Source organism: Canis lupus, chromosome 24 (genome assembly GCF_048164855.1).
Source record: "Canis lupus baileyi chromosome 24, mCanLup2.hap1, whole genome shotgun sequence".
Classification (NCBI taxonomy): Eukaryota; Metazoa; Chordata; class Mammalia; order Carnivora; family Canidae; genus Canis; species Canis lupus.
In genome coordinates, this window is record NC_132861.1 from 50830098 (window position 1) to 50902186 (window position 72089).

At 47.4% G+C, this 72089-nt stretch overlaps 2 long non-coding RNA genes across 4 annotated transcripts; both read left to right on the plus strand.

Annotated features, from left to right (window-relative positions):
• Positions 1-28986: 28986 nt before the first annotated feature.
• On the plus strand, positions 28987-36675 carry LOC140616305 (uncharacterized). Of its 3 annotated transcripts, XR_012016854.1 has the most exons (5): positions 28988-30674; positions 30938-31138; positions 31283-31425; positions 31618-31796; positions 36160-36675. It is a non-coding gene; the product is annotated as an uncharacterized lncRNA (long non-coding RNA). The 3 variants fall into 3 exon arrangements; XR_012016853.1 differs by having other exon boundaries at positions 28987-31138; positions 31618-31882; XR_012016852.1 differs by having other exon boundaries at positions 28988-31138.
• Positions 36676-59480: 22805 nt separating this feature from the next.
• LOC140616533 (uncharacterized) lies at positions 59481-60730 on the plus strand. The gene is made up of 2 exons (XR_012016994.1): positions 59481-59671; positions 60271-60730. It is a non-coding gene; the product is annotated as an uncharacterized lncRNA (long non-coding RNA).
• Positions 60731-72089: the final 11359 nt, after the last annotated feature.

Sequence of the window (72089 nt, forward strand, 5' to 3'; positions counted from 1 at the left end):
ATGTTGCTGTGGAAAGAACACTCTCTTTCTCAGCCTCCCAGCCCTTCATCACCGAGTCTGTGCACAATTTTTGGTCAAATCAGTATTTGTTGTTTGTTCTTATGCTCATGAAAATATTTTTCACAATTAAGGCACTTGTACCAAAGTATACATTCTTTTTTTTTTCTCCCAGGCCAACACTTTTCCTTTCCTTGCAGTTACTAATTGCTATTTCCTCCCCACATTGAAATCTGTTTTTCAATGTACCTATTTTAAATTCAACCTTGAACCTTGCTACAAACTCTAAAACTCGTTCAATATGGTCAATCACATTCTATAATCTCTTCTGTCTCGGTGTCGTCCCCCTGCCCTCTGACCATCTGCTTAGTCTGGAGCTCTTGCAGCCTCTGCACATCGTTCACTGCGGGGCATCCCCTCACCATCGTCTGATGCACCCCCTTTGCCCTGCTACCTTGTGGGCTTCTCCGTTTCATCGATTTTGTATCTTCCTCCATTTGGTTTAATCCCTTCATTCCATGGAAGATCCCAAGAAAGGTTCACGGGAAGTACATTTTCTGCTGCCTTGAAGGTCTGCAAATTTCTTTATCCTGTTCCCACATGTGATTCAAAGTGCGGTTGGGAGTCCAGACACTTTCCTCTTGTTTCTGGCGCTGCTGTAGAGAAGCCTACACCACTCTCAGTTCCAATCTCTTCCAGTGACCAGTTCCTTCTCTCTCAAAACGTTCTGGGCTTTTCTTTATCCCCAGTGAAACACGTCAGTGATTCTCACGGTATGAGGCTTCCTCCAGCCAGTGTGCCGGGCGCTTGGTGGGCTCCTTCAGTTGGGAAATTCATATTCTTTAGTTGTGGGAAAGGTTTTGAAATAATTATTTGATAATCACCTCTTCCTTCTTTGCTCTCTTCTACAATTCCAATTAGTTAGATGTTGTTGGGCTGCTTTTCTTTCTTTTTTTTTTTTAATTTTTATTTATTTATGATAGTCACAGAGAGAGAGAGAGGCAGAGACACAGGCAGAGGGAGAAGCAGGCTCCATGAACTGGGAACCCGATGTGAGATTCGATCCCGGGTCTCCAGGATCGTGCCCTGGGCCAAAGGCAGGCGCCAAACCGCTGCGCCACCCAGGGATCCCTGGGCTGCTTTTCTAAAAGTCTCAGCTTTTCCTCTCTTATTTTTCAACTAGTATTTCTTGCTCCACATTCCGGTGGATTTCCCCAACTTCAAATATCCCCTTTGGAAAGTTCTGCTAGCATGTTTCCATTCCCTGTTTTCAGCATCACCTCCTGTTTCATGGGTGCCAGAGCTTCTCTTATTTCTCTAAGGGCATCAACTATTTTTATCTTGAATTATATTCTGCCTTTTGGTTTATGTGTTTCTTCTGAGTTCTTTTTAAAAGTCTTTTTATTGATTTTGGTTTCTGTGCCTCATGTTAAATGCTTCACTCAAATGAATGGCCAATGGCTGTCTATTCATTTGAAAGGCTGTGTGGGTGGTGAGCTTGCTGGCCAGCAGGCCTCACCATGGGGTGACTGGGATGGGGGTCTGACTCTCCTACAGCAGTGCATGTGGGCCTTTTCTTCTGTGCCAGCCAGCTCCTGATGAGGGGAATCCTCTGATGTCCTGTCGATGTCCTTGGAACTCTGTGACAAAGGTGAGTGGGGGGATCTTACCATCCAGTGTGTAGAATGACACCCTGTTCCACCTTAATTCAAAACCATCACCGATGGGATGCCTGGGTGGCTCACTGGTGTAGCACCTGCCTTTGGCCCAGGGCGTGATCCTGGAGTCTCAGGATCGAGTCCCACATCAGGCTCCCCTCATGGAGCCTGCTTCTCCCTCTGCCTGTGTCTCTGTGTCTGTCATGAATAAATAAATAAAATCTTAAAAAAAAAACAACCGAACAACAAAAAACCAAAACCATCACCGAAAATGAGCTGATGTCAAGGATTATGTGTGGCTCCAGAAATACAGGGATACCTAAAGATTGACCCCTCTGGGATGGTGTTTCTCCGATTTCATGGTGAGTAGGAATCAGCAATGGGACTTGTCAGTAAGAGCTCCCAGGAGCCGCTGGCAGACGCTCTGATGGAGAAGTACCCTGGGAGTCCCCCTGCCTGCAGGTTTAGCAGGCTTGATGCATGGTCTATACTTGTGCCTTGACCCTGACCAACACTGCATCTAGTCATGGAGACCTAAGTCATCCCATGATGGGGAAGGCACAGGTATGGAGAGGTCACACTTGAAGGATGAGCCTCTGCTCATGGAACGTAGGCAGTCAGAGTGGGCTGTGGGGAGGAGGTGGGTGCAGCCACTGTGAAAAGCAGGAGGGCTCAGTCAGGGGGCAGGTGCTGGCCCAGGAGGCGGTCACATGTGCTCGTGTCCTCTCACATCTTGCCCTGGAGGTCACTGTGCCTGATGGCCCGTCCCCTGCCCACCCACCTGTGTCTGGGTTTCCAGCACTGCTCATCCCTCTTCTATAGGCAGGAGGAGCCGATAACCATCAGAATCATCCCCCACCCCACAACCACACAGTGTAAAAAGCCTAGGGTTGGGGGTCTGGGCTCCCACCATTTAGCCAGTCATGAACATTTTAGAAATATATAAACACTCCCATCAGGCTCACCAGCCACCGATTCCTGTTCTTCCTCAGCGGGAATGGGTAGGATGCATCATGCTCAGATGCAGTCCTAACACGCAGCCCCAAGGAGGGCCTGGGCCTCCCTGACCAAACTTGTGCATTGAACAGGTGGGGAAACAGAGGCATGTGGACTAAAGAGCTTGGGCCAGGCCACCAGCAGAGCCAGTTTCTGGTCCCTGTCTAGGGATCTCCTACAACGTTCTACTTTTTGGCTCTCCACCCTTCCATCCTTTGTCTTTTCTGTAAAGATGGACTATTTTGGCTGGTTCATTCCCCTTGCCAGGACCTGGACCCACAGTTGTGGGGAAGAAGCACAGGCTCACCAAAGATGACAAGGAGTAACAAGACCCCAAAGGAGATGACCATGGGAGCAAGAGGTTGTCTTGCCACAACTCCACAGGTGCCAGAATAGTCACGGACCCTTCCTGTGTCTGAGCCCATCAGTTCATTCTGTATTACTCACCACCCAGCAAGCAGCAGGAACATAGCAGGTGGCACTGGTTCCTGTTCCCCGTGTCCACTGGGCAGCACCACGGGCCTAGACGGTGGCTGCACATGGAGTGGGCTGTGCTGCATTCACCATCTTCCAGGGAGGAGACAGGCCAAGGACCCAGCATCACCATAGTGAGCAGCAAATAAACCCACCCCTGCTCTGGGGAGCCAGCAGACACAGCACACTGTGGCTTGACCTACCTAGTTGCCTAGTGACCAGCTACAAAACTGCTCAGTGCCAGGGGATGGTAAGGCTTGCAGCCGGGAACACTTGGGGACAGTCAGGGCCTCTCCAGTGGTATCAGAGCCCTACACATGCCCCTTCTCTGAGCTTTGTCCTTTGTCAAGATTCTCACGTTGGGCACATCTTGATGCCTGTGGAAACTCCTTGGCAACACTGAGATATCACTGGTAAGGCCTCCCCACCTAGCGTATTGCCGTTGGCACTACCCCAGTGCCTGCTCGCTCTCTCCTGCAGGCCTGTGCTTCTGCTTTTGAGTTACTCCTTAGAACAATTACTAAGCGAGAAGGTTATTTCCCCCAAATGGTTCTCCCTCAAAAGATCTTTTGATGGCCCAAAATCAAACTAAAAAAAAATAGCCTTCATTTGCTTATGTCAATTCTCAAAGTCAAACCCAAATTTGTCCAATCCACAGATGAAAAATTTGAAGGTTTCCTCGTTCCTAGCATGGCCAAGTCAACCACCATGATTCAGTAGCATTCACACGGGTGTTGGTGGGGAGCTGGGAAAGTGGGTTAGGCTCCTACCCTTAAGAAGTTGTAATGCTAGGGCATGTGGGTGGCTCGGTCATTTGGCATCCCACTCTTGATTTCAGCTCAGGTCATGATCAGGTAGTGAGATTAAGCCCTGCCTGGGGCTCTGCTCAGTGGGGAGTCTGCCGGAGAGTCTATTCCTCTCCCTCTGCTCCTCCCCCCATCACTGTCTCCCTAAAATAAATGAATAAATCTTAAAAAAAAAAAAGAATTTGTAATCCTTCTGTAGTGACAATGCAATCAAATAAAAAGTAAAAACAAAGAAACTAATAACCCAGCAGAGAAAGAATGCAGGATATCTCAGGTAGAATGATTCTTTTTTTTTTAATTTTATTTTTATTTATGATAGGCACACAGTGAGAGAGAGAGAGGGGCAGAGACACAGGCAGAAGGAGAAGCAGGCTCCATGCACCGGGAGCCCGACGTGGGATTCGATCCCGGGTCTCCAGGATCACGCCCTGGGCCAAAGGCAAGTGCTAAACTGCTGCGCCACCCAGGGATCCCTAGAATGATTCTTGATGTGCAAATAAAATGCAGTGTAAAGGATCCATTGAGACCAACTCCAGTGTTGTGCTTTGGGGAGCCTGCTGGGCTAGCGCTCCTTTCCCCCGTCTTGGGGCAAAATTATTTCCCTCCCAGGGTTACTGCACTTCCTTGTTACCTTTCCTTTGTTCACCTACTTCCCCCTCAACTAGACCGGGAACACCTCACAGGCAGGGCTCTCTTAGGACCCTGCACTTGGCACCTACCCTTCAGCAGGGGGATTGCCCCAGACTGGGTCCTCCACAAATGTAAGTTGGATGAACTTATAAGAGCCAATGGGGACAGACCCAGAGAAGCATGACAGCCAACAGAGACAAACCTAGAGATGCATGACAGCCAATGCGGACAGACCCGGAGATACATGGCAGCCAATGGGGACAGACCCAGAAACACACAGGAGTCAATGAAGATAGACCTTCTGATAGACCTTTTACAGACCTTCTGTAAAAGGAAAGATAGACCTTCCTTTTCATGGAAAAGGAATTTGAAAGAGAAACACGGCCTGTATTGGAAGGTAAGTCAGGGTCCTGACTCTGCTTCCTCTTGAGAACAGGTTAGGTTGGGCTTTCCATGACAAACCATGGAAGTGAGGATCCATCACTACTCTTCATGAGTGTCTGTGGAATCGGTATCCTCAGCCCCGGAGGACACCCCTACAGCAGTGTGGCCCAGGTGGGGTCCCAGCTGGGGGTGAAGAAGCAGGGAGGAGAACACTCATCTCTAGGTCAGAAAGGCCCTGTTCTCCATTCTGGATGCAAAAGCTTCACAACTAATCTCCATTAAGTTTCACACATAAGAAAAAAAAAAAAAGGCTCCAGGGAAGCGTGTGTTTCTGAGTGTCATTTGATTTAATACTTCACTACAAACGGCGTTTTATTGTACACGGGTACTGTGATCTGGTAACCAGCCTGCACTCAGGCAACACAGTCAATATTAAAGTATTTGTTGATGAATAGATTTTATTTTTAGCTGAAAAGTTGGCCAAGTAGGAGGCCACATGGAGGAGATTAAGGTTTCACAGGAACCACCTCATCAGAGTGGTGGGGAAAATAGTTATGAATGCTAACAGGAATCCCATGCGTGCCTCGGAGATGAGGGGCTTTCCCTTGAAGGATTTGTTGTTGGAGAATAAAGCTCTTTGGTCTGAATACTTTGGAAGAGACAAATGTGTCCTCCCCTCTCCCAGCCTTGGGCCAGCTCGGCTGGAACCTCCCTGAGTATTTGCCAAATCTCTTCGCCCTCCTCTCTGGGCCTCTGAATCTTCCTTCTCTGGATTCCTTGTCATGCAGGATTCTTCGCGTTGGGAACACAGAGGCTCCCGTCTCCCTAGCCAAGGCCGGTTCCAGGAGAGGCGCAGGCCCAGGGCTCCTGGGATGAGGAGGGGCGGGGTGCTCACTTGGCGCCCGAGCCAGCTTGATTGTTGGACCGTAGATGTTTCAGCTTTGGGTCCCTTTCAGGTGGCCCTTGGCGGGAAAGCCCGGGAGTCTCTCCCCCAGCCTCCACCGCAGGCCGAGGCATGATACAGCCCCAGGGAGCCCAGCCACGGGCGTCTAGGGGTGCCCCGTACACTCGTGCTGTGCAACCCCCTCGCCCCTGCGGCAAAGGAGTCCACAGGACAAGAGTCCAAGGGACATGATGCTTGACGACAAGGTGACAAAGTGGCAGGGCCTCCAAGACAGGGCCGGGCTCATCTCCGTTTTGCTGACTTGGTTCTGGGCTTAGTTTCTTTCCACGGAAGCAGCAGTAAGAGATCCAGATGGCCTGTCCCCCGCCTGGTACAGCAGCTGGTGCACAGAGAGCCCCAGCGACCTTCCGTCCTCGCCCTGGGGACAGCGGAAGACGGGGGCAGATGGAGACCCTCGTCCCTCCGCACACCCGCGCACTGTGGCTTGTGCCTTCTTCCCCCGGGACTGTAGCATTTCACTGGGCACTTCTGAAATGCTGGCGTCGGGGCCGTTGACGGGGGGCCCTGGCCCCAGGCCCCTTGAGGGGGGCCTGTGCAGGATGGAGGGGCCCAGGGCAGGCCGGGAGCCAGGAGGGCCATACCGGGCTCCGATTCTCTGGGTGAGGGTCCGTCTTCCCACCGGGTAAGGCCGCCCCTTCTCTTTGTTATGCTACATCGTCATTGCAGGAGCTCATCCTCATCCTGGTTATTTTGAGGGACCGCCTGAAAATTTTCAGGAAGGCAACATTCTTTGGGATTTTGATGGGAAGCGCGTTTGGTGTATAAATCAATAAATTAAATAAATCTAATATATAAATCAATAAACTAAAGACTGGGGTATTCCTCTGCGTGGGCAGAGGTGAGAGGAGGTTGCCGGTGTCCGGAGAAGGTCCCTGCAGCTGTTTTTCACCTGCTCCAGGCTCCCATCCAGGCTCACACCCTACATTTAGGTGCCCCTGTAATGTCTTTAAATTGAGAGCAGTTCCCTGCCCCCCACTCCCGTTTTGGGTTTCGTGATTATTTGGAAGGATCCAGGCAGTTGTTTGGCAGCATGTCCCCCAGTTTGGAGACTTAATGAGAAATGTCAGTGTGTTCCCACTAGACTGTCTCTGGAAGGTTTCGGGTAGGTACCTATTAATAGACTAAGAAATGACCTTCTGTTCATACTTTTGCAATAATTCTTTCCCTTAATGCTGATTAGTTAGTATTATCAAATGCCTTCTTTTACATTTATTGAGGTGATCATGATTTTTCCTTCCTCGATCAGTTTTTACAGCAAATCGCATTACTAGATTTTCTAATGTTAAACCACCTTTAAATTCCTGAGATACATCTACCGTGCTTATGATTTGTGTTTTTTCTCACATGCATTAGGGTTTTCTATTTGCCAGTATTTTATTTAGTATTTTGAGTCTGTGTTCATAATTGTCCTTTATAAAAATTAATTAACTAACTTCCCCAGATTTATTGAGGCATAATTGACAAAATTGTGTATATTTAAGGTGTACAATGAGATGATTACATGCATATATATATATATATATGGTGAAATGATGATCTTAATAAGGTTAATTAGCACATCCATTATCTCACATCGTTACCTTTTTTTTTTTTTTTTTTTGATGTGCTCAGATTGCTTAACATTTGCTCTCTTGGCAAATTTCAAGCATACAATACCATTTGTTAACTGTAGTGACTTTGCTGAATATTAGAGCCCAGAAGTTATTCATCTTTTTCCTTGAAATTATTCATTTTTTAAAAAAGATTTTATTTATTTATTCATGAGAGACAAAGAGAGAGAGAGGCAGAGACACAGGCAGAGGGAGAAGCAGGCTCCATGCAGGGAGCCTGATGTGGGACTCGATCCTGGAACTCTGGGATCACACCCTGAACCAAGGGCAGATGCTCAACCTCTGAGCTCCCCAGGCATCCCTGAAATTATTCATCTTTTAACCGAATGCTTATAACGGTTGTCCAATGTTTTCCTATTTCTCCACCATGTTGTCATAAACGGCAGAGTTTCCTTTTGTTCTCATGGAGGAGTAATACTCCATTTGAGGTATACATCACAGCTTCCTTATCCATTTGTTCATCAGTGGACACGTAGGACTTAGGAGGGTTCCAGATCTGGGCTACTGTGACTAATGCTGCGATGATTTGATTTCTTCAGAATATATGCCCAGAAGTGCAGTTGCTGGGCCCTATGACCATTCTATCTATACACACCGTTTTCCACGTTGGCTGCCCAGTTTACATTTCCACTGACAGCGCCCAAAGTTTCCCTTTGCTTTGTAAGTGTTTGCTCACCAACACCGACCTCTTGTCCTTTTGATAAAAGCCAACTAACGGGTGGGTTGTGGTTCTGATTTACATTGCCCTGGTGATGGGTGAGTGCTGTTGCTCCCTTTTCGGGTACCTGTTGGCCACTTGTATGTCTTTGGGAAAAAAAATGTTTATTCAGGTCCTCTGCCCATTTTTCAATTGGATTACTTGGTGTCGTGTTTTTTGGTTCTTTTTGGCATTGAGTTGTATGAATTTCTAATACATTTTATATATTAACACCTTACCAGATGTACGGTCTGCAAATATTTTCTCCTATTCTGCAGGTTGCCTTTTCATTTTGCTGATCATTTCCTTCACTGTACATAAGATTTCTTATAATTTTCCATATTGTTCCTGCTTTATCTTGTTTTGTTACCATAGGGATGCTTGCCTCATAAAGGAAATAGTCTTCCCTCCTCTTTGAGTATTTGGAGCATATTCATAAAAGGAGAAGCTTCAGTAATTTCATTTTTTAAAAGAAATTGTTCACCGTATATAAGATTTCAAATATATTTGTCCAAAAATTGTTCATTTATTTTTTGTACCTCGGTCACTACTTAGTAGTGATTCTTCCTCTTCTTCATTTCTGATATTTATTTGTGCCTTTTTTCTTGATTAATCAAGAAAAGAATTTGTATTTTTATCAATCCTTTGTAAAGAATCAGCTTTTGAGATTTCTGTTTCTCCCTATTACTTCTTGATTTACTATTTCCATAATTGTGAACTTTATTATTTTCTTAGTTTGTTTTTCCATCATTTTACATTGATTTTCATATTTAAATTCTCATATTGAATTGTTAGCTTGTTAATTTAAAATTTCTCTTGTTTTCTAATGTATATATAATATAAATTCCTTATATCCTTTCATCTACTTCCCACAGATTCTTGAGTACAGTTCCTTTGTTGTCATTCAGTTCTCAATATTTATAATCTCCATTACAATGTCTTCCAGATCCATGAATTATTTACAAGTGCTATTTAGTTTCCAAATGTATGGGTGTATTTTAGCAGACTTTAAAATTTTATTTATAAAATCATTGTGGAGTGCATGTTTTCAAATCATTGGAATTTTTCAATACTTCCTTTGCGATCCATTATGTATGTATTCAAATTTAAAAAATATATTTTATGCGTTTGAAAAGAACGCGTAGTCTGTATCTGTGGAAGCCTGGGAGACCCTCTCTCTTGGTCTCCATCCCCATCCCCACTCCCATCCCCATCTCCATCCCCATCCTAATCCCTATCTCTATCCCCAAGTCTATCCCTATCTCTACCCCTGTCTCCACACCCATCCCCATCCCTATCCCCATCTCTACCCTATCCCCACCTCGATCTCCATCCCCATCTCCATCCCCATATCCATCTCCACCCTCATCCCCATCCCCATCCCCATCCCCATCTCCATCCCCATCCCCATCTCCATCCCCATCTCCATCCCCATCCCCATCCCCATCTCCATCCCCACTCCCATGTCCACCCACCTCTATCTCCAACCCCATCTCCATCCCTATCCCCATCCCCATCCCCGTCTCTATCACCACACCCATCCCCATCTCTCTAATCTCCATCTCTAGCTTATCTCTATCACATATATCAATTACAGTGTTTCAATCTTTTCTATTCTTGCTGATATTTGGAAAGCTTGATCTGTTAGTAAAAGAAGTGTTTTGGAATATTTTACTTTGATTATGGATTTGTCAACTTGTTATGGTTGTTACGGTTTTGGCATACAATTCTTGTTTTGATTGTGGTAAGGCTGTCCTATCTCATGTGTGTGTATTGAAGATTATTCGTCTCCCAGGGAGCTTTTGCTTTTATCCTTAAAAATGATCACTTTATCCCTAATAATACTTTTTTGCCTTAAAGTTTCTTCTAATATTTATAAAGCCGGTCAAGCTTTCTTTGTTCAGCAATCGCTTATGTATCTTTCTCATCTCTTTATTTTCACCCTGTGTTTCCTTGGATCTGGGATATTTGGGGTGTTTCTCTCATGCGCTTTATGTAGCTGAATATTTTGTAACTAGTATGTGCAACAAACACAATTTATGCTGTAGTGAAGGCAAGACTTTATTTTTGTTCCTTGTCTTTTTAAAGTGTGTTTATTGGTGGTCACGGCTTGGACAGGTCCCATACTCACCTCTGACTTCGAGTTTGCCACCTCAAACACATCTCAATTCAGAACTCTGGGAAAGGAATAAGGGGTAGTGGAAGGGGAGGTGGGCTCAGGGATGGGGTGACTGGGTGACGGGCCCTGAGGGGGGCACTTGACAGGATGATCACTGGGTGTTATACTATCTGTTGGCAAATTGAACTCCAATAAAAAATATACAAAAAAAAAAAAGAAAGAAATGCAACTGAGCTGTTGCTTGAAATGTTTGTATTCATTTACCACTCTGTCCCCCCAGCGAGCTTTGTAGTTGTGAGGTTGACAGCCCTCACAGAGGTACCACCCTCGGCCAGGCTAGAGCCTTGGACAGAAGAGAGGAGTGTGTGGGGGGTGGGTGTTTCCTTTTTGTGGGTCCTGCAGGGGTTTTAAACAGCTCTGTGGGGCACTTCCAGGTTCTTCAGAGCTGTTCATGCCCTCACTGGTACCTCTGTGCAGGACCTCTGGGGTCTGCTCCTCTGGCTGCCTCTCTGCTTGGACCTTAGGGGGCCACTCTCCCATGGCTTCTGCTGCTTAAGGTCCCCTAGACACTTTGGGTGGTCTTCTAGGGCAGAGCCTGAAATGGCCACTATGTGTGTGGATGTGCATGTGCATACCTATCTGTTTCTTGTCTATCCCTTGCCCCTGTCTCCCTCCCTGGTTCCTGCTCTTTTGTATGCCCAGCGTGTGGTATAGGAGGGCTGCTTGTGTCTAACCACTTCTGGTTTTGGACCCTTCACACACCTGTGAAAGCACCTGGCCACCCCTCTGGGCAGGAGGAAGTCATCAGTCTAGAGCGTGCCCTCAGCGTCAGACCTATACAGCTTCCAAGAACCACAGCTGAGCCCATTCTCTTGGGGTGAAGGACGTGTCACCCCTCCCACCCTTCCCTCTTGGGAGGGTCTCAGCTATAAACACCCCTTCCACTACAGACATGTCTCATAAATCTGTGCTGTCCCCACAAATCTATATTCTCATATTCTTGAGTGTGTGAGTTCAAAGTCAGTGGACTGGTTCTCAACTGTTTCCTTTGCAAATCTGACACTTCATTTAGGATTTTCACATCCCTTTATCTTGGTGTCTAGTCAAAACTCCAATTTTAGGATCTGTTTTGTATTTTTTTTAAGTCTGTGTCTTTAGAGAGGTGATTTAGTTCATTTACATTTATTGAGTTTACTGACACATTTGGACTTATTTCTAGCATCATTTATTTTGTTTTTTATTCAAGATTATTTTCCTTAATTCTTTTTCTCTTTCATGACTTTGTTAGATTCAAAGTTTTCTTTATTTTCCTGTTTTCTGATCATTTGGAAGTTAAACATTTAGTATCTATCCTTTTAGTGGTCACCTATAACTTTTTAATAAGTAATTTAACTTATTTTTCAAATGCATTTGTTAATTAACTCTAAGCCATCTTTACAAAGAAGACAAAAATCTAAGAATGCAGTAACTTCCCTCTTAACTACCTACTTCCTATCTTCCATGTTATTATTATTTAGAACTTTAGTTCCTGGTATTTTTCAAATAGATATGTTTTTCACTATTATTATTATATTTTATAATAAAGATCCAATTTAGACTTTTTGCTGTATTATTTCAAGCTAAATATTTAATTGACCAGCATATTTTACTGATTTCTTTCCTCATTGTGTTTTCTAACACTCTTTTATTGTTTTGGGGGGGCTCATTTTTGTTGTTGTTAAAGTTCATTCTTCACTCAAGGGTCGATGGCAATGAATGCCAGACTTATCTGCATGTTAGAAAAATCTCAAAGCCCAGGCCACACCCAAGCTCAACTAATCATAATCTCTCAGAGTGGGACACAGTCATCAGCACTGATGAAGCTTCCAAGGTGATTCCAATATGTAGACAAATTTGGAAACCACTGGCACATGCACAAAAACTCTCTTAGTCATTGTATGTCTAAGTGCACCTGTAGAAATGTAATTGAGCATAGATTTCTAGGTTGAAAGTTATTTTTTTAAAGATTATTTATTTATTCTCATGAGAGACACACAGAGAGGCAGAGACACAGGCAGAGGGAGAAGCAGGCTCCATGCAGGGAGCCTGATGTGGGACTCAATCCTGGGACCCCGGGGTCACGTCCTGAGCTGAAGGCAGGCAGGCGCTCAACCACTGAGCCACCAGGGTATCCCGAGAGTTATTTTTCTTTAGCATTTGAACTATTATTTCAAGACTGTGGCATCTGTTTCTATGAATTAAAAACTCTGCTACTAATCTGTCATTTCTTTATGGTGTTTTAAATATTTTACTTTCTCCTTGACATTTCTCATTATATGTGTCTGTCGGGATTCTTTTTTAAAAACCCAATCCTTCTCATTTCTTAGTAAACTTCTTCAACCTGAAGACTCATATTTCTTCAGTCATGAATAATTCTATGCTGTTACCTGCTTACATGTTCCCATTTGCCTATTTTCTCCTTCGGGAACTCCTATTAGATGTATCTTGGATTCCATTGACCTTTATGCCTCTGAACTATTTTTCATCTCACTGTGCTGCACTCTGAGTGACATCCTTAGCTCAACGTTCTAATTCGTTGGTTCTCTCTCTTCTGTTATATCTACTATACAATTTAAGCCATCTTTTGACTTTTTTGTTTATTTCAATGACTGTGATTTTCAGCTCCCAGATTTCCAAATGGATTTTCTTAAACTTGAAATGTCTGTTCTCACTTAATGTTGTCACTCCTCCTATTTCCATGAAGTCTACAATTGAACGTCAATGTCCTTTTCAAATTGTTCCATTTTCCCTCTATTTCGTTAGGTATGAATTCTCCCATGATTTCGTTGTATTAATTGTGTCCTATGGCAGTAGGTTTTGTCAAGTGTTTTATACTTTTTATGTGTAAATTCACTTTGGGAGTTTCCCCCCTAAGCAAATTTGTGTGTGAATGTGAAATATTAAATTTAAAAAACAAACAAACATAGTTTTTAAGAAATTCAAAACAGGGCCATAAGCAGATCTTCTATAACAAAAAACATCAATAAACGACCCGAGTATTCAATCAACATCACTGGTAGTCAAGAAATGCAAATTAAATTAAAATAGTGATTAGTTCTATTTTCATCTATCGAATTACAAAAAAATGAAGAGACGGTAATACTTAATGCCAGTGAAGGTGTTAGGAGACAGAAACTCTTCCACTGTTGGTGGGACTTTAACTTTTCAGGGAAGCAATTTAATCATAACAACACTCACTACTCTCTCACTCATTCACTGAGCACTTTACTTACTCCGCATCAAGCTGGGTGCTGAGCTAAGTATATTGCGATCATGAGACGTATCTATCAAGACCAAGAGTTGCTTTTGTCTTGGTGACTTTTGTGAATACCCAACAATAGGAGGACGGTTAATTAAATTAGGACACATTTTGCCTCCCAAGGGTTTTCCTGACAGGAGGAAAACCAAATACAGAATTTTTAGAGCAAGACAAGTCAGGCTAAACAATGCAAGAGCACTCACAGAACATCATCTGGATGGAAATATTAACATACGTCAGGAGCAATTTATTTTGGTTAGATTGAGGGTGATTGTTTTATGTCTCTTTGTACTTTTAGGTCCTTTCCAAATTTTCTACAATGTGACATTATTACTTTACTCAATCTAAAAATGTTAAGCGATGGAAAGTAGGCTTTTAAGCAGAAATGTTTTACAGATAGGTAACATTTTATTTATTTATTTATTTTTTGCATACTGACACCTGTCTCTTGAATGGAGACAACTGAATCTTCTCCTCTCCCTGTTCTACCTGCTGTTACCTTCCCCTCAGTCTGTGCTAGATAGTTTTCTGACTCTCCTTCCTCTCAGGCACATCTATTAATAAACAATCTTCCATTTTGTCAGGCAGCAGATTCCTTTGGGAAGCTCTACCTATTAGGAAGTTTTGTTTTTTTTTTTAATTGAACTTCAGATATATGTTTGGTGGTATTGGATATTGATTTTGTTGTAAAACTGCCTCTGAGGACTCCCTGGCTCTGGGTGGCAATGCACAATGTCCCCATTCAAGTCTGAAATGCACCACGGATGTTCAATAGTATGCCAACTGGTGCCCTTGGGCCCCAGGGGACATTGGGGAATGTCTGGAGACATTGTTGATCATCACAACTGGGGGAGGGGGTGTGATACTGACATCTGGTGGGTGGGGGGCAGGCATGCTGCTAAACATCTTATGGTGCCCAGGACCGGCATACACAGAACAAATTATTTGCCCCAAAATGTCAATAATGCCAAGATTGACAGACCCTGTACCTAAAAAGAATTTAAAAGGTATTCTTTACAAAACCCATAGGCCTTTTATAATTGTTTTTCTTTTTTTTTTTTGTACACACTAAAGTACTGTTAATGCCATGTTGGTCAATACATCACACTTAAATAATTTTTTTTTGCAAATGATTTTTAAGTTTCAAAATGTCCCATCCTAGTAAGAGAAAAACAGCAATGAAGAACTTACTAATCACTACTGACCCTTTGACAACTAGAGGGATTATAGCCTTTAGGGACAAAAGGCATAAATGGCATTCTTGGGAAGTTATTTTGGGTATCCATCAGATCTCCCTAGAGATGATGGTCTTCAGACTCTGGAGTGAAGCTCTAAGAGCCCCGGTGCCAATCCCGAGATGTCCTTTAGTGATACCTCACTCTCACTGCTTGGCCCACCCTGCAGAGGATCATCAGAATGGGTCCAAGCATGCTCATGCAGAAGATTCTCCTGCAAGGGCAAAGTGAAGACAGATGTTCTGTCTTTGTTCAAAACACTAACACATGAGAATCTGCCTAATTTACGTCATTTTGCATTTCCGTTAGCAACACCCTCTGCATGAAACCGTAAGTGGGTTGGAGGCATCTTGGGGTGGAGGGGAGGCTCCTTGGCTCTGTTCCAGAGGTCAGGGAGATGGCCTGGCCACATGCAGCGCCCTTGGGAATCTGGACCCTCGATGCAGCTGCTAACTAGCTGTGTGGCTTTGAGAAAGTCACTTCGTCTCTCTCCATCTCAATTTATCTGTAACACAAAGAGATTATATCAGAGCATCCTCTGGTTTCTTCATGCCTCTAAAATGCTAGAGTTTTAGAGCGTTGTCTCAAAAGACAAGACAAGCATCGCCAATTAGCAGTGCAGTGCACTTTATAAATTATTCTTTCACCACTGCTTCCTCTTCAACTCTGGACATGGATTCAATTTTCTTTTCACAGAGTTGCTTTAACAAAAGCAGTCTGCTTCACTGGTTAATATGAGTTTACTTGGGATGATTTTAGAAGGAAAACAAGTTCAAAGCATTGTTTGATAGGAAATGAAACCAGAAGTTAGTTGCATATGGATGTTGAAAATAAATTTATAAGCTAAAAGGTATGACAAATTCCTCTTCTAGCCAGTGTTTCTTTCTTACTTTTTTTTTTTTTAAAGAAACTTCAAAATAAAAGAGTTTAGGATCTTCACATCTGGTTGCTCCATTTTCATTTAATTAATAACTGTCTTTGGCCATTTTTCATCTGGTAAAGCAAACCTAACTGGGAAATAATCAGGAAAGCATTACTCAACATATTGCCAATAAATTAGAACATGGCAACTGAAGACATCTGAGTTTGGTTGGTCCTTGATCTTTTCATGGACCATTAGGAATAATTTCCATAGGGTTCTTGCAGGTGGAGGAACAAGCTGGAAATGCTGAAGATTTGAGTCCAACCACGAAGGCAGAGCAGGGAATTGGTTATGCTTTGACCCAACTAGAACTGTCCCCCCAACCCCCCTCCCAGTTGGAGTCAACTCCAAATCCAGCATCACGTGGAAATCTACAGAGCCGACTTCCCTGACTTCTGAGGTTCTTTCCAGCACAAATTTCAGCTCTGAGGCTGTGGTGCTAAGTCTTTGAACTGGTGTTTAGATTCTTTGGGGCTGCTCTGGGACATTGTGGAAAGCAGAATCCAAGATAGTCCCCAGTCTAACCTGGGTGGGCACACCCTATGCAATGTGTGTATATGGGAATATACTGGATCTCACTCTGTGATTAAGTCGTTAAAAGGTGCAGTTGACTTTAAGAGGGAGAGATTACCATGTGGACCTGACCCAAGCATGTGACCCTTGACATCTGGGGCCAGAAGTCAGAGACAGAGGAATTGAAGCATGAGAGGGATTCCACATGAGGGAGAGTCTCCTTGCTGGAGGGGATCCCGTGGCAAAGGGTGTGGGCTGCCCCTCAGAGGGCAGAGTAGCCCCTGGCTGACAACCAGGGAGGAAGTGGGGCTGTGGTCCCACAGCCAGAAGGCACTGCCTTCTGCCAACAACCTGAACAAGCTTGGAAGTGAATACGTCCCCGGTCAAGCCTCCAGCTGAGAACACAACCCAGCAGCCACCTGGATTTTGGCTTTTGGGACTTTATGAAGATACTGGTCACACTGTGCCTGGACTTCTCATCTACAAGACTGTGAGTTAATACACAGGATTGTTTTAAGCTGTTAAGTTGGTGGTAATCTGTTATGCAGCAATAAAAACTAATGTAGAGGATTCACGTAGCCTGAATGACATAAGTGGTGATGGTCATGATAGTAGAGAGATGCTCCATCCATGTACAAATAACACCCCTTTATAAGCTGTGAGCATCTACAGGGTGAGCAGCTCCTGCCAGCATGCATCCTGCCCGTCCAGCCTAGTCTGAACCCACTCTTCATTGTAAAGGGTCTTGGGTTCTGTTGTTTTCTGCTCTGCGATTACTTGATGGCACTTGGCCAAGTCACTTTTACTTAAGGACCACAGTCCAATCATCTGTATCAGAGTAATGAAATTAGACGCTCTCTAAAGTCTAAGAGGCTTGTATAACCTGTTACAGTTTTGTGATTGTTTACACTCCACTTTCCCAAGTGGTTCATGAATCTATGCCCAAGCACCTGGAGCAAGAGGTGTTGGCAGCTCACTGCTTTTTTGGGCCACGGTGATGTCAGCCTGTTCAATGCTCATTCATCCCACATGCGGTGGCCGTGTGTTGAGCATAAACCAATTATTGTCCTGCACAAAGGGTCAAGGTGAATTACGGTATGAAGGGGGAGACTGAGAGTGAATCTGGAACTAAGGGCAGGAGGTGTGGGTGAGGAGGGCTGGAGTGAGGAAAGCAATTTAGAAGAGCCACCTGGGGCAGGATGGCATCCGCAGGCCAGGATGTCATGATGCCTATACAGTGGCATTCTGAGAACGTGCACGCAGCCGGCCGAGCGAAAGAAGTAGGAGCTGAAGAAGCACGTATGGGAGACTCAGCTGAAATCACCCAAACTGGGTCCATGAATCCACTCAGCTCTTCCTCAGAAAGTGCTCCTTCCACGGTGGAGAAAGGAGCAGGGGCTGTGTGCGTGGGGCACTCCCACGGATGTGCTTCACATCAGGAACCTCACGGGCCACGCAGAAGCGGGTCAGATGTGAGACGAGTCGCCCCATGGACCTGTTATTGCTGGACATATGGGTGGTGTTCTTTCTAGTTTGTGTGTGTGTGTGTGTGTGTGTGTGTGTGTTTTTCTCTAGTCCTTTTATGTGGTAAAATATGCATAATGTAAAATTTACATCTTAACTATTAAGTGTACAGTTCTCTGATCCTATGAACGTTCGCATTATTGGGCAGCCACCACCACCAGCCATGCCCAGAACTCTTTAAGTCCTGGAAAGCTGACTCTGTACCAGGCACTCAACTTCCCTTTGCCTTCCCCAGCCCCTGGCCCCACCGTGCTTGATGGCCCTGGGATGGTGACTGCTCTAGGTCTCTTATTTTGGAATCATATAGTTTGTCTTTCTGTGATTGACTTCTTTGACTTAGTATAATGTTCTCCAGTTTATCCATGTTGTAGCATGGGTGGGTGGGAATTTCCTGTCTTTTTTTATTTTAAAGATTTGATTTATTTATTTGAGAGAGAGAGAGAGAGAGAGAGATATTGGTGGCATGAGCAGGGAGAGGGGAGAGGGAGAAGCAGACTCCCCCCTGCGCAGGGACCCAGATATGGGACTTGATCCCAGGATGTCAGGATCATGACCTGAGCCGAAGGCAGATGCTTAGCCGACTGAGCCCCCCAGGTGCTCCCAGCGTATCCTGTCTTTTTAAGACTGAATAGTATCCCACGGTGTGTATATACCACATTTTGTGTATTCACTTGGGTTGCTTCCAAAGTGCCCAGATCTTATATATATAGTTCAAAGGATGTTTTCTTTCTTTGGGCTCTAGAGATGCACCTGGTTACTGGTTTCTCCCTCATTACTAGGCCTTTCCAGTGGACAGAGTGAGGAAATAGCAATTTTTTTAAAAAGACAAGATACTTTTTGCAGTAATTTTACTTCCAAATCAAATTTAGGACCATTACATTTTATTAAACTTAACTGATCCATATGTATCTTCATTCTCCAAAATAAATGTCCTCATTCTCCATGACACCAAAATAATTGCTAATTTTTCTTATGCCCACAACTACTTCAGGATAATAATACCAATATTGATTAGCAGCTATATGATTCCCGAAGGTAGGTTAATTGTGTGTGTGTGTGTGCATCGCTGGCATATATCCCATTATGGAAGGATAGTCAAATAATTGTTTAAAAGTCACATTCAGTACTTGCTTTCTGTTCGATTTATCACCAACTAGGTATATAGCTAGGTTCATTGGCTTCATTTTGCTTTAGATGTTTAGGAGCTGCTTTTTTTTTTTTAAGATTTTGTTTATTCATTCATGAGACACACAGAGAGATGCAGAGACACAGGCAGAGGGAGAAGTAGGCTCCCTGTGGGGACCTCGATGCAGGACTCGATCCCAGGACCAGGATCATGCCCTGAGCCAAAGGCAGGTGCTCAACCACTGAGCCACCCAGGCATCCCAGGAGCTGCTTTTTAATCGATTTTTTTTTGTGTTATAATTATTTACGTGGATCCCAAAGTAGACCTAGATGACAATGTTTATGACAATGGTATAGCCAGAGAAGCCCAGCTTTCATCACTGTTGTCACCACCCTGTACCCTCCACCCTTCTATCAGTAATTTTGTGGAAAGTTATATGACATTCTTCCACTTAAAAATATTCCTATATTTTCATATTCTCCATACTTTCAATACATAGTAATATATCATACAGCTGTTGGTCATGTATCCACCTGGATTTTTTTGCTGAGCAGCGTGTCCTGCTGTCTAACCACAGCAGGGTATGGAAATAGTCCCTGTTCCCTTTGTATAGTTGTATAGTACTCCACGCATGGATGCCACAGTTCAGTGGGCCGGCTCCCTCTGCATAGGACTTTGTATTGTTTGCAGGCATTTGCTATTGTAACGAGGGTCACGGTGATTCACCTTACGCATATATGTCTGTATATTTTTTCCCACTGCATCTTTTGGATATGTTTCTAGAGGTGGAATTCCTGGGTCAAAGAGTAAATGAATATGCAATTTTGCTAGGTATTTTGGAATCCCCATCCAAGAGAGAATGTGCGTTTTTTTAATATTCTCATCTGCAATGTATGAGGGTGACCGTTTCCCCGTAGCTTTGCCAAAAATATATCATCAAACTTTGGAAAACCCAATAGATTTTGAAATTCCACTGTTTGATCATTACGCTTTGGAAAAAACCTGGAACATTTGATATAACGTGTCTATGACCTTTTAATATACAAATAACTTGCATCTTGAATAAGGATAGGCATTAACCGTGGGAATTCACAAGCTAATTAAACAGAAAAGGACTTGAAGCACATAAATTTCTAAAAGCATCTCTGAGAATGAACTGCAGTGCCTGCTTCCGTGGCTTGCAGCATGCTGCCCCTTTTGTGACTGTCCTTGTCATTTGGTTTACTAAATCCTCTTCTCTTACTTCTGATTCTTTATAGCTTCGCTTTACAGCTGCTTACGATTATCACCTGGGAGCCTAATCCTTCCCCTAGCGGGGCCCATAATCACCCCTTTATTTGGGAATCTGGACCCATACCTCCTGATGTTGCCACTTGTCTATGCACTCCAGATTTCCTCCTTCCTGCTGCAGGCAGCCGTGGCCTCCTGTATACCCAGCCCCTTCGCCCTCACCTTCTTCTGGACTGGATGTTGGGAGCTTGGAGGCACCAGATCTTGGGGTCCCAGAGTCAAGGGCTTAAGTGGGAGCAGGAATTTGCCTCCCCTGAGTCTGTGATTCTGCCAATGGCGATTTCTTTGTTACTTCAGCCTTATTTTAGCCATCTATCATTTCCGCGTGAACCCCTATTTACCTACATTTTCCCTTTCTACTTATTTCAGGTATCAATGTTTTAGAGTTGTAAAATACACTCATACTCATTTGTACACTACTTGGAAAATAAATAGGACTACAGAATGACAGAAATAAATATACGAACACTATGCCCAGATGTACCCACTGCGAACATCTTGGCGTGTTTACTTCTGGGATTTTCTATGGTTTTAAACATAATTGAGATCACAGTGCATATGCACATTTTTATTCTGATTTTTTTTGCCTATTTATTGCTTTTTCAGAGAACACATGGTTTTATTTATTAATGGCACTGTTCTCTTTCATAATGTCTTAATTTATCTTTTTACTCATTATTTCCTCCTCCTTATATTTTTAAATTACAAGTATTTTGTCCCCTTCCTACCTATTTTAGTTGAATACATAAATGATTTATGTTTACAATTTTCATTCAAAATGAAACTTTGGATACTGATATTTCCTACCCTTGAAGTAGCAGATTTTTATTAAAGTCAGAAAATACAGTGGGACAAACCCATGATAATTCTACACACTAAAGAACAACTGTTGGTGGCTTTCAAGTTGTTTTATATTTATGTATACCTTTCCCATAAAAAGTTTCATAACCTGTGATTTCACCCAACTACATTTTATGAACATTTTCTATGTCAATATGTGCATTGTTTCAACATTATTTTTAATGCTACGTAGTACCTTATTGTGTAGATGTATTACGGATTGTTTAATCAAATTTTTGTTTCTAGATAGCTGACTTGTTTCCATTCGATTATTTTCTTCTTAGAAACATTATTTTGTAATTAATATCTTTGCAGATTGTTTCTGAACATAGCTTACATTTGGAGAAGAAAAGTATTAAATTTCTAGAACTAAAATTCATAAGTAAACCCCTTTGGAGCTTCTATTGCACTTGCGGATTGCTAATTTTCAGTTCAGATTAATTTCCACTTCGACCCAGACCTCAGGATTATATTCATCTGTCTTCTCACCTTTTCACCAACGTGGGACTCAGACTTCTTCTGTGTGATAGGAAAGCATGGCATTACTAATGAGATCAAACTTGCCCCTAATTTATGGAACACTTATATTCATGTTCTTAGTCAACTTTTCATTCCACTACCTATTGTCTCTTAAATGCTTTCTCCATGGGAAGACCAGTAACGATTTGTCTTGTACGTCGCAAATATTGTTTCCATTTTGTCATTTTCCTTTTTATCATATAGTTGGTATCATGAAGTTTTACCTGTTTGTGTAGACTACTCTGTTTTTCGCCTTGGGGCCAGTGTTAAAATTTCTCATCCCATTTTATGGTTATATAACTATTCAACTATCCTCTCTTTTTTACATTTTTATAATTTTATCTTTCTTTAATGTTTAATATCTTAATCACAATTGAAACCATTTTAGTTTAAGTGATAAAGCAGTGTTTAGCTTAATGAATTTGGGACTGTGGGCTACCACTTAGTTAATAACCCATGCTTTTCCTATTGATTTGAAATGCCATCAGTATTGTGTATTTAATATTTAATATATGTTTACATAAGTACACGCTATGAAGCTCTTGCCGAGCAAACCTGAGGCAGAAGTCTCAGAAATGGCTGCAGAGGTTTCCCATCCGATCATCTCTGAGAGTCGGGCTACATGTTCCTGCGGGGCTGGCATTTCCTCCGGGGCCTTGCAGGGTTGCCCTCTGAGCACCTGGGCCAGTTCTTCCGGGTCCTCAGGGCATGGTCAGTGTCCTTTGATTAATTCTGGTTTCAGCCTCTTCATCTCCAAACCATTATCAATCCTCTTCCTTTGTCTGCTTCCTAGGCTTAGATGTTAAGGTACCAGAGGGTTGTGGGGGGAGCCATCTACCCACCCCAATGCACAAACCCCTTATCTTGGAGGGTGCTTCCCTCATAGCAGGCCCTGAGAGGAAGGCTTGAGCCCCAGTAATTTACTGGAGGTGATTCCAGGAAGCACTGGCAGGTGAATGCAGAGTGGGATGTGGGGAGGAAGCCTGCAGTAGGAACATCAGTGGCTGCTGTGGACAGCAAGACCCCCTCCTGTTGGGGACCTCAGGTCAACGGACCACCAACTCTTGCTGTTACTGGTTGAGAGCTTTTCCCAGGGTCCCTTAACTTCCTGGTATTGGAGCCTGCTACTCCTGCAGAGGAAGGCTTGAGACAGAGTCTTAGGCACCTCTAGCTGGAAGCTGGGGGTTGAGTGGATGAGGAGGCTATGGGAAGGCCACTAATTGTCACTGCTCCATCCATCCCTTGAAGGTGTCCTTGACTGTTGTCCAGGTCTTACTGAAAATACTCCCACAGTGGGAAAATTCAGAGTATACTGTGCCATGGTGGGGTTTTTCTAGCAAGAAAACCCTTCCCTCAATTGGGCCCAAATATGACTCTTTAAAACTTCCCCATATTGTTCTAGTTCGGCCTCCTGGGGGAAAAAAAAAGATCAAAATATATTTTCCAGAAGAGTTTGAGCAATTACCCAGAAACACCAGAGTCTATGCTCTTGCACAGAGAATCGTATGACTTCGAGTATCTGCCTCACCCTCTATGTATATTTACTCTGTCTTTTGCTAGAACAGCCACTCGAGGCACACACGTGGGTGTGGGCTCAGGAGAAGCCAACTTCATCTGCATTTCAGTAGTGTGGGAGAGAGGAAGGTCAACTTAGCCAACAAGCACCTTGCTTAGGTCAGCCGCTCCAGGGAGTTGGGGGAAAAATGTCCCACTGTATGACTAATTCATGAGTCATGGAATGTTTATTCTCATTTTCGCATTTTTAAAACTCACAAATGCTTCCCTCCCACAAGCAAACAATTTCCATTTTTTGTTCTGAAAGACTGTAGATTGGCCAATTCTATCATCATTTTAATCTCTTACCACATGTTAATGAAATACATGCATTTAATTTGGCTTAGAAGAAGATGGATTCCGAAGACAAGATCCGATTTGGGTCTATTTCCTTTCTTGCTCCATAAGCGAATCCCAGATGAAGCAAATGAAGGCCAGCACTCACAGCCATCCCGTAACGACAAGCCCGCAAGCCAACGACGTTGAGGAAGGAATTTGTACTTTGCACTCACTGGCTTTTCTTCAAATATTTGGGTGGGGCACTTGCATCTCATATTTTAATGACAAGGAGAGTGATAAATGAGATCACAAAATACATTCTACTGTCATCGCTTTGCAGACGTTAAGGAGGACTAATTGCAAAGAATCTGGTTTAGGAGGCCCCCCTCCAGGTCAGAAGTTGAATGCAATGGACTTCCATCTCAAAAGAGTTCAATAGTGCCAGAAGATTCCTGTTTCTACCATTTCAGTTGGCTCATAGTCCTAGGCCAGCAGAGAGCCTCAAGTCCGTGGGACGTAGGAACGCATCCCTGATTTCAGAGTCATGTAGCAAGATGGCGGGAGGGAGGCGCCATGGGGCCGAGTCATTTTGTGACATATTGAACAACCTTAGAAGCTACAGCTTTGTCTCATGACCCATTTTCAAGAATTCCCTTGGCATTGTGGGGATGGAAGTTGAGTTGAAAGTTTTAAAGTTTTAGGAAGCCAAGAATGAAAGGTGCTCTGTGTCTGAAGTACTAGCCTGCCTCAGAAAACTTTTTTTAAAAGATTTTATTTATTTATTCATAAGAGAGAGAGACAGAGAGAGAGGCAGAGACACAGGCAAAGGGAGAAGCAGGCTCCGTGCAAGGAGCCTGATGTGAGACTCGATCCTGGGTCTCCAGGATCAGGCCCTGGGCTGAAGGCGGCGCTAAACCGCTGAGCCTCCTGGGCTGCCCAGAAACCTTTTGAATAAAGATCTAGAGTTAGGCAAACATCAGTGACCTAGAATTTTAGTCAAGAACAAATAAACATTTATATATAACATGGTGTATATTCTGTAGGGTATGTGAATGTATTTTTCTACAAATTTTGTTAATATTTCACCAGACCAGGAATGGGTTTTTTGTTGTTCTGTTGTTTATTTTTTTCAACTTATATCCTCTTATTTTTTAAAATTAGTTTTAGGGGCAGCCCGGGTGGCTCAGGGGTTTAGTGCCACCTTCAGCCCAGGGTGTGATCCTGGAAACCCGGAATGGTTCTGCTTCTCCCTCTGCCTATGTCTCTGCTTCTCTCACTCTCTGTGTCTCTCATGAATAAATAAATAAAATCTTTAAAAATAAATAAGTAAAATTAGTTTTAAAGGTAAAATTTAGTGATTCATCAGTTGCATACAACACCCAGTGCTCATGACATCAAGTGTCCTCCTTCATGCCCATCACCCAGTTACCCCATCCCCATAATGCTCTGTCCCCTCCAGCAACCCTCAATTTGTTCCCGAGAGTTAAAAGAGTCTCTTCTGGTTTGCCTCCTCTCTATTTTCATCTTATTTTATTTTCCCTTCCCCTCTCCTATGTTCATCTGTTTTGTTTCCTAAATTCCACATATGAGTGAAATCATGTGGTCTTTGTCTTTTTCTGACTGACTCATTTCACTTAGCATAATACCCTCTGTTTCCATCTATGTCGTTGCAAATGGCAAAATTTCATCCTTTCTGATGGTAGAGTAATACTCCACTGTATATATAGACCACATCTTCTTAATGCAATCATCTCTCGATGGACATCTGGGCTCTTTCCTTAGTTTGGCTACTGTGGACATTGCTGCTATAGACATTGGGGTGCAGGTGCCCCTTCAAATCACTATGTTTGTATCCTTTGGATAAATACCTGGTAGTGTAATTGCTGGGTCATAGGGTGGCTCTATTTTTAACTCTCTGAGGACCTTCCACACTGTTTTCCAGGGGGGCTGCACCATCTTGCGTTCCCACTAACAGTGCAAGAGGGTCCCCCTTTCTCCATGTCCTTGCCAACATCTGTCATTTCCTGACTTGTTAATTTTAGCCACTCTGACAGGTGTGAGGTGGTATCTCATTGTGGTTTTGATTTGTATTTCCCTGATGCCCAGTGATGTGGAGCAATTTTTCATGTCCGTTGGCCATTTGTATATCTTTGGAGAAATGTCTGTTCATGTCTTCTGCCTATTTCTTGATTAGATTTTTTTTGTTTTTCGAGTCTTGAGTTTGATAAGTTCTTTTTAGATGTTGTATACTAGTCCTTTATCTGATAAGACATTTGCAAATATCTTCTCTCATTCTTAGGTTGCCTTTTAGTTTTGTTGACTATTTCCTTTGCTGTGCAAAAGATTTTAATCTTGATGAAGTCCTAATTCATTTTTACTTTTGTTTCTCTTGCCTTTGGAGATGTGTCTAGCAAGAAGTTGCTGCGGGTGAGGTCAAAGAGGTTACTGCCTATTTTCTCCTCTAGAATTTTAATATAGTCCTGTCTCACATTTAGGTCTTCCATTTTGAGATTATTGTTGTGTGTGGTGTAAGAAACTGGTCCAGTTTCATTCTTCTGCATGTGGCTGTCCAATTTTCCCAGCACCATTTGTCGAAGACACTGTCTTTTTTTTTTTCCATTGGATATTCTTTCCTGCTTTGTGGAAGATTAGTAGACCATAGAGTTGAAGGTCCATTTCTGGGGTCTCTGTCACATTCCATTGATCTATGTGTCTGTCTTTATGCCAGGAACATACTGTCTTGATGATTATAGCTTTGTAACATAGCTTGAAGACTGGAATTGTGATGCCTCCAGCTTTGGTTTTCTTTTACAACATTACTTGGGCTATTTGGGGTCCTTTCCGGTTCCATACAAAAGCAAGGAATGGTTTTGAACTGAAGGCAGCCAGTGGCATTTACTTCAGTGAGCTCACAGTGGGGTTAGGGGCAGTGGAGTGTGTGAGAGAGGACAAAGCCCCTGTGTCGGGGGTCCTGAATTATATAACCTAAATCCCTTGTTGGCACAATAAGGCCAACAATGATTCTTACCTGCCTAAACAATACCTAGGGCTACAGGTAAGACCCACGAGTCTCTGGGTGGGACAGCAGCATATGGATTCCCAAGTGGGATTTTCTGAAAAACTCACCCAGTAATGGGCTCAGCCAAGCTCATTTCCTTTCAGAGAACTGAGACTTTTCATTGGTGTCATCAGATTCATTCATTACCGATGTTCATATTAAAATAATAGAAACCTCATCAACTCATAAAAGTGGGGGAAATCTCACATAATATTGGGGACAGATGTTTAACTTCAAAGCATACATAGATGTCTTGTATTTTCCAACGAAGTGGAAGCCAGACACTCTTAACAGGCCTTACCAATTAGCAGTATTCTCTCCTTACCCCCCTACCCATCGTGCAACCCACATACTGATGGCTGGATTTGCCGTGATAGATCCATGAGGTTTAAAGGACATCATCCTCTGGAGCTGGCCTCTGGTCCTACCTTGATGCTGGCCACTGCGGGTGGGTGTTCCTTGACATTACATGTCCCTCCTCCTCTGCTGAGGCTAACTTTTCCCCTGCCAAGGTTCCTTGGTTTCAGTCTGAGGAAGACTTTCCATGACATTTCAGTGACCCTCCCAGCTTCCACCAAGGGGACGAGGTGTGGGAGAAGACACGAGACGGGATTCCAACCTCGGATCTACCCTTTACTGCTTCTCGAACCAGGACAAGCTCTCTGACCTGTATCTGAGCCACGGTTCTTTGAACAGTGGGAACACATGCTGTGCATATGGATCATCCATACTTACATAGCTGCTCTGCGAGGAATCAATCAGGCCACGTAGGCAAAATGCTCTGAACTGGCACACAGCTAACGCTCAGTACATGGGGGTAAGGACGCGAGCAATGCCGGCGATGTTACCTGTCAAGGATCTCCGTGTAGGTCGGGGTAGGCTGCGAGTAGCCACTCAACCACATTGAAGGAAACAAGCCGGATGAACACTTTACAGTTTATAAACTGCTTGCAAACTCATGATGAAGTGGGGCATCCATGTGGGGCAGGTGGAGCAGATCTGCACCGTGCATTTCACCACCTCCCCGGCCCCCCCACCCCCACCCCAAGGCTCCAGGTCACAGAGTAACAAGCAGGGAGCCAGGCCTGCGCAGGCTAGCCCCCTGGGGCTGAGGTCCGTCCTCTCCTGGCGCCGCCCGCAGCCGCTCCCCCTGCCTCCTGTCCTCATCTAGCCCACCCCGTCTGCCGCCTTTCCTCCCCTGTCCCCTCTGCTGGGAACAGCCCGCGTCCCTGTCTGGGAAGATCCCCCAGCCTCCAAGCCTCTGTCAACACCGCCTCTTATGTGACCTCCCCCCAGAAGCTCTGGGTAGAAATAATTTCTTTTCTAAGTCGTTACCCTTGAGCTAGTAAAGCAAAGAAGGAAATATGGTAAAGCATTTATGTAATTTTGGAGTGGGGGAAGATGAATAGTGAACTGAAGGAAGAATTGATGAAAAGAAATATTGAAACCCCAAATCCTCACACTTGGTTTCTGGAAGATGCATGTCGGAGGGCCACTGCTAGCCCTTGGCTGACAAGAAGGGACCGACCGTGTGTAAGAGTAGGGGAGCCACTGATCGTGTGCAGAGGCAGGGAAGAGGTGCGTCTAAATGTCAGGAAGGCCACAAAGTGCCTGCTATGTGCAGACATAAGAGAGTGGCTGGGTTCTGGGGAGGCTCCCCCTCTTCCCGGGAGTAGAGGACCAAGGGTACGAGGCCCCAAGACTCCTCAGGAGCATCCCACGACAGGTGGAGTCCCTGGGCTTCCCTGGACCAGCCAAGTCCTGGGGTGCTGGGGAAGCCAGGCCACTGCATGGGCGGAAATAAGGGGCCATGTGCTCGGCAGGTCTGGGTTCGACGTGATGCCGAGGGCCGGGCGGGTGGGGGGAGGTAACAAGACGACCAAGGACGATGGCCCAGCCTGCCCCCGGAAGGCCACGCAGCACCCTCGGTGGCGGCTCTGGAGTGAGGTGGGCACCCTTGGGTGGGGAAAGCCTGTGCGGGGCGAGCCCCGTCCGTGTGGCCCGCGGTTCTTCTGCGAACCTCCAGCTTCAGCCCGAGGAAACCTGCCGACAACGGGGGAGCCGTTGAACAAGCCGTTCCTTGTTTCTGGGGAGACAAGGTGGTGGCAACCGTCACCCTTGGTTATAAGGGACAATACCTTTCGTAGAGTGAGAGCCCCTGACTGCGGCCGAGGCTGCTCTGGCCAAGGAGGCCAGGCCCGGGCGGTCACCTCGTGGGGCCTCTGCCGCCCCTGAGGCCGCGGGGGGGGCTGTGCAACGACCCTCCCAGGAACTGGGAGCATTAAGTTGGCGTGGAAAGGACAGACCTCGCAACAGTGCCGCTGGCACAGGTGGTCACAGGTTTTGAAGACGGAGAATCCACGTCGGAATCTTCCCTCACAACGAAATACATTCCAGATGGTTTAGAGAGACGGACGTGTGGCGGATGACAAGGGAAAGGAATGTGAGGAAGCGCGGGTGAGCGTTCCTACACTCTGGGGGGAGGCGGGACGGGGTGGGAGGCTTCCCCCAGGGGAGGGGACCCAGGATTTCTCTGCGATTCCCAGCAACGCGGCCCTTCCCTATTCTTTTTTTAAATTTTATTTATTTATTCATGAGAGACACAGAGAAAGGCAGAGACCCAGGCAGAGGGAGAAGCAGGCTCCATGCAGGGAGCCCGACATGGGACTCGATCCCGGGATCCCAGGATCAAGCCCTGGGCTGAAGGCAGCGCTAAATCACTGAGCCACCGGGCTGCCCGCAGGCCGGTTTTCTAGAAGAATCGGCGCAGGTGCAGGCAGGGCGCAGGGCGCAGGTGGCTGGCTGACCCGGCTGGGGCCCCGTGGGGGGCCGGCCTGATGGGGACGGGGGACACGGCCTCCGACTCGGGACAGGCACGGGCTCCCGTATGCCAGGCCTGAGTGCCCCGGACATCCGCCGGCTGCCTTTTCCCAGGGACCGGGTGTCGGCGGGGGCGGGAATGCCCGGGAGCCAGGCCCGGGAGGCCCCGCGATGCCCACCGTGCCCGCCAACTGCAGCCACGGGCCGGGGCGTCCAGTCCCGCTGTTGGGGGCCGCAAAATGGAACAAGCCTCCAGTATTCACACGATTTCTTTCTTGCTTTGCTGGGGGACCCGATGAGGGAGTCTCTTTGCTCTCGAGCCGGGAAAGGAGGGGAGAGGGGTGAGCGCAGGAAGTGGCCTCGCCTGGCCCCCAGGGTCGCGGCAAGCCCGAGGGTCCCCCCGAAAGCTGGGGCCTCCGATGGAGCGAAGCAGGCTGAGCCCCCGGGCGGTGTGTGGGAGGAAGGGGGTCCCGGGGCTGGGCCGGGCAGCAGGGCCTGGCAGCGTCCTCCTTCCCCAGTAGCTGCCGCTCCCGTGTGTCCTCGAGTCTGCGGAGGCCACGCAAGGGGCGCTCGTTCCCTGGGGGCTGGTTTTCATTTCCTGGGCCGACGCTGCCAGCTGTGCCCTCACGGACCAGCTGCCCGGCCTCCCACGGGACCTGCGTGCACCTGCAGGGAGCCCCCCGGATGCCCGGGGAGGACTGGGCCCCGCAGCTGTGGCTGGAGGCGGGCGTGGGGCTGAGCGGTCTGGACGTGTCACAGGAGAGATGTCCCTTCCTGGACACCTGTCCGGCGGCACCGTCCCCAGAGGCCTCCCTGATCCTCCCGCTAGCTTGGCAGCCGGCCGGTTCCCACAGACCTAGCTGTGACGGGCCGGCCCTCTAGGCTGGGGATGGATGCACGCGCGGCTGTGGTTCAGGAGGGTTCAGGAAGGTCAGTGACCGGGCAGTGGGATCGTGGAGCCGAGGGCATGAGGAACAGTAGGGCGCCCGCCGTGTGGAGGGCGTGATCCCAATCCTTCAGGGGCCAAGCAGAGCCTCGCCTGAGCCACTTCCCTCCCCGCTGGTGCTTTTGGAAGTGCTGCACCTGAGCCCCTTCTCACCCTGGGATTCCTGAGAAGCCTCAGGCTGCAGGTGAACCCGCATTCCCCCGCAGAATCCTGCCCTAAACGCGAGGCGCCTTTCTTGTGGAGGAGGAGTATAATGTAGGAAGTCCTCCCGGCATCCCTCCACTTTTCTCCCCAAGAGCAGGAGGCTGGGGTGGCTCCTCTCTGCTGGTGCCCTGCCTGCCGTCCCGTCCCAGCCCCTACAGTGGACCCCAGGTCCCTCTCACTGGAAGACACCCCGACCCAAAGAGAGAGCAAGGTAAAGGCACTAACGGTGCAGGGGTGTACCTGGCCTCGGCGTGGTGAGATTTCCCCCTTGCACTATGGAAATGTTCACGTGTCTCCCCAGTCTGTCTCTCCTCCATCCCGGCACAGCCCTAGGTTTGGGGTGACGATGTCGAAGGTTTTAGGGTCACTCTACACCCCCAGAATCATCCTACAGTCCCCATCCACTGATCTGACCCCTCAGTCCACCCTCCCCGCCCTCCCTTGTGAACTGGACTCAACAGGTGGGGGGTTTAGGGGACATCATAGGACCCTGATCTACCATCCATCGATGGAAGACCCCAGCGAGGGCAGTGGAGTGGCATGAGTGTGACCCCCGGTCGCCCCCATGCCATGAGGATGAAAGTTCACATCTGTGAGGACCCGGCAGGTGGGAGTCAGAAGAAACCCTCACTCAGACCCCAGGAAACTCCTTCAGGAGCTGCGGGAGGCGTGAGGGTGAGGACTGGCTTATGGGGGGTCCAGTCCCAGTGGAACGGATCCCAGCAAAATGAGGCAGGGGCGTCGTAGGGCGGAGTGGCTGTGAGTCTGTGGATGGGGCTCCCTCCCCACTTAGACCCAGACACGTGTTGGAATTTCCAGCCCCAGCTCCGGAGATCATGCCCTGAAACCCAGGAGTCCCCGCCCGGAAAAGCCAGACAGAGGGCAAGGCGGGCCTGTCTGGCCGCAAAGAGGTCCGTACGTCGTCCTCACGTCTTCCCGGACATGGGACATCTGGCTTCCAGGTGGCAGTGCGCCGTCTGAGGGGAGGCAGGTGTGGGACCTCGGGGCCTCCAGGGGAGGTGATGGACCCAGGCATCCCGTGCCAACTGCCCCGAGGTCCCCCGGTGCCCCCCTAGAGTCTGGACATCCAGACAGATGATGGGGCGATCGCACAAGATGGGCGATTTCAAAAATAGACCGTTTGGCAACAACAGTTTAGGTTTACAGAAACATCACAGAGGTGGTACGGAGCTCCCGTATGCCCCACACCGACGGCGCGTTTCGGTCTCCCGTCTCCCGTCTCCCACCTCGTGGGCCTTGGTGGCTTCTCTGCGGCGGAAGGCACGGCTGTCCGGGCTGGCCCTGCGACCAGTCCACGGCGAGGGCCTCGTTGGTGAGGCGACATCTGTGCGGCCCTCCGCTAACACCCAGATGTTGTGTCCCCCCTCCCCGGCCGGGAGCCAGGCTGGCACAGCACCGGTGGGCATGGCTGGGCCTCCCCCGGGAAGGAGGGGCGAAGGGCAGGGGAGCACACGGGTGCCCTGGCGGGGAGTGAGGGGCACCCCCCATCCGGGTGGCCACCTCAGTGTTTCTGGGGACCTGGGTTGTCCCGGACTGGGCGACGGAGACTGTCAGGGGCTCTTCTGGTTCTTGCCATCGGCACCTGTCACTCGGCCCTCTCTGCCTGGCGAGGCTCGTCTCCCCCATGTGGGGAGCCCCCCGTGTGTGGGCTCCTGGGGCTGCTCCATTCTCCCGAAGCCCGGCGCCGGAGATGGAGTGCGCGGCCGGGTCAGGACGGCTCAGTGACGGGGGCGGGGGGGGGCGTTGCCCACGGTCTTCTTTCCCAGAAGGGGATGCTTGCTGGGGGCTGCATAACGACCCCCCAACATGTCCCCATCCTTATCCCTGAACCCCACAATGCTGCCCCAGACGGAGAGGGACTTTGCAGGTGTGCCTCAGGTAAGGGTGCGCAGGTGGGCGATGATCCGGGTTTTCCAGGAAGGCACAGTCTAATCAGGGGGTCCTCGTGAGACAAGGCGAGAAGGTCGCAGGGACAAAGCCGTGCGACAGTGGGAGCAGGGCGAGAAGAGCCACTGCGGTGGGGGACATGGCCGAGGACCCCCAGCCCCACCCCTGCCGCTGGCTTTGCCCCGTAAAGCTCAGTTCAGGGGTCTGACTTCCGAGCTTGGGTTGTTCCGGCCACCAGGTCTGTGTAACTGGGTGCGGCGGCGGCAAGAGGAGGCTACGGCGGCCTCCATATAACCTGTTAGATGGCTTTATGCATTTTTAAAAAATTATAGACTGTTCCGTGCGCACATCGCTGGTGCTCCCGGGGCATTCACACGAGGCAGTGCGGGCCAGCGGGGCAACACCGCCACCGTCCCGCGGGCAGGTACTGGTCGCCCGTGTCGTAGTGCAGACAGGGAGGCTGGGGAGGCCGAGCGCCCTGCTCAGGGACACAGAGCCACACAGGCCACGCAGCGGAGCCCCTGGCCGGGCAAGCGGCTACGGGTCCTTCCTGGGCAGCGTCCTCCAGGCCTTTGGATGGGCTCCCACGCACCCGCGGCTGAGCCAGCAGCCTGGGGGGAGGGCGGGCAGGGGGCTCCAGGACAGAGAAGCCTCCAGAAGAGCCCGGCTAGCCCGAGGACAGTGTGACGTGGCGGGGGCCCCGGGAGGGCTGTCACACAAGCAGAAGACGTCTGTTCCTACGCATATTAACTCTGCTCCAAGGGGGAGACCCACGAAGAGGGAGGCAGGGCAGGCTAGGGTGCGCGGGGTGGCCCCGCAGCTGACCCCAGGGCAGGGTGCCCCGGGAGCCTGCGGGCTTGCGGGTGATGGTGCTCTCTGCTCCTGGTTGGTCCCCGCGCCCCGCGGCACACCCAGAACAAGGACGCTAAGGGACGTGTCCCCACATGGGGAGCGGGAGGGGACGCTGCTGGGGACAAGGTTCGGGATTCCCATCAAGGCAGCAGGTGCAGCGCTGGCCTCGCAGGCTGCAGGTGGTGGGGCGCAGGGACCTATGTGCCAGGTCTCCCCAGCGCTGCCCGCTCCCTGCTCCCCTGCCGCTGGCACAGGGGACATCCCGGAGAAGGACTCGGAAAGCATCGAAGGAGGACCCTCAGGACACCTTGGGGCTCACCCTGCAGCCTAAAGCTCCAGGGCGCCTGTGTCTGGTCCTGAGAGGCCTTTCCAGGGGCTTCCCTCCGGCCCTCCTGCCCCGGCCTCCTGCTCCCGTGGACACACTTGGAGCTCAGGTCCCCTGCAGCCCTGGGGACCCTCGGTGGCAGAGGGACAGCGGGCCAGAGGGGTAGAGAATGAGGGGGTCAGAGGGACAGAGGGGCAGAGGGGCTCCGAGAGTTGAGAGAGACGGAGGCGCGGGTGTCAGAGGGAGGAGGCGGGCAGCAGGCGGTGGTCAGAAGCCCAAGCGCCGGCCTGTACGGGCGAGTCCAACGGGTTCCCCGCTTTCATGTGTGGTCTCCAGTGTGTCATCTGGGAGCACTTTGCAGCGTGGCGAGCTGCGTGTCGTGAGGGACCGCGGGCCAAGGTCCCCTGCTCTGGTGGTGGTCACGGCTTTCTCGGCCCGACCTTTCCCGAGGACGGAGGACACGCGTTTCGAGCAAGAGATGCCTTCCTCCGCCCGTTCGCTCGGGTTCGTGGAGCCCCTGTCGTCAGGCCGCAGCCCCCGCCTCGCCCCCCCGTCTCTCCTGGAGCCGGGGAGCCTTGCCCTCCCCTGCCCTGCGTGCCACACACACGCACGGTGCACATGCACTGCACACACGTATGCTGCACACACCGTACGCTGTACACTATACACACACACACACGCCATATAGCACACGCTGCACACACCCAGCACACGTGCTGCGTGCACTGCATGCTGCAATTGTACACACACTACATGCTGCACACATGCATGCTGCACACACACTACACACATGCACACCACACACACACACCATACACTGCATCTGCACACACACCGCATCTGCACACACGCATGTTGCACACACACAGTGCACATCACACACACGCATGCTACACACACACTGAACACATGCATACCACACACCACACCACACACTGCAACTGCACACACACATGCTGCACACACACAGTGCACAACACACACACACGCATGCTGCACACACACCACACACTGCATCTGCACACAGTGCACAACACACACACGCATGCTGCACACACCACACACTGCATCTGCACACATGCATGCTGTGCACACACACACTGCACACAACACACACAACACACACTGCAACTGCACACACACATGCTGCACACATGCATGCTGCACACATGCACACCACACACACACACCACACACCGCATCTGCACACACGCATAAGCTCTATCCAAAGTCCTTTGTTCTCTGTCCTAGAGCTTTTGTGCCTGCGTATGCCTTTCTCTACTTTGTGTTTATCAAGAGGTTTTTGGCTTCTTATTATGCATCTTGATCCTCTCTCGTGACTTCTCTCCTCAGTTCTCACGGCTCCAGCCAGATTGTGAATTTTCCGGGGTCTGAGTTTCTGGCTTCTTTTCCTATTAGGAGCGCCTTCTTCTGCAGCCAAATTGGTGTTTGCGTCTGGGGCAGAGGAGGGATCTCAGATGGTGCTGACCTGCTCACCCTCATCTCCCCAGATCCCTTTTTCCATCCCTGGTACCCTCTTCCCTCCCCTATGATCCCCTACCCACACACAACACACACTGTGAGGGTTATTTGCTTGTGGCTGGTTTTCATTTTATAAGGCGTGAGGACGTACTAATGCCCCAGTGCATGAGGTCCGGTGTGGGCTGAAACCCATGCAGTCGCACCCCCATGTCTAGTGCCTCGAACCCCAAACAGACCTCCATGCGCTGACAGTGATGTCTTGTCAAGGGGGTCCTAGTGTGTTAGGGTCAGCGTGGTAGCTGAGAGGAGAAAACCCCAAGGCTGGGGAGTCTCCAAGCCGCCCAGCCGGCTGAGCTCTGCAGGGCTGCCCTCCACGGTCCTCCTTCAGCCCTCACCAAAGGTCTTGCATGAGACAGGACCTTTTACACTTTCTGGAACTCATGGACTCCAGTGTCCAAGGGATTAAAATGCTGGCCCATGGCTCAGAAACAATTCTGGGAAGAAAGCTATTTCTCCTTTTTGGACACATGCTGCACTTCCTCCGGAGTCTGTTGGAACCCGCGCACAACCTGAAGAGGACACATCTTGGCTCCATTCTGCAACGAGTCTTTGAGCAACCAAGCTCTTGCGAGTTGCCTTGGATGGTCTACGCCACACAGCGTGGCCAGCTGGCAGCGAAACACTCACGTTAGCAGAAATGCTTGTTTTGCTGAGTTTGAATTTTTTAAAACCTGATTCCTACTCGGCCGACTCGTGTGTGTGAACCACAGAGGAGCAGGCGTGGCGACTTTATTTCTCCTTTGTGTCTCTTCTGGAACAGGAAAGGCCCTGTGAGGCCCACCGTGTGTGTGTCTGTGTGTCTGTGTGTGTGTGTGTGTGTGTGTGTGTGTGTGTTGGTCATTTGGGAGGGTAAACATTTGGAATTTAGTCGGTTGCCTTTTTTTCTTAGATGTTGAGCGGGACTACAAAAACTCCAACAAAGAAAGAAACATATTCCTAACCCAGACACACAGAGTCTCAAACTTTAAAGATTATTCTAGAACCGGAAACCAAAAATTGCTTAACTCTTATAATAGATGCATTTGAAGTAAATTAAAAAAACTTAATCCAAGCCTCTTTTCTCTGCAAGCTGAAGAAAACCATCTGTTTCATCAGGCTGGCTCTGGAATGCTGTGCGGCTGGGTCTGAAGCCCCCGGTTGCAGCCCCCCAAAGCCACGCACCCGACTCCAACAAAAGAAGCACAGAATAGGAACCGCTCGCGGGCTGCCAAAGCCGCCTTTCCCGGGCGGAGCGGGGCAGTGGTCACTTGGCAGGAGTGAAGGTCTTGCTGCCTGGAGTCGTACTTGGAGGAGCACGGAGTTGGTTCGGTTGCTCTGGAGGCCCGTGGAAATGAACGTGACCTGCGTGTGGAAGGCGCGGCTCCCGGCTGCGCGGGCCGTGGGCTGTGGCCGGGCTGTGGCAGCAGAAGACGGAAAGGGACCGAGTGTCCAGCTCCCAGCTCCAGCCCTCGGGGCCCCCGGTGACAGTTCCTCGGCATCACTCTGATCCCGACCGAGTGGGGTGTTCACATTGTGAAATGAGCTGCGTGGCTGACCTGAATGAATCCTTACCTAGCGAATTAAAAAAAAATTTTTTTTGAACTAATGACAGAGTCAGTAATTATAGACCCTGCGCAAACGTGGGTCCCCGTGGACGCATCTCCCGGCGGAGGCACCTGCACAGCTTCGGTGGTTGGACGGTGGGGACCAGGAGCAGGGAGGGGGCTGCAGGCGGTGCGGGGGGCCCGGCAGGAAGCGCCAGGCAGCGGCCCGCGGGTGAGACGCGCGGGGATGGGGGCGCAGTTTATCGGCACTTCTCTCTTTTTTTTTCTTTTTAAGGATTTTATTTATTTATTCCTGAGAGACACAGAGAGAGGCAGAGACACAGGGAGAGGGAGAAGCAGGCTCCACGCAGGGAGCCCGATGCGGGACTCGATCCCCGGACCCTGGGGTCATGCCCTGAGCCGAAAGCAGACGCTCAACCGCTGAGCCCCCAGACGTCCCATCGGCACTTCTCTTGACTTCCTTCTCGCGGCTTCTTCCTTTCCTCCTGCTTCCAAACATCCTCCCAACGGCCAGCACCCACGCTCACCACTCCCGCCACCCCACGGCCTCGGGGGATGCGGGGTAAGCCTGGGGGGCCCAGCGGGAGGGGTGCTCTGCTTTTGCTCCTGGCCGCTGTGCGTAGCCCCCCGCCTGGCTGAACCGAGCCCTGCAGCGTCCGGCTTTCTCCCGACGCCAGGCTCCCCCGCGGCCTGGCCTCCCTGACCGCCCCCGGCTCGGCCGCCCGGCCCCGCTGGCCCGCGGAGGCTGCACGTCCCTCGGGCACCTCAGGTCACGCACAGTCCAAAGCCACTCTGCGGTCCGGCTGGGGCTTCCCGGGGTGAACCCCACCCCCGCCGCGTCCCCCGCACCTGCCCGCCACGGCCCCGGGCGCCTCTCACGCTTCCTATCCCGCTGGCTTCTGCGTGGGACCAATGAGATATGGGGCCGCCGCTCGTTCCTGCTTCCGGCTCGCACCCCGACTTTGCTGCCTGTTGTGCTGGTGCCTCCCCTGTGCCCCTTCCGTGTTCCACAGAGCGAGCCTGTCCCCGTCTTATTTTCGACACTTGAGGGCCGTTTGGTGCTTATTAGAGACGCATGTGACTCTTCACCAACATAGCCCCGCGCCTGTTGTTTGGACCCTTGCATCTTATGGGTCCCCAGACCCCTTCCATCTCCGCCCTCCAGCTCTCCGTTGTTTGCTTTGAAGGTTTTCTCTTCCTTCCTTGCAGCTTCTTTCTTCTCCGCTCTCTTGCTGTGGCACGCGCCTGCCTGGCTACCATCCCGGGGGCAGAGCGCAGCCTGTGTGTACCCCTCCATGGCCGGCCTTCTGGCACAAGGTGTCGGGCCGAACGTGTCCTGTCCTGGTCACCTCCGCAGAGCAGTTCCCTACGCGCCTGTGTGGCTGGGGACCGGGGCAGCTGGAGCGCACCTGCCACACGCCCCTCAGACCTGGATGGGGGGCGGGCAAGCCCCTGGCCTCTGCCCAGGACCTTGAACCTTGCAGGCCTTGGTCTTGGGGTTCCTGCAGTCCCGGGGGTGGGACACCTGCTGACCCCAGGCTGGAGGTGGTGTTTCCCATCCAACCCCTGGACCGTCCTGGTCATTACAGGTGTAATGCACCCTGGGCCCAGCCAGAGGTCTGGGGGTGAGGAGGCTGGTGAGCAAGCAGGGCCAGGACGGTCTCCAGTCTTGTCCATGATGGGGTGGCCCCCTTGGCAGCATAGATGCCGGTGGGCACGGCCCTCCAGGCCTCCTCCTGCCCTGGGTCCTCCAAGCACAGCGGCCCTTGGTCACCACCTGGGCATTGATGAGACTCTCTGGACCTGCTCTCAGAGCTGTGACCCCTATCAGTCCTCCAGGGGTGGGCCCTCTGTGTGTGCACCCCACCCTGGGCCCCGGGGTGGGGCTCTGAGGCCGTGTCCCTGGGAAGCTGGCCTTGGCCTCTCTGGATGCCCCGAGCCTCCTGAACAGTGGACCGTGTTGGGGGCAAAGTTCACGCTGGCCTTGCAATGGGCTGAATGTCTGTGTTCCCTCAAATTCACACACTGAGACCCTAAGCCCCAGGGTGATGGCCTTCGGGAGGTGAGGCCAGGATCCCACGAACGGGATTGGTGCCCTTAGGAAAGTGGCTCCTGAGAGCTCCCTGCCACCCTCCGCCATGGGAGGAAATAGAGAGACCGCCCTCTCGGAACCCGGACACGGGTCCTTACCAGACTCTGAACCCGCTGGCGCCTTGACCCTGCACTTCTAGCCTCTAGCACCGTGAGAAATGAAGGTCTGTTGTTCGTCGCGCCGCCTGTGGTATTCTACGTCAGGGGCCTGTGCAGACCGAGCCAGGCTCCGACTCCCCAGGAGCCCCGGCAGCTCCTGCGGAAGAGAGTCTAGAGGCTTCTCCTTCCTCAGGGTGCCAAGCCCGGACGGCCGCGATGGGCCCGGGACTGGGTTTTCCTGTTAGGCCCGTGCACGGGTGGGCGATGAGGGGGCGCTCAGACCGCAGCTCGCTGCCCCAGGACACACCGCCTTGTTGCCACAGCGCCCTCGGCCCCAGAAAGGCCTGGCTCTGCCCCGGCCGGCCTCCCCCAGGCCGCACGGTGAGGGCCCTGGGCCTTGGTGAGTGCTCAAGGCCGGGGGCCCCCCACGGCGTCCGGCCCGGGGTGCAACAGCCCTTGGCAGCACGGGCTGTGTCTGCAGGTAGGCAATCCTCCAGCAGCCACACCAAAAACCTTTCCTTTCGTGACGTGCCGATCACACTTGGGCAACACTCTGGGTCCCATAAGCAAACTCCCTCAACCCATAAGCATGTCTCCAGTCAGGCCTTCCTCCAGCCAGAATCCTCACTGATGCTAACGTGCGTGTGCCCCAAAACCAGGCTCAACCCACTGATGTGTGGAGTGGGCTTAGCGGCCCGGCTCTGAACAGGGCCCTCGGATACACGTCGTGGGAAGATGCGACTCGCAGTAGATTCCCAACCAAAAAGAACCATAAAGTACAATTGAAAAGCTCCTGGACATGCGTGCAGGACCCGAGAGGGGTAGGGCCGTGAGCGCTCCTGGTGAGCCCGAGGGTGGCCGGCTCTGTCCCTCCGATGATCCCCTTGTTCCGCGCATTCCCAGCTCAGCTGGCCGTCGCACCAGCAGGCGAGGTTACGGGGATCCCACGTCGAAGGGGCAAACGCTCCCGGGACCAGGCAGTGTGGTGCTGGGGGGCCTCCGCGGGCGGCGGTGGGGCATGTGACGTTCTGCGGAGTGGCCAGATGACCCGCTCACTGTGGGCCGCAGGACGGTGGAGCGTCGGGGAGGTGGGAAATCCCGCTGGGGGGCAAGTCCTCAGACGGGGCTGTGCCCTGCTTCGGAGTCTCCCTCCTGAGCGGGATGGGAAAGGACGTGGGCGCCAGGCCCAAGGCCGGGTTCGGCCTACGTCCAGACGTGTTCCTCTGCTTTACCAAAGATGCCGTCACACCCGGTGGCCGCCTGTGGGGTCAGTACTACCCTCCAGGGTACGTGGACTCACGTGGACCCAGATCTGCAAATCCAGGGCGGAGATCACGAGGACCGCCGCCGCTCTTGATCTTTTAGGTATTTAACAGAGGCGCTGACTCCCTCCAGGCCCCTGGGATCCGAGGCTGTATCTGGTGCACTGACTCGGTGGCGGAGGGGGCGCCTTTCAGGGGTCTCTGCTGACTCCCCTGCACCGTGATAGCTCTTCGCTGTCGGCCCGTGGACCAGCACGGGGGTGTGACCATCAGCACGTGTGTCCAGTGCACGTATGGAGGACGAGAGAGGACAGCTTTAGGTGGGGTTGGACCCAGGGAGCCCCTCTGGTCCGTCCTGGAGCCAGGACCCCCTTTCTGATGTCGTGGCCTTCGTGCACCCCAGGCCGACAGGTGCGTGTGCTCCATCCCAGGCAGAGACGTCCCCCCCACCCCCCGTCGGGGTCCCACAGGCTAACAGGCATTTGGCTCTTCGTCCTCCCCAGCTCGCTTAGACGGCGAGGCCTCCGCGGGGCCGCCGGTGCTTCCCGCTGCCCTTCTCGTCCCTGCTGCCCTGGGGGCGGGCTCTGTGGTGCCATCTGCCGCCACCGCCCCCGGGGCCCACCCCGAGCTCCCCCGTCAGCACTGCTTTCTGAATCGCCTTGGCGAGGGCACATCCCCGTGGAGCCCAGGTGCCCGGTGGGCTTCCTGGGGCGAGCCCACTTCCCCGAGCCTCCTCCCCCAGCCCCAGGCTCTCCGTCCTCCCGTGTGGCCCGTGGCGGTCTCCACACGTGCCACGTAACGGCACGTGGCCGCCCTCCTGGCCTTGTCCGGTGCTAGACACCGGGTCAAGGAGAATGTTCCATACGAGCAAACTACTCCTTGGTCAAACTCCCGCTCCGTGCCCTGGTCGGCACCCTCAGGACCCTGTCCCCGGGTCCCCTGCTGGCCCTGCTGGTTCACAGGGGCCACATTCTGCACCCCCTTTGGGACACAGTCCCTTTCTTCTCCCAGGGGCCCAGCTCATTCCTGGGGCCAGCGTCGTGACTTGTCCCTGGTCTGGTGGCCGGGAAGGAGCTAGACTAAAACCCCCCACGGCTCCAGACCAGTACTTCCAATTCAAAGTCCGCACATAGGGGTCTGAGTTTACCTTACCCATCTCTGTCGGTACATTTTCCTCTTTCCCTCTGGAAGTTCTAGTCCCTACCAACACCACGCCTTTGTTTTATCTTACGGGGCACGTCAGAAGTTTCTGGAAGCTTTGCCGGCCGTGCCAGCAGCAATCTAATGACAAAGAAGCCCTCAAGGATCTGTTGCTCTTTGTGTCCTTAGGGTACCTCCCAAGCACACGTTCCCACATCTGCCTCGTGTCTTTCCTGAGGGTTTTGAAGTCTGCCTCACTGGGGTCTAGCACACTTTTTCTTACACCCTCCTACGTGTTTCATCTTTCTTATTATTACTGCAATCTTCTCTCGCGTTGGGTTTTCTGACTGTCGTCCGTAAGCGCATCGATGAACTCATTTGTCATTTGTATTAGTTTTATCCCTGATTCTTTCGAGTTGTCCAGGAAGACCTTCAACATCTACAAACAGAGGCAGTTCCGTTTCTTCCTTCCTAATTCTTAAACTTTTGAACGTGTCTTTGGTCTGACTGTGCTGCTTTTACCCTCCTGGGTGCGCGGCTGGAAGGCGCTCTTCCTTCCTCTCTGACCCCAGGGAACACGTGCCTGGTGTCTGTCCCTGAGGCAGACTGTTGGATTTGGGGGCTGCTGATACATATTTCACTGATGAATATGAATATCACAGTTCATTAAAATAACCAGAATGGGTTTTTTTTCTTCTTTTTTTTTTTTTGCATGTGTCAGAGCCGTGCATGTAACATGGAATTACGTGGCCTTTGAGCATTTGGTGGGATTTCCTGAGAGGCCATCCGGGTGGGCCCGGTTGCTTTTCGGGCTGTAGCTCTGTGATCACGTTCCATGGTTCGTCTCGGGAGCGGTCTGAGGAAACTCTCTATCTCTACAGGGGTCAGTTTTGATAAATCGTATTTTCCTAGGAAGTTCTCACTACTTTGAGGTTTTCACGTTTATTTACATTCAGTTTGGCAAAGTACTTTCTTGTTTTTAGAAAGTCTTGTATTTCAATGGCTGTCACCCTTGTCATTTGTTATTTTGTGTGTTTGTGTTTTCCTCTTTTTTATGATTAGTTTGGCCCATGGCTTGTCTTAGTTTTCTTTCTTTTTTTCCAAATAACAGGCATTTGAATTTATTTTATTAAATTTATTTTAGTTCCATTTTCTTTATTTTTCCAAAGGATTAATTTTGGCTTTTATCATTATTTTCTTTTTTCTGCCTTCTTTTAAATTACTTTCTTTTCCTCTTTCTGGTGTATTGGGTGGAATATTTCCTTTTATGTTTCATCTTCTGGTGATTTAGTTAGGCATAAACTATAAACTGTCTTCTGATTACTGCTTTAATTTTATCCGACTGATTTCACTGTGGCTTTTCCATTATCATCGTTCTTTCAAGAAATTCTGCAATTTAGGTCTGTTTGTGGCCTTTGACCCTAAGTTTTTAATTGACAGGTTTTTCTAATTGTCTGGTGGAAAGGACTTTTTGTTATTAATTTTGAGTTTTGTTTCATTAAGAGCAGAAAATGTTGTTTGTATTAATTCTATTTTCTGGGATTTCCTGAGCTTTGCTTTGTGGCCTGGAAGACTGGGTTTTCAAGAATGTCTTGAGTACACATGCTGTCTTTGTGATGAGATCAGGGATTGGTGCACCTTATTAGATATGCCATTTAGGGTTTCTGTTTCCTTTTTGGTCTATTGATGTTCACTGAACCCATCTTTAGCTGAGGGCAGGTTTTTCTCTTCACCTCTTCTGTTGTTACTGGTATGAGTGCTGCTGCATCATTTGGAACATAAATATTATTTCATTCCATTCTATATTATATTATATAGAATATAATAATTCTATATTATAGCTTATAGCACTAGAGACTGTCATTCTTGTCTCATTTGATCTTCTTTTGCCTGAATCCTACCCTGTCATGTATTAAGAGCACAAATCCTGCTTTCTTTCCACTTGCCTATTCTCTTTTCTTATTGTCCTTTTTTAATTAAGATTTTATTTATTTATTCATAGGAGACAGAGAGGGAGGCAGAGACACAGGCAGAGGGAGAAGCAGGCTCCCTGCAGGGTGCCCAATGTGGGACTCAATCCCAGGACCCCGGGATCACACTCTGAGCCAAAGGCAGATGCTCAACCACTGAGTCATCCAGGGGCCCTCTTATTGCCTTTCTTAATCACTTTCTGTTAGGCATGTCTCTTACACAGCACGGAGTTCAGCTTGGCTTTTTAAGTTAGTCTTAAAATATTTTCCTTCTAATTGGTGAGTTTTTTCTTATTACTTTACTATGCTGACTTAACTCAAAGCTCTCTGGCTCTGTCATATTATTTAATGTATACTGACCATGTACAATAGGTCATATCTGCTTTAGCTCTTTTACCTTGTTGTCTGTTTTAATTTTTATCTCTATTTTTCAGTTAGTATTTAGGAAGGTTTGTATTTTTATACGATTTTGCAGAATTTGAATATTTATATTCATATAACATTTGTATTTATGCATTATATCCCTTCATTTAATGTCCTTAGTCCTCCCCTCATTTATATATGCTTCAATTACTTGGTTTGCCAATCTAAATTATATATTTTGATCCTTACCCATTACTACTTATTACCTATAAGTTGATCAATAAACCTATTCTATTTTTCTTTTTACCTTCTCAGTTTTCCTCTTTGTCAAATGCTTTTACTCATACTACACTGCTTTTTGTTTTTAATGATCTTAATTCCATAGAGTGTTCATAAGGTTGGGAAAAGAGGTAACATAATTCTGTATTTAGAGATTGAAGATGTTCTTGAAAACATTGTATATATATTTCTGTGTTTCCAGACATTACAGAAATCCTGTGAAATTCACTACATTCTGTGCTTCCTGCAGTTCTGGTACGCCATCTCTCTTTCTTCCCTCTGGAAACTGAGTCACACGTTAGGGCTTGTTATCAAGTGCCTTGCTATCTGTGAGTATCTGTCAGTCTGGATATTTTCTTCTGTTCTTAAGTTCTCTAATTCTCTCTTCAGCTGTGTCTAACCTTCCACTGAATTCATCTGTTGTGTCCCCGTGTTGTGTTTTGTCACTTCCTTAATTTCCATTTTTAAAGTTTCAAGCTCTTTGAAAAAATTTCCATCTTGTCGTTTATTCCATTAAACATATCAGTGATCATTATTTTAAAGTCTATCTTGTCATGCCATTATCTAAACCACTTCATATCCATTTGTTTCTCTTCATTTGGTCTTTTCTTTTTCCTCTTCTTTTTTTTCTTGTCATCTCATAAGTCTGGTTATTTCTTTTTTACTAAGTTCCAAATATGGTGTATGAAAAACTGTGGAAGTAATTGAGGTATGGAATGACATTGTTGTTTCTCCAGAGGGAATTTGCATTTGTTTCTGAAAGGTGGTTAGAGGCACTCATCATCCCAGATGACCTTAAGTGATTAGGATTTGAGAGGAAGCTGGGTGCTGTCTTTGCAAGAATTATCTATTTCTGGTTCACTCATATACTCTATAATCCTCAGATAGTCCCCAAACTCTCTCCTTGGCAGACTCTAATTTTCCTCTTATCCCTGTGACTCTAAAGCACTGCTCAGCTTCTCAACCTTTTTTCTGGAATAGATATATGGCCCTGGGGAAAATCTGGGCTTTCTGAGTTTCTTTCTTTTCCTGGAGCTTTGCCTTATGTTTCTTCACATTATTAGCTGTCTGATGTCTTCCAACAGATTTTTTTTTTGGTCCAGCTCTTCTGTTTTTTTCTCAGCTGAAGGGTTGGCAGGAATTACCTATTCTATCATTCCTGGAAGAGGAATTTTTGGATAACTTTCATACTATTTGGCATTTTCCAGATTTTTTTTATAGTAAACTTGTATTTATTTCATAACTATAAACAATTAAGGAATTAAAAATACCAGGTAGATATAGAGGAGCATATCAAGGGATCGTAGATGAGGACCCCTGCTCACTGAGCTCTGTATTGTGTTAAGGAGATAAATTTGTTGATATGGGGGCCAGTTAGCCCCTGCTCTATGGGGCTCTCTACCCATTAGTTTTGCAGGAAAAAACCATAATAACCGGGAGACTACAAACAATGAAGGAATGTATACTTGGCTGCTCTGTCCACCAGATGTCTGTCCTGCAGCCCTAATATATATCAGAAACTCAAGGACTTTCTGAAAATCAGTTCAGTGTTTGTAAACAGGAAAGTTCCAATATGGACAGCGGAGTCACCTGAACTGCTTTTTAAAATAAACATATTGAGTATTTCTTTCCATGTATCTTGAGCTTTTGCCTCTTTTTTGTTTAACTAACTTTCTCCTCTTTAGCTTTTGGATCACTTGAAAGACCCGTATAAGTTTACAACATTAATAGCATATAATGTTGTGATATTTTGTAACTTGAAGCCAAGTTAAACATATGGCCATTTTAATGTGATTTTGTTGAAAAATTTTTTTTTGGAATGTCTTTTATTCACTCTTAGGCAGAGCTAATTATAGATGGATTTTTAGCTTGCATGTTAAGCACATGATTTGGGATGTCTGAACAAGAAAGAAGGGCCAAATCTCTCCTATGGGAACAGACAAATCCTTTGGTTGTACTGGATTTTTTTAATATTAACTATTATTCCAGTGATATTAATCAATTTTTGGGCTTCCGAATGTCTTACTTATAACACAATTTTATTATAGTAAGACTTAATCTGCATAATTAAATGTGTAAAATTACTGACACTCTAAATTTAATGTTTTTCATCAGTTTAGGTTTTAAAAGAGACATTGTCTGTAGGATGCCCAAATAACTACTGATAGCCTACCCTGCAATCTGCCTTCTGCCCACTTGGCTCACCAGTGACTTCTGCAACACGTCATGAGCAATCCCTTATTGGGCACCTGCTGTATGTTTATTCCAGTGCTGAGTCCTCTGGAGGCTATAAATATTTTTTTAAATGTAGTTATGGCAATGTAGCTAGGTGGAGAGGATCATATGGGATAGTATAGAGGTGGTGAGCCCTGTGTTTAAGGGATATTTTATGTAGGTAAGTAGCTTTCCTGAACTTCATCCAGAACAGTGCCTACACCATAGAGTTGTTTAGGTTAAAAAAGATAAAACATGTAAATAAGATAAAACATGGTAATAAACTTAGCTCATTGTCTGTCTCATGGAAATCTATCTATCTATCTATCTATCTATCTATCTATCGTCTAATTTGATTCAGAAGTTAATTATTTTATGATTGATAAGCACTTTTGATTAAATATGAGTTTCATTATCTTTCCTTTCCACTAAAGATTTCCAGCCTTGGTTTTTCAGCTGTATTGACATATAATTGACATATAGCACTGTATTAGTTTAAGGTGTGCAACAGAATGATGTCAGTATCGTGCAGTGATCACCACAGTACGTTTGCTTAATATCCATCACCTCACATAGTTATGATTTTTTTCAGATAGTGAGAACTTTTCAAATCTACTTTCTTAGCAGCTTTCAAATATACAGTACATTATTATTGACAATAGTCACCATGCTGTACATTGCGTGCACAGGACTTATTTATCTTATAGCTAAAAGTTTGTATCTTTTGGCCACTTCACCCATTTTACCCATCATCCCCCCCCCATGCCCCTGGAAACCACCAGTGTGTTCCCTGTGTCTATGGGTTTGGGGCTTTTTTTATTCCACATAGAAGTAGGATCATATAGTGTTTATCTCCCTCTGACCCGTTTCACTTAGCATAGTGCCCTTGAGGCCCATCCGTGTTGTGGCAAATGGCCGGATTGCCTCCATTTTTGTGGCCGAATAATATTCCCCTGTATACACAGATCACATCTTTACTCATTCATCTTCTGATGGACACTGGGTATTCCCATGTCTGGCTGTGGTGAATAATGCTGCAGTGGATCACAGATGTGGTCATGTGCCCCATCCTTGTCACCACAGAAGTGGTGGGGAGAGTGGCAGCAGGTGAGAAGACAGCATGAGACCACTGGGGCAAGAAGCAGCACCAACAGGGCGGCAGTGAGGGGAAGAAGAGCATCCAGGGGAACTGGGGGGCCCTGGGGATCATGGGAAGCTCTCCACGACAGGTTTTCCTGTGATACAATAGCAGCGCGTCTTTCTGGAACACAAACCTATTATCTTTCTAAGGTCCTTATCTTTTCTATTTCCTCCTTCCTTCCCCTCCTGACTGCCATCACCATGTCACTGACCACGCTCCTAGCCAATGCTGGCTGGAGCTTGAAAAGAAGAACTGAACCAAAGCAGCTACAACCCTGTGCTCATGGAGGAAAAACTCAGTGGGGGAGACATTTTGAGCTGTGTTCTCAGAGCTGGGTGACAGTAACTGGGGAGGGAATTTGGGGGGCAGAGCCCAGGCTGACTCCTCATTGGGTCCCCGAAGGAGTAGAGCCGCCACTGGATGGGAAGGATGGGATGAGTCAGCACAGAGAGGGAAAAGGATCCAAGCAGAATAAACAGCGTATGCAGAGGGCAAGTTGTTCTTCAGAACAGGGGAAGAATGTAATTCCTTAAAGTTATGCTCAAGGACGAGTGTACTCAGACTTGTGAAGGTTGAGAACATTTTGGGGAGGGAAGCCCTGAGAAAATTTTATCCCCAAAGTATTTTTAAAAAGCTGGCCAGAATTATTTTATGGGAGCAGTTTCTGTATCTTCTATATTCAAACATGTCAAATATAATCACTTAAAAGCAAACCCATTTGTATAACTTTCAATGTTCTTAGAATAATGATGAGATTCTTGACCTTTTAGTACAAATACATCACTGCTTTTTAAAGTCTCATATCCATACCCCTGCAACACACACACACACACACACACACACACACCTTTCCTGGTGGCCTTAAAATTTTATGAAAAGTTGCTCGTCCTAAGCAACGTTTCAGTTACAAATGTATTTGTATACATTTCTACATTTTTTTTGCAGTGTGTATATAGGTTATTGTCTGAGGCTTTGAGACTTTCCCGTTTCTGAAAAAGTGGAAGCAGCAAGGCTTTCTGGTCCGTACATCAAATACTACTTAGCTGAGTTAGGTTTCACTTAATCATGCTAAAGATTTAGTAAAATTAGCGTCCTAATGTGTGAAATAGATTGGATTTTTTAAGTGAGCAATTTTTTCCCTTTCTATTTGGTGCTAAGAACTTCAAGCATCTTCTGTTTGATGTGTGCCTAGGCTGCCTGCCTCCATCCTCCAGGGGTCCATGAGTGTGTCTGAGTAAAAGCAGAGGCACAGGGCTTTGGCTGGAGGCCCACAGCGGGCAAACAGATGCTGCACAAAGGAGGCCAGCTCAACCTCATCCTCACACATCCGGACAAGCCTAGCCTGCATCCTGAAGACAGCAATTATGTGCAGAAGATGCCAAATTGCTGCATATTTCCAAACATTTGGAATCTTAATCCCTTCAGGAAGGAAGCTTTTTCTTAGATGCCATACCAAACCTAAATGGCAGAAATAATTCACATGTTCAGAGCAAGTTGTGTTTTAAAGGAGAAAGAACTCTGAAAAAGTGACCTGAGTTTGGGTCTGAAAATATAAGGGGTGTTGGGCAGGATTCCTTGGTGCCTTGGTTTCAGTCTCTTCAACAAAAGTGGAAGGGACGAACCAGACAAGGCCATTCCAGCTGGAGGAAGTCTCAGAAGAGAAGAAGATCTCTATGAATTCCGTGACAGTCAGCATCTGCAGCCACTTGGCAAATGTTTCTAAGTAAAAAGAAAATGGGAATACTTCCAAGTTGCTGGTCAGTGTGCCCCCTGCCCCAGTGAATAGAATTGAGGAAGTATGAAAAATCCAATAAAGGCTAGAAGTCTCTGGAAATAACTGCCAATGTAGCCTATCATAGGGCAGGGTGACACTGAGCAGCTCAGCTCTAGATGGTGCATTCTCTTCCCTCTGCAATGGAGCATCACTTTCCAGTGAGAAAAAGAGGATGAGTTACTAATGCAAACCCACTGCCTTATCCTAACTGTGGGTTCCAAGGAGAGGTGACCAAAAGAGTAGGTGAATCACCATCCCACTCGTTCACATTTATCCTTTCTTCTCACTTCAGCTAGATAAGACAACAGCTCCTACCACTCAACCCAGTGTTGCATAGAGAGAGGAGGGATGGTCAGTGGTGTCTCCTTCTGCTCAGAGGGCAATGGGCTGACCCCAGAGGCATGAGGCTAAGCATGAGAGAGTGTAAGGCCAGCAAGGGATGTAGGATTGCATGCCCTACTTCTGTACCAACAACCTAACAAACAAAAACCCCACGGAACCATATACTGTAGCACATTTAGAAACCTTGACAACACGACAAAAGTTCCCATGTCAGTGTTTTAGAGCCAGATAAATACCTGCCAACTATCAGAACTGACTAGGGCTGGGCATTGCAAACTTTGTGCATGATAACAACTGTAAAACAGTTCTTGACAAGGCAAAGATACAGACAGTACATCACTAAACCTCATTCCTGAGAGTTATGCCAAGCCTACACTAGGCTACCACAAGATAAATCAAGATTAAGAACCCCCAGATGGAGAGTCCTGATACGGCATGAAGGGTCGGTATTGATCATTAAGCAGTAGAGACAAACAAACAAAAAAAAAAAAAAAAGAAAGAAAAGAAGCAACTATATTACAGAATTGAGTAACATTGAAAAATTGATTAATATAATCCGTCACATCAGTGGCTTACTAAAGAAAAATCACATGATCATTATCAATAGATGTGGAAGAAGCTTTTGACAAAAATCCAACACCCACTCATGACAAAACTCTTAGTAGACTAGGAATAGAAGGGAATTTCCTCAACTTGATAAAGGATATCTAAAAATAAACACAGTTAATGTCATACTTAATGGTGAGAAACAAAAAGTTTTCCCACTAAAATTGGGAACAAGGCAAGCATCTTCTCCCTTACAACTCCTATTTAACACTGTGTTGGAAGTCTGAGCTAATGCAATAAGGAGAAAAAAAGGAATAAAAGGTATATAGATTTCCTCCTATGGAGAGGAAATAAAACTGTCTTTGTTCACAGATAATATGATTATTCATGTGGAAAAGCCAGAAGAATTGACAAAAACCTCCTGGAACTAAGTGATTATAGCAAGGTTGCAGGATGCAAGTTAATATACAAAAGTTAACTGCTTTCTCATATAGCAGCAGTGAGCAAGTGGAATATGAAATTAAAAACACAATATCTTTTATATTAGCATCCCGCCAGATGAAACAGGTCTAAATCTAGCAAGATATGTATGAAATCTATATGAGGAAAACAATAAGACTGATGAATGAATGAATGAATGAATTCAAAGAACTGAAGAGATGGAGGGAGGTTTCACATTAATGGATGTGAAAGACTTGATGTTATCAAGATTGATTCTCCCCAAATTGGTCTATAGATTCGATGCAAACCCAATCAAAATCTCAAAAAGTCATTTTGTGCATATTGACAAACTATTTTTAAAGTTTACGTGGAGAGGCAAGAGACTCACACCAGCTAAAACAATATTGTTGGAGAAGAACAAAGTTGGAGGACTCACACTACCTGACTTCAAGACTTACTATAAAGCTACAGTAATCAAGACAGTGTGGTATTGGCAAGAGAACAGACAAATAGACCAGTGGAACATAATAAAGAGGCCAGAAATAGACCCCCATAAATATAGTCAACTGATCTTTGACAGAGGAACAAAGGCAGTGCAATAGGGCAGATAGTATTTTCAACAAATGGCACTGGAACAACTGGATATCCACAAGCAAGAAAACCCCAAAACAATTAGACACAGATTTTACACCCCTCAGAAAATTAGCTGAAAGACCACAGACCTTGCATTTAAATGTGAGACACAAAAATAGAAAACTCCTAGAAGATAAGATAGGAGAAAACCTACGTGACCTTGGGTATGGAGGTGACTGTTTAGACACAACACCAGAGACACGATCCATGAAAGCAATAATTGGCAAGCTGTATTTCATTAAAATGAAAAACTTCTGCTTTCCAAAAAGTAATGTCAAGAGAATGAGAAGACAAAGCACAGAACGGAAGAAAATATGTGCAAAGGATACATCTGATAAAGGACTACTATCCAAAACATACACAGACCTCTTAAAACTCAATGACAACAAAATAAACAACCCAATTAAAAACTGGACCACAGACCTTAACAGACATCTCGCCAGAGACGACATACAGATGGCAAATAGGCATATGAGGTAATGCTCCACATCATATGTCGTCGGGAAATGTGAGTTAAAACAATGAGGTACCACTATGCACCTATTAGAATGGCCCAAATCCAGAGCACTGACACCACCAACTACGGCTGAGAATGTGGAGCAACCAGAACTGTCACTCGTTGCTGGAGGGAGCGCAAAATAGAGCAGCCACTTTGGAAGACAGTTTAGTGCTTTTCTTACAAAACTAAACACACTCGTACCATATGATCCAGAAACTACACTCCTTGGTATTTACCCAAAGGAGTTGAAAACTTATGTCCACACAAAAACCTGCATATGGATGCTTATAGCAGCTTTATTTCTAATTGCCCCAAATTGGAAGCAATAAAGATGTCCTTTAGGAAGTGAATGGGTAAATAATTTGCGGTACATCCAGATACTGGAATATTATTCAGCACTAGAAGGAAATGAGCCGACAAGCCATGAAAAGGCATATTTCTAAATGAAACAAGGAAATCAGAAAAACAAAACTACATACTATGTGATTCCAACTATATGATATTCTATAAAAGGCAAAACTGTGCAGAAAATAAAAAGGTGAGTGGTTGCCAGGGAGGGGAAGAGAGGGATGAACAGATGGAGCGCAGAGGATTGTTAGGGCAGTGATAAGGCTCTGTATGAAACTATAATGATGGGCACATACCATTATACATTTATTTTTCCTGATTGGGGTTTGTTGTTGTTGTTTTGATCTATGGATTTATAATTTTTAAATTATACTTAGGGGCACCTGGGTGACTCAGTGGTTGAGCACCTGCCTTCGGCTCAGGGTGTGACCCCAGATCCTGGGATCGAGTCCCACATCGGGCTCTCCATGGGGAGCCTGCTTCTCCCTCTGCCCATGTGTCTGCCTCTTTCTGTGTCTCTCATGAATAAATAAATAACATCTTTTTAAAAATTATGTTTATAATTTATAATAAATTTGGAAAAATCTCAACTATTATTTCTTCAGATATTATATTTCCTCCCCTCTCCTTTCCTTCTGATACTCATATGCTAGAATGATTGATATTGGACTCAAGTTTCTGAGGCTCTGTTCGTTTGCTTTGGGTCTTTTATATCCCTGGTACTTTAATTGTATAATTTCTAGGACTATGCTTTCAGGTTTACTAATCAAATTTCTGAAGTGAATGATAATCCCATTAAATAAAAATTTCCTCTTGGGTGTTGTATTTTTTTCATAGCTATAAGTTTCATGGTTTTTAAAATTTTCTTTGATCTCTCTTTTTATATTTTCCTTTAAATCCCTGAGCAGTGTGGACATACTTGGGATAGTTACTTGAAAACCTCTTTTCTTCTAATTCCATAATCTCTGTCATTTCTCTAATTCTATTGACTTATTTTTCTTCTGGCTTTGGACCACCTGTCTCTGCTTCCTAACATGTTTAGCAATTTTTGGTCAGTTGTTAGACATCGTGTATATGCTGTTGAGTACTGGATTGTGTCCTCTCCCTTTAAAGAACAAAGATTGTTTTGTTAGGCATTCGAGTTATTTGTGAATCCACCTAATCATTTTGAGGCTTGTTTATTTCTTTTTTAAAATATTATTTATTTATTCATGAGAGACACACAGAGAGAGGCAGAGACACAGGCAGAGGGTGAAGCAGGCTCCATACAAGAAGCCCGACATGGGACTCGATCCCAGGACCCCAGAGTCATGACCTGAGCCAAAGGCAGATGCTCAACCACTGAGCCACCCCGGTGGCTTGTTTATAATCTTTAGGGCAGATCTCACGGAGCCTTGGCTGCTCAGATGTTCTCTGCACTCTGGCTGGTGAGAACTCAAATGTTCCCAACCTGGGGATTGTTCTGCTTGTAATTTCCCAGAATTTCTGCCTACCTCGTGGAGCTTCGCTGTACACATAAGCAGCTTAGTGTGGAGCAAGAAGCCTAAAGGGACACCTTTGAAATTTGTGGCTCTTTCTCTGTGTTGCTTCCTTCTCTCTGGCTCCCTGCCCTGCAGATTCTACTCACTCAGCCTTCTGGAACTCTGGTCTCTCACTCTTCAATGCAGCAAGACCACCAGACCCTCCACTACAGTCCAGAAAGTGCCCTTCAGTACAAATTTCAAGTAATCATAAAGTTCACTGCTCACATTTATCCTCCTTCCTTCAGAGATTACAGCTCTGAGCCCAATCAAAGCCTTTTTAAGAAACTGTTTTTGTTTTTATATATTTGTCCAATTTTCTACCTGAAGGGAAAGTCTTTTTCTGGTTACTACATCATGGCTGGAAAGGGAAATCCCTCACAGTATCTTGAAAGCTCATGTTGAGGTTTTACCTCTTCCTAAAACTATTTTGGAAAAAAATTATGGGTCAAAACTTTTTATAAATTGTTTCTAAAAAAAAAAAAAAAAAATTGTTTCTAGAAGAAAATATCCCTTATTTACTCCTATGCTTACTTTGGAGTTTGGCTTAAAAGTAGCCATCTTTTTCTGTATAAAATAATTCTTTATAAAATAATTCTTACTTGGTTTCATCTTCCTGGGGCCTTGGTTCTGAATACTTAGCAGGGGAAGCAAAGTTAACTACATTTAGATATCTGGGCTAATCGTGGTGGGCCCAGGTTACATAAAACAAATACGATTCTCTCTCTCTCTTTTTTTTTTTTTTTTGGCATGGTAGGTACTCCACTTTCAAAAGAAGCCTGATATTGAGATTATATATCTTGATGCAAAATCTATGGTGCTAGTAAAGGGAAATATTTTAAAAAGTAAAGAGATGTTTAAGAGTTAATAAGACTTAGTCCCCAAATAAATACTGGATATTAGGAATAAGAGTGAGCAAAGCCTAGGCCGTCCAGCACACTTTTGGCTCCTGACAGTGTGTTCTTGGAGGTGCACACAGGAAGAGTAGCAGGGTTGAGAGGCAGATGAACAGTTGTTTTTCAGCCACACTAAATTCGAAGAGCCCTTCGGACATTCAGGTGGAGATGGCCAACAACTGGTTCTGTGGAAGCAACTGGGGAGGGGGGGGAGTCAAGTGGGGTGGAGAAATCTGCAGCATAAAGGTAACAGCTGGCACGTGGATGAAAGCATCTGGAGAGAGGGAAAGGGAAGAGAGGCGGGCAGAATGAAGATTGAGGGGAGATGGAGAGTGTCTTTTTTAGTGGTTTATTTTCTTTTCCAGATAAGTATAAGATGCATGTTTATGGACTGTGGCTAGACACCATATACCCAGCAGGGTGGGTCGGATGAAGATTCAGAAGCGAGAAGAGACCATTGATGAAATGGGGTTTCCAATGAGAGGTGTGGTAATATCCAGAGGGCTAAGGATGAGTTTATGTTTAGACAAGAGGACAGATCCTTGCCCTTAGGGAAGGGGAAGGAAAGCACCACAGGGCCTTGCATGGCCCATACAGACTGTGGAGGCAGGGCTCACTGCTGTCTGAGCCGAGTCTTGTCCAAATGTCCGCGATCCTTCCAGGAATGTGGCGAGCTAGGCGTCCTGGGAGGAGCGGGTCTTGAGGCCTTTCTTACCCAGCTCCCTGCCTTGCAGGAAGGAGGCGCCCTGTCTCATGAGAGGCTGCGCAGGACGATGCCTCCTGTGCTTCCCTGTTCTGCTGGGACTGGGACTTCCCCAGGGCCCCCTAGGACCCAGGCTGCAGCTATGGAGCCAGTTAGGTGTATTTTAGGATTGGCTCTCCTGTGACAGAGCAGCCTCAGCTCATGACTGCCAGCTGGTTCCTCCAGGTGGGGTCATCCCATGAGGCTAGGGATGTAGGAGGCTAACACCAAAACGGTCTTGCTTCTGCTATTGGTGTAAGTAACTAACCATCCAGAACCATCTCCTTACTGGTCGAATCAATGCAAACGTGCTCTAGGCAACCCGTGATCAAGTGGTCACCACCGCTTAGGGGCAGCTGTATGGCTGGGCGGGACGTAAAGTGTGGAGATGGACATGTTTGGGGGAAAAAAGGGGCCGGAAAAACAGCTGGTGGGGTTCACTCTGGGCCTGAGAAATAGGCAGGGGTGGTGGCAGAGCGAGCACTTAGGAGAGGGGGAAGGTTAGCGTGAAAACGGTGAGCAACAGAACTGACCAGCGCTGGGTGGCGTTGGGTGCTGCGGTGTCCACGTCCCACGGGGGTGCTCACTGCCTGGGGAGCACGGGCCTTGCCACCTGGTGGATGCTCTGAAAGCCTCTCATGGAAGGCAGAGCTGTCCCTTGCCAAATTACAGATGTCCTCTGGGAGGCAACACAGTGACTCTCCCCCAAGGGGTCATCCCCTGCCCCTCCCAGTCCCCAATTGGGCCTCATGCACGGTAGGTAGAGTGGAGAAGGGACTCTGGGGGGCCTCTCAGTCCAGAGGGACAAAATTTCGTTTGGAAATGAAGTCCTTTGGCTTCCTCAGGAGCTGCCCCACAGAAGAGACAAAAGTAGAGCGACTTCGGTGACATGGGGCGTGGGGTCCTGGAGATTAAGATTCCGGGGATCTTGGTGGGAAAACCATCTAGAGGTTTAGTGGAGCACAGTAGGAGCCACTGGCCTGATGGAACCCCACTCTTGTGCAAACGAGGAAACACAGGCCTGAGCAGGGAAGGGACACCCCACAAACCACATGGGAGAGTAGTGACAGGATTGATACTGACCCCGGGTTTCCCATCCTTTGACCAGCACCTCTTTGGATCATACATTCTAGCAGGGGACGGAGCCCAACAATACTGCACAACTTTGAAGGTAATAATCCTCATTTGTGGGCTGCGCGTGTACTGTTGATATTTCGTTTTAGGGAGACGAGCATGCCATTTGAATCTCATGATGACATCTGGTTGACGGGTGAGAAATCGGGAGGTCACACAGCGTCAGTGATGTGCCAAGGTGTCACAGCTGGGTCACACGAGAACCCAGCTCTGTGGCCCCACGTGACACGGCTCTGCCTCGCTTCTGAGCCTGTTCCCCTTTTACCTTCGGTCCACCACTGTGTGCCAACCCGCTGTCCCCTCCTCCCCTTCTTCGTGAGGCTCAAGGCCACAGAGGGGAGGCTGCCCCCTAGGGTGGCCCCGGTCCCCTCCTCTGAAGTGACATAGAGGTCAGCCCAGGGGGTAGGGTGTGAGCATCTGAAGGCATGTGGGGGGCCCGGGCTGTCCTCCAACAGAGGCCACATCGCCGGGAACCCGTGGGCGGTGGAGACTCCGCCAGGAGAGCCACTCGTTTATTTCTCCTGTCCCTTCTTTGGCACATTTTACTACCAAGGGTCTAGTTGGAAATTTTACGTTGGGTTTGCTCACAAGGGCAGGGTGTTTCTGGAACATTGCATGCACGTGGAGAGAGGAAGCCCTCCCTGGAGGGCGCCCAGGAGGACTTTTGCATTTATTGAAATCTCAGCCGCGGGGAGACCATTTCACTTCACAGGAGCAACCACCGTCGAGCAGGGAAGTCTCTGGAACGGGAAGGTCCCTGGAAGAGCCTTGCCTCATTCCTGTCGCTTGGGAGAAAGGAACACTTGCGTAGAGCCAGGGCTGTTTTGACCTGCGTTTGGGTGGGTCACGGATTTTGAATTATGATCCGTGAACCTGGAATAGTTTCTGGGGTCCAGAGCGTTCGTGTCTGCCCGTCGTCGGGCACGCGGGATCTCTGTCGGGTGGAGCCTCCCCCTGGCCTCCACCCTGGGAGCCTGTCACCGGACAGTGTCGCACAAGTGTCAGCCCTCGGTCAGGCTTCTGGCTCCAGGGTTAGTCTGAAACCCTCACTCAAACTCAGTCCAATCGGGCCGACTCTTCCCCGACGACGATTTATCTTAGGCTCGTCAGTTCCCCGACGAAAGGGGAGCAGTGACCTCGGGATCTTTACTTACCGTGATTCATGTGTCTGTGGTCCCAGAACCTGAGTCCGGTTTCACTTCTGGCCTTCCCCTTGGCAAGCGCTTCCTCCCACGCTCGCCCCATGTGGTCATCGGCGCCGTCAGCCATCCTGCCAGTCCCCACGTCCCGCCACGGGAGGCCTGGTCCCGCGGAGCTCCGGGTGCAAAAGCAAGAAGTGTGTGACCTCCGTTGGAAGCACGCTTCGGGGCCGGAGCCAGGCTTCCAGCAGCTCGATTCCCCGGGAGGGCTGAGGCCCGCGGGACCCTGTGCTCAGGGAGGGGGCCGTGGGATGGACAAACAGATGGCCACCTGGAAGGGCCGTGCAGCCAGACAGACGCAGGCACGGGGACCGAGGAGGCCCAGGGCCAGGACAGAGCGAGCAGTTCCAGCTCAGGCTCAGTTCAGCCCCAGGCCGGCGGCCTCCCTGCTGTGTCCCTGCCTCTGGGTCCCTCCCTCCAGATCGGAGGGCACGACTCGGGTATGGTGCTGAGTTAGGGCCCGGATATGCTCCATCTCCCTTTACTGAGCACCGGGCTGTGCCAGGCCCCGGAGACGCGGAGCAAGGGGGTATGGCCCTCCCACCCAGAGCTCTGGGCCAACCTGGTGGTTGTCGGTGGGGCTGTCCCGCCTCCAAGAGACACCACACACCCCCAGGACATTTTGGCTGTCCCGACTTGAAGCTGAGGGTGCTGGAGGCATCCAGGGTGAGGGGCCAGGGCTGTTGCCAAACATCCTACAATGTGCAACATTGGGCCCCAACAACCAACAGTCAGCCGACCCCCAATGTCAATGCTGCTGAGATTGGGAAACTTTGAAGTAATCGTAGAGGCACAGCTAAATGGACTGTGGAAATTCAGTGGGACCAGGATTTTAGGAACCGGTGAGCCGGGCTGCAGAGGGCTCTCCCCTTGTTCACTGTGAGGCCTAGGTATTGGGTGAACCTAGTGTGATGCCCATAAGACCCCCAGGCCCCACGCATTTGTCAGGGGCTCCTGGAAGGGTCCGAGCCCAGCCCAGCTCATCCAAGGACTCCGACCCTCCCCACTCCCAGCATCACCATCCAGGGGCAGGCCACTTAGAGTGCGGTGGCTCACAGGGGCCAGACGCCATGCCCCGCACTGTGTCTGCACTGAGCCATGTAAACCTACATGAGCCCTACCAGGAGCCTCCTAATTCTCACCTCCATTTGAGAGCTAGTTCGTGGCCTGCCCATGACCTTCTGCCCCTGAAGCCTGTGGCTTAGCCAGGAGACCATGAGTGTCTCTGTAAGGGGAACATGGTACCTCACCGTCCAGGAGGTCTGCAGAACCATGGATCAGGGAAGGTTCCCAAAGCCAGTGGAAACTTCTGGACGCTCTGAGTCCTGGGAAGAACTTCTTCCTTTCACAGTAAAGATCTCAGACAGAAAGAAGACCTCATGGAGGGTCTTGAGGGCTGGGGGCTGAGCACAGCCTGGTCCTCCCTGCGGACCCGTGTGTGGTCGAGTCCCTGGGAGCCGCTCGATGCTGCTCCTCCCACTCCCCAGTAAACTCGGCTCAAACCCAGTGGAGTTCCAGATGTCCCTACAAGAAACACAGATTTTTTTTTAAAAGATTTTATTTATTTGAGAGAGAGAGAGCACAAGCAGGAGGAGGGGCAGAGGGAGAGGGAGAAGCAGACCCCTCGCTGAGCAGGGAGCCTGATGCGGGGCTGGATCCCAGGACCCTGAGACCATGACCTGAGCCAAAGGCAGATGTTTAACCAACAGAGCCACCCAGGTGCCCCCACGGAATTGTTTTTAAATATTAGCCATGAGGTAATCGGGATCAGACTCCTTATTTGAAGAATATAAATTCAAGCTCATTGTGTTTCTCTGAGTAGAAAGCAGCATGGAGTCAGCGGAGGCAGCAGCCAGGAAACATTTTACAGGGACTCCAATGAGGCAAGACACGGGAGTCCTGGAAACAGAGAAACTCCACTGGAAACACAGCAGAAGTGTGCCTACAACCCAGAACCATAGGGATTAGGAAAATGCACTCCATCTCCAGCTGGCAAGTTACAGACACACACACACACACACACACACACACGCACACACAAGGCTGGCAGTGCTGTGTATCTCCAGGCTGGTGAGCAGTTATAGGGGGTTGTTCACTGGCAAAAATGCACTGATATGAATGAATGAACTTGAGATTTATGCATTTTACTGAATATAAATTATGCCTCTGTATTTCCATGCATGTTGACAAAAATATTTGTGTACTTTGCAGTAAGGATTTTGTGCTTGAAAGTTTTACAAGTCTACCAACAAACAGCTGATAAGCGAATCTTCAATAAAACAGAAAGGGGATGACGGACTTGCAGGAGGCGACGCAGGTACAACACAGGCCGGAAGCTCGGGGGGCCAACCGTGACCTTGAGAAGTCCTGCAGGGGGACTGCACAACCAGTGACCAGCTTTTAGGTGTGTATGCAAGGCGGGAGCGCGGTGGGGGTCTGTGAGGTCTATTGACAATGGCGACACAGCCCTAAGTGTGAGAAGGTGGAGGAAAGATGATCGTCAGGATTTCGTTGGGTGGATAGAGGCGGTGAAACCCCAGATGGAGCTCACCGCACCTTTAGGGAAAAAGAGAGAAGGAACTGGACTTTTCCTTACAGCTGGAGCCTTAGAGCAGTGCCTGGTTGTGGAAACTTGAATAAGATCAGCCAAGACGTCCGTTCCAAGCCCTGGAATGACCCACTGCCTTCTCAGAAAGTCCATAACCTTCCAATAAAGTTTGTCTTTTTCCCCTCTTGTTCTTAAACTTAAAAAAAAATTAATCGACATCATTTTTAGAACAGTTTAGATTTACAGAAAAATAGAACTCCTAGCACATGGAGTTCCATACGCCTCGGGGCAGTTTTCCTGTTTAATATCTGACATTATAATGCTACACTTACTACTATTAGTGAACCAATATTGATGCATCCTTATTAACTAAAGTCCATGTAGTTGATTCAGATTTTCTTAGTTTTTTTTTTTTTTTTTTTTTTTTTTTACCAAATCCCATTTTCCCATTCCAGGACCTCACCCAGGGTACTGCGTTGCCTGTAGTCATCGTGTCCTGAAGCTCAATGGTCTTGGCTCTGACAATTTCTGACTTCCCTTGCCTTCGATGACGCTGACAGTGTTGAGGGGTGGTGGTCAGGTGGACTGCAGGCTGCTCCACAGAGAAATTTGTCTGATGTTGTCCTCGTGAATAGCCTGGGATTATGGGGCTTGGGGAACAAGACCACAGAGACAAGCGCCATTTTCACCAAGAGTGATGCTACCAACATGGTTTATGGTCAGTGATGATGACCTTGACCACTTGGCTGAAGCAGTGTTTGTCAGTTTCTCCTCGGGAAGTTTCTCTCTTTCCCCCCTTCCACACTGTCTCTCCGGGGGGAACCTCCACGCATGGTGCACACTTCAGGAACAGGGAGTTATGCTCCCCCTCCTTCAGATGGGGTATCTACAAATGTTATTGGGATTTTGCACTGGTGATTTGTCTCTTCTTACACATTTGTTTTTTTTGTTGAGGTATAATTGCCATACAACATTATGTTAAGTCTCGCTGTACAACACAACCATTTGGTATTTGTATGTACTGCTAAAGGAGCACACTAAGTCTTGTAAATACCTGTCGTACGTAATTACAGAATTTTTTTCTTGTGATGAGGACTTTCAAGATTTACTCTCTTTTTTAAAAAAATATTTTATTTATTTATTCATGAGAGACACAGAGAGAGAGGCAGAGACACAGGCAGAGGGAGAAGCAGGCTCCATGCAGGGAGCCCGACGCGGGACTCAATCCAGGGACTCCAGGATCACGCCCTGGGCCAAAGGCAGGTGCTAAACCACTGAGCCACCCAGGGATCCCCTCAAGATTTACTCTTTAAGCAACTTTCAAATAAGTATCATTATTTTTTTTTTTTAAGTAAGCTCCATGCCCAGCATGGAGCCCCATGTAGGGCTTGAACTCACGACTCATGAGATTAAGACCTGAGCTGAGATCAAGAGTCAGATGCTTAATCTACTGAGCCACACAGTCCCCCTCTAAATATATACTAAGTATTATTAACTACAGTCGTCATGATGTACATTTGTCTCTCCTTCCTTGTTTATTAATTTCATCAGTCATTTATATCATTATGGACTCTGGAACATTTATTTTATACTTTGAGTTATAATCCAATTCTACTTTATTTTGTTGCTTACATTGTTCCTGCTTTGGCTACTGGGAGCTCTTTTAGGATCTGGTGTCCTTTTGACCTGCCCTCATCAATGTCTTCCTTCCTTCTCTCCTTCTTTCCTTCCCTCCTTCCACCTCCCCTTCCTCTCCTCCCCTCTCCTTGTTCTATAAACATTTCTCTGTGCAGCCATCTGTAGGTATGTAAGGTTAAACATGAGCTCTTACCGAATCTCTAACTGGAGTCCAGTACCTCATGGGTCATTCTAGCCTCCTTCCCTTGTTGATCTGAAATTTCCACTCTAACAGTGAGAACCTGGCTCCCACTGCCCTCCATCTCTTTACTCAGCCATTCAATCCCAGCATACATGGACGGCAGCAGCAGAATTGTTAGCCATATCCCCATGGGGCTGAGTTTTACTGAGTGGGGCACGGTACTTACCTGCAGTGCCTCTTGCTTTTAATCTTACAGACTCCATTCATGTGCAAAGTTATGTAGGTCAGCACTTTTTCACCCATCCCTTCAGTGAGGTGGTTTCATCTATCTGTAGTAAGTTCTATTCTCTTAGCTGTGAAAACTAATAAAGGGAAACTTCATTTGGAATGGCATTGGGAGGCTGCGAAGGGGAGCTCTCAGCCTTGCCACTCAGTGCCAAGAGCAGACCCAAGCAAAGAGACCCATCTTGTAAGTGGATACTACTTAACTACCCTTCTCCCCTCTCCCACAAGGAGAGACAGGTAAAGTCCAGCCAACGAGGGACAGTGACAGCCCAGAAAATGAAGGGCAGTGACAGCCCAGTCAATGGGAGACAGTGACAGCCCAGCCAATGAGAGACCAGTCACAGCTTGGCCAATGAGAGACAGTGATAGGCCAGTCAATGGGACACAGTGACAGCCCATCCAATGAGGGACGATAACAGCCCAGCCAATGAGAGACAGTGACAGCCCAGTCAATGGGAGACAGTGACAGCCCAGCCAATGAGGGACAATGACAGCCTAGCCAATGGGACACAGTGACAGCCCAGACAATGAGAGACAAGTCACAGCTCAGCCAATGAGAGACAGTGACAGCCCAGCCAATGAAAGACAGTGAAAGCCCAGCAAATGAGAGACAGTGACAGCCCAGTCAATGGGAGACAGTGACAGTCCAACCCCTGGGACACAGTGACAGCCCAGCCAATGAGAGACCAGTCACAGCTTGGCCAATGAGAGACAGTGATAGGCCAGTCAATGGGACACAGTGACAGCCCATCCAATGAGGGACGATAACAGCCCAGCCAATGAGAGACAGTGACAGCCCAGTCAATGGGACACAGTGACAACCAGCCAATGAGAAGCCACTGTACTTAGCACTCCCAGATTACTTCCAGGGACCTTTACTTTATAATACCCTTGTCAACCCCTGCCTTTTCTCTGTAAAAGAGCCTTCTCTCCTTTGTTCTTGGGACTTGCCTATGGTTTTGCCACAACTTGCTTGTCCTGTATTATAAATCTCCACTATTCCCAAATAAGCCCATGTTTGCTGGTAAAATAACTGACAGTTCTATTTTTAAGGTTAACATACCAAGTCTGTATTTTGGGGGAGAGGATTTACCCAAGTTCCTAAATGAAAAGAAATTGCATACATCAACATTCATTCTGCGCTGTAAAGTTTTATAGATGTTTACAAATGCCTATGTCATGTATCTGTATTACAGCATCAGGCAAAACAGTTTCCCTGCCCCGAAAATCCCTTGAATTCCACCTACCCATCCATTCTTGCCTCCTTCCAAACTCTTGTCAACCACTAATCTTCTTATTGTCATATAGTTTTGTCTTTTTCAGAATGTCATAGAGTTGAAATTACACAGTATGTAGCCTTTCCAGACTGGCTTTTTTAAAACTTAGCAATATCCACATAAAGTTCTTCCCTGTGTCTTCACGGTTTGATTGCTCATTTTTTTTTGTATTGCTGAATAATATCCCATTATGTGGATGTACCAGTTTGTTTATCCACTCACCTATTGAAGAACATCTTGGTTGCTTCCAGTTTTTGGCAATGAGAAATAAAGTTGCGATAAAAATCCATCTAGAGGTTTTGTGTGGACATAAGTTTTCAGTTCAGTTTGGTAAATACCAAGGAGCGAGATTGCTAGATCATATGGTAAGACTATGTTTAGCTTTGTAAGAAACTGCCAAACTGCCTTCCAAAGTGGCCGTACCATTTTTGCACTCCTGCCAATAACAAATGTGAACTCCAGTTGCTCTGTACCTTCGTCGGCATTTGGAATTGTTAGATCCCTGGACCTTAGCCGTTCTTACGGTGTGTTGTGGTATCATGTTGTTGTTTTAATTTATAATGTTCTAAGGACAAATGATGTGAGCATCTTTTTATATATTAATTTACATCTGTGCATCTTATTTCACGAGGTGTCTGTTCAGATCTTTTGTCCATCCATAAAGTGAATTTTCTTATTTTTGAGTTTTAGGAGTTCTTTCTTTTAAGAGTTCTTGGATACAAGTCGTTTATCAGATATGTGTTTTGCAAATATTTTTCTCTCAATCTGCCATTTTTCTTTTCATTCTCTGAACAGTGTCTTTGGCAAAGAGTTTTAAAATTTAATAAAGCCCAATGTAAATCTATCTATCATGGATTGTCCTTTTGGTGTTATGTCTAGACATCTCATCCCCAAACCCACAATCACCTAGAGTTTTGTCCTATGTAAAAATCAAAAAATTATATAATTTTGCATTTTATGTAGAGCTTCATGATTCATCTTGAGCTAATTTTTGTGAAATGTGGTAGGTCTCTCTCTCTCTCTTTCTATCTCTCTCTGTCTCCTCTATATCTAATATATTTGCAAATAGGCATCCAAATGTTCCAGAACTCTTTGTTGAAAGGAAAATGCTTTCTCCACTGAATTGCCCTTGCATCCTTGTCAAGGATCAATTGACTATATTCCTGAGGGTCTATTTCTGGGCTCTCTGTTCCAGAGATCCATTTGTATATTCCTTCACCAAGATCACACTCTCTTTATTACTATAGCTTCATTTTAAATCATGAGCATGGGTGATGTCAGCCCTCCAACTTTGTTCCTCTTCTTCAGTATTGTGTTGGTTGTTCTGTCTTTCCATATAAACTTTAGAATCAGCCTATTAGTATCCACAAAATAACTTGTTGAGGATTTGACTGGGATTGCACTGAATCTACACATCAAATCGATAAGAACTGACATCTTAACAATATTAAGCCTTCCAATCCATGAATATGGAATATCTCTCCATGGATTTCCTTGATCTAAGTTTTGTAGTTTCTCCCATATGGATCTTGTACACGTTTTGCTAGATTTGTGTTTAAATATTTCATTTTTATGCAAATGTAAATGGTAATTTATATTACAGCAATTTCAAATTCCACATGTTCGCTGCTGGTATATAAAAAAGCAATTGACTTTCGTATATTAACTTTTCATGTGACCTTACCACAATCACTCCAGGAGGTTTTTGTTGTTGTTGATAGTGGTGATGGTTCTTTGGAATATTTTACATAGATAATCATGTCATCTGTGGATAAAGTTATTTCTTCCTTCCCAATCTGTATACCATTTATTTCTATTTTTTGTCTTACTGGACTAGTTAGGTCTTCCAATGCAATGTTGAATGGAAGTGGTGGAAGCGGATATCCTTGTCTCATTCCTAGTCTTTGGGGTAAAGCATCCACTTTCTTATCATAAAATATACATATATGTATATGTGTGTGTGTGTGTGTGTATATATATGCTGTTGGAATTTTACAGATACTCTTTATCAAGTTGAGGAAATTACCTTATATTTATAGTTTGCTAAGCGCTTTTATTATGAATGGATGTTGGTTTTGTCTAAAGTTTTGATGTAGTTTGATGTAGTGTATTACTTGAATTGATTTTTGATGTTGAACAAGTTTGCATATGTAAATTCCACTTCAGTGATGTATAATTCCTTTTGTACATTGTTGGATTTGATTTGCTAATATTTTGTTAAGGATTTTTGCATCTATGCATAAGAAATATTCTTCTGCAGTTTTTCTTTTCTTTTTAATAATAAATTTATTTTTTATTGGTGTTCAACTTGCCAACATACAGAATAACACCCGGTACTCATCCCATCAAGTGCCCCCCTCAGTGCCCACCACCCAGTCACCCCCACCCCCCACTCTCCTCCCCTTCCACCACCCCTAGTTCGTTTCCCAGAGTTAAGTTTTTTTATCTGCTTTTGGTATGAGGGTAATATTGACCACATAGAATGAATTGGAATTTTCCTCATGGCTTCTGTTTTCTGAGAGATTTTTAAGAGAACTGGCAATATTTGTTCCTTAAATATTTGGTAGAATTCACCAGTAAGCCATCTAGGTAAGATGATTATTTTTTTTATTCATTTTCATTAATATTTACAGGTCTATTCACACTATCTATTTCTTCTTGTGTGAATTTTGGTAGTTTTCAAGGAAAGGATCCATTTCAACCTGGGTATCAAGTTTGTGGGTAGGTTGCTCATTGCTTATAATAATTCTTTATCCTTTTAATGTATATGAGATCAGTAGAGATCACCCTTTTTTTCATGTCTGATGTTGGTAATCTGTGTCTTCTTTCCTTTTTCTTGCTTAGTCTGGCTAAGGGCTTGTCAAATTTATTGGTCCAAGAATCAGATTTTGGATTTGTTGATTCTTCTCTATTGATGTCCTGTTTTCAATTTCATTGATTTCTGTTCTCATTGTTTTAAGTTCTTTTCTTCTGATTGCTTTGGACTTAAAGATAAGACTTTTGGTTCTTGCATTAATCTGAATTCAAGGCATTCTTTTTTATTGTATTTTTAAAATGATTTTTGTAAAGAACATGACCTGAGCTGCATGGAATAAGATGAAGCAGCAGATGTGTGGGCAGCTATCTGGAGTTACTGTGAAATAGTAACTGGATGCAACAATGTGATGGCATTTTGAAGAGCAGGGTTTCTTCCTGACTTCTGTTGCTTAACCTTGTTATCATTGGAATTGAAAAATCGGAAGCACAGCTGAACACTGTGTGTGCTTCTAAAATACTCCTTCTTGTCAAGCAGTGTTTTCACAGGACCCCTTCAGTCAGAGTGAGACCTCTCAGGATGTGGATCCTGCTGGAGTAAGCATCCCACAGCATGTCTCCACCTCACCTTCATCTAGAGGAGGAGGGGAGTCCCAGCCTGTAAGCAGCAGGACCCACTCTTGGCCCCATCCCCTGCAGATCAGACCTGCTCAAGTATCACTTGGCAGTCGGAGTAACTGAAAATTGGACCCCTTGTTTTGTAATCCCTGCCGTTTTGTTGGAGATTAACTGAGGTGTCAGTTTCTTGGTGATAGCAGAGGTGACTGGGAGGACAGCTTGAGAACCATGAAAGGAACCATTGTTTAAAATCTGAGCTAGCAACAAGTGCCATTTTCCTCCTCTGCAGACGTATCTTCTTTTACATATACAAGGTTGCCTGGATTCTTATGCAAATGTCAAGAACAGATCAGGCCATGCTGGACAGTGTGCACTGCGGTGGCGGTGGGTCTTACATCTGTTGTCTCATCAGCAAATCCTGGTTAAGTGTTAAGAGTTGTTCTAGAGACAAAGCCTTCCAGAGACTGGAAGAAGACTCAGGTCTTTCTGCTTCAGCCCCTCTTGGTTTGATTAGACCCAGACGCTTGTAGCCAAATTGCATATTTGAAAATTCTTGATTTTTATTTACTCTGATTCTGAGAGTGCTTTTAAGGTCCTGTGTGGCCAGGGGGTGAGGGGAGGGGAACTTCCTAAAAAGTATTGATGAGGGTCTGCTCTATGAGGACAGGAGAGCTAGGTCCACCAGTCTCCTCCAGATGGGCAAGGAGAAAGACATGAGGTTTCCATGGCATTTCAGAACAGTCAGAACAAAGCTAAAGTAATCCCAAACACTCCCTTCCTCTCTCCTTGATTTCTGTCTTCTTAAAACCAGCCAAGTCTGCATTAGCCTTCCCTGGAAATAAAAATCAGGCCTGTTCCTGTCATGTTGGGGACCTGGGGCAAGTGTTCAAGTAGATGCACTCATGTCGCAGTTTATAAAATCAGGCAAATAAACTACTTAACATAATAGATCCCATCCTCTTGCTTTTGTCTCATCCTGACAATTATGTCTTCTTGATGACATGGAGGGCCAGCTCTGCCTCCTGCCCTGCCCGCCCCATTCCTTATCTTCCACCCTGAGGGCCTTGAGCACATGTGTGTGGACAGCACAGCTCCATCCACTAGAATGGCAAAAGTTTCAAAAGACCAACAGTATAGTTGGTCTTGAGTTCGGTTGTCAAGGATGTAAAGCAGATGAAACACACACACAGCTGGTTGGAACGCACGATGGCATCAGCTGCTTTGGAAATCGGTGGCAATGTCTGATGAAGTCAAATGTACACCTGCCACATGATGCAGTGATCCACACTTAGACTTTTACCCGAGGAACATGAAAATTTACAAGCACAGAAGAACCTGTATGTGAATGTGCATGGTGGCTTTTATCATGCACGACAGCCAAAAATGTTTAGATATAGCCCAAATGTCCTTCAGCTGGTGAATGGATAAACAAACTATGGTGTATCCAAACCGTGGAAGACTACTCAGCAATGAAAAGGAACAAGCGACAGACACACGCAACAGCATGCAGATATTTCAAGTGCATTATGCTACGTGGAAGAAGCCAGAGCCACAGGCTGTACATTGTGTGACTCCATTCATAGACATCCTAGGAATGACAGAAATATAGGGCAGCAAACAAGTTAGTGGTTAGCAGCCATCAGTTAACAGTTTTCTGGGTGATGGAATTGTTTCATCTTGACTGTGGTGGTGGGTACCTGACTATGCACTTGTCAAAACACGTGGAATTGTATGCCACAAAGAGTGAATTTTGCTGTACGTTAATTTTAATGTTTCACTGGGTGACAGGCACTGAGGGGAGCACTTGATGGGATGAGCACTGGGTGTTATGCTATATGTTGACAAATTGAACTCTAATAAAAAAGCAAAAAGAAAAAAAGAAAACTCAATCATGGTGTCAAAACAATTAGAAATACATAGAAATTAGTAAATTTGTGTGTCACCATAGAGCACGACCCCAGCCCTTCTCCCAGAGCTCTCTCCACCTCCTGTTAGGTCCAAGGTCATTGTTCCTCCATCTCGTAGAGCTGAGCTGCAGAGGCCGGGTGGGTCCAAGGCCACCCAGTGGGTTCCAGGTGGACTTGGGGTCACTCTTGGAATCTCCCTGCTTCCAACTCTGTGTTCTATTTTTGCCGTATTTGATGACAGAGCAGAGGCCTTTCCTGAGTTAGGTGGAGAACAGGCTGCATGGGTGCCATCTTCTGCTGGTGAACCCAGAGGAGGAGTCTGGGAGAGGTCCAAGCACTTGTGAACCAAATCATCTCTGAGGGACCCCAAAATTTTGGTTAAATCACTTTTAAAAAAGATTTTATTTATTTATTCATGAGAGACAGAGAGAGAGGCAAAGACACAGGCAGAGGGAGAAGCAGGCTCCCCGTGGGGAGGGAACCTCACATAGGACTCCATTCCAGGATGCTGGGATCATGGCCTGAGCCAAAGGCAGATGCTCAACCACTGAGCCACCCAGGTGCCCCTGGTTAAATCACTTCGATGAATAAAATAGGCAAGAGCTCTTTTTTCCACAGGAAGGGAGATGGGGGTCTTCTCTGTTCCTTTATCCCAGGACACTGCATTCTATGCATCAGCACACAAGAGCTAAAGTAACATCAGAGGTGAATTTCCATAAAGATGCTGTCTTTCGTCCACTGAGAAAGGACTCCAGTGTCCCTGCTGGGTCTTGTGTGCTAGGCTGTGGAGAGTACCAGGGTCCCCATGTCTCTCAGTCAAGTAGACTTCTGCTGACACTTCCCAAGGTTGCACCATGTTGACGTCATGGCCTCTGTGAACTCACGTCTAGAAGAGGAGCAGGCTTTGGATGACAGGAGAGTGTGGACATCGGGCAGGGGGCGTCACTCACACAGCAGCGACCACCTCCACCACCCATCAGCAGAGGTTCCTGCCTGGCCAGTTAGAGCTCCACCTGCCCCGCATCCCACCTGGGGACCTACAGCAACTTGACGCAACATGCCTATAACTGAGCTCCCTTCCCCATCCCCTGTCCAAGCAGGAGTCCTCCAGTTTTCCTGGAGTTAATGAGTGTTAACCGCCACCCTGCAGGCTGAGTCAAAGCCTGGGCGCCCTTGCCCTCTGCGCCTCCCCCTCTCTGCTGTCACCAGTCTATCCCCATCAAGGTGAGCTCTAACGCCCCCCGGGCTCGGTCTGCGTTCACCACTGCTCACGCAGCTAAACGACAGTAGTAGTTGCCATGTTACCAAGGGGGGGATGGAAACGAGTAAGATCCGTCTGAAACCCTGTGGTGAGTAGGGGGGTGGCTGAGCTGAAAATCCGAGTCTCCATTGCTCCATATCTTTCTTTTACAATACTCTCTTTGTCATCACCTCTTCCGCAGACTTTGGGGAAGGCCTCCGAATTGCTCTGTGGATGCCCCCTTTTACCCCCTCTGATCTGTGGCCCACACCCAGAGAACCTGTTTATTCAACCTCCTCTGGTATTAACCTGCAGAGCTTTATGTCGCTCTTGGGATAAAATTCAAAATCGACTGCTTGTGGTCACCAGATCCTAACTGATGTGACTCTGCTTGCTGCTTTATCTGCATCTCTCTCTCACTCTCCGCTCACTCCAGGCCTCAGGGCCTTTGCATATCCTGCTTCTTCCCCATGGATTGCCTTTCCTACCCTATTCCATAGAATGGGCCCAGACTTGCCACTTCTATAGATCACCCGTATGTTCTCATACTAGTACCCTACCAGCCGAGGTCAGGACAATCTCTTACTGCTTCCTTAACCTTTGCTTTTTTCCTTTGTAGCCTGGTTACACATCCACTATGTTCTTTAGTCCTGGTCTCTCTCTAGATTATAAGCTCCATGTGGGCAGGGATGGCATCTTCCTTCTCATCACCGAAACCCCAGCTCCTAGCAGAATTCTGTGCACAAACTTAGTGCTCAGTAAATATTTGCTGAGTAAATGAACTAATGAGTCCATGGAAAATCTCAGATCCTTAGAAGCCCCTGTGATCCCTTCACTTTATAGATAAAGGTCCCCCAAGTCCTTGTGACAGAGCCAGAAAGAGACCTTCTCATCTCCTGATCCCCATCTTCCCAGGTGCCTCTCTCTTTCCTCTGCTGCATCTCCAAGGACAGAATTTTGCCGAGCCAGGAAAAGCTGCAGCTTGGGGGCTAGAAGCAAGAAGAATGGGGCCTTCAGCCATCTCAAGAGTTACCCTCACACTTTATACAATACCATCTAGTATACTATGTACTTACACAAGATGCTAAGTTCCCAGGAGCCCAGAGGGAGGAATTCTAGAAATGCATAATCACCATCTTGGACTCTACACAACACAGAAGACAGCAGAATGAAATTCTGAATTCAAGGGGGAAGAATGGAGCCCCAGAGAAGTTCAGAGACTTCCAGACGCAGGGCCCCCATGGAGAAACACTGGTGTCCATATATCCAGCACCAGTGGACATTTTCAGTTGTGGATTCACACTGACCCATCCACCCTGGGCTGTGGCTCTTTGGGCTGGCTGCTTGACGGAGTCAGGCTGAGAATACAGATGAGCCACAGAACAGGGCGAAGTTAGCCAGCTTCAAAATTACTTCATGAACCTGGGCTCTGCCCAGTGATCTAAACAGATGACTGCATTCAGGCTGGATGGCTGAAGCAGCCCCAGGGCCAGCCCAAGCTCCGGGTGGGAGGAACTACGTTTTACATCTTGACTAGAAGAGGGACAAGGTCAATGGCCAAAGAGCCTATGTGGTGGAGGACACCGCTGTGACCGTCTTTAGAAAAATACAATCTTGGGAAGCCCAGGTGGTTCGGTGGTTTAGCGCCGCCTTCAGCCCAGGGCGTGATCCTGGAGACCTGGGATCGAGTCCCACATCAGGTTCCCTGCATGGAGCCTGCTTCTCCCTCGACCTGTGTCTCTGCTTCTCTCTCTCTCCCTCTCTCTCTGTCGCCCATGAATAAATAAATACAATATTTTTTAAAAAAGAAAAAAGAAAAATACAATCTGCTACTTTGGTCATGGCCAATGAGACCCACCAGGCCATATACCTGAACCTTTGGAGAAAGCTGAGAAGCCGGTAACTGTCCATCAGGGGATAAGCCAAGCCCACTCGCCCAGGCGGGCCGGGAGCCGCTGTGGTGCCGCGGGAACGCCCAGGTCTGGGGTCAGGAGACGAGCAGAGAGTTGTGATACTTGCCAACCACTGACTCTCTTGGGGCCTCATGTTCTCATCTGAAGCTGGGGAAAGGACCACATGGAGACCCCTCTGGGGACACGCAGTGAGTCCGAATTGCTCATGCAGACACAACCACCAACTCTTCACCAGGCATCAGAGGTACCTTCCAAGCCACTAACTGGAGGGGGGATGGATGAAGCGTGTAGAGCGCTTCCCACACTGCTCCTAATGACCAACGGAAGACCTGCTTTCAAAGCCTGGGGTGCGTGTGAGTGGGAGAGGCAGGTGAAGATGGGGGACCATGGTGGCGGGGGGCAGACGCCGGGCCCAAGCAGTCCAGCTAATGTGCAAAGCAGAAGAGCGGGCTGGGCTGCGT